Here is a 72,089-nt window from a genome sequence, read left to right as displayed (position 1 = left end):
AGGATTTTCTTCTTGTTCACCAAGGGTGAACCTCCTTAAACTATTCTAAGCTGCTTACCTAAAACCCAATTCTCTCTGTCTAAATTTATTCTAGTATATAAACTTAAATTGTTATTAACCTCCTTAAATTATACATCAAAATTCACAAGTTGCCTTCTCTAACTGTTTAGATCTGGCAGAACTCAATAGCTTCCTCTGACTCTTCCCAGTCAGGGAGTCAGACCTCACACTGTTTCAGTGAGAACCAAACTGCACTCCCACTGGCAGTTCTTTCTCCTTTCAGGAGAATACTTTTTACCAAACAAAACTCTTTCTACCTTCACAGATGTTCTTTTCAGGTTTCAAAGTTAAATTTAACCAAAATTACTAACTGACAGTATCCAGAGAAAAGTCACCAACCCCTTTCAAGACAGTGAATTCAAGAGAGTGGCCCAGAGTTCTCTAACCATCTTCCCAGCATGCAAATCTCCCTTAAAGTGTGTTTGCCCTGGTCTGTGCATTACAGGGACAAGGAAAAAAAATCTTTCTCTGTTATTGATCTCTAATAGAATTATGCTAGATAGCTAATTAATAACTAATTAAACTTAACATCCAAAAGAAATTATTAATCTGGGATAATGGTTGATTAGTGATTAATAGATTTATAGTAAACACATCATTTAAAGATATTAAGTAGGATTAATATATTATTTTGCTTTAATTATTTTTCCTTTTTATACTGCAATTTTCTATAATTCACATTTTTCAGTAAGGAGTGACTCAGAGGCCTGAGTTTTCTTTGAGGAAGATTGTAAACAGAAGGTCTAATCATAATGTAGTACACAGAAATATCTGGGGCAGAAAGATATCTTGATAGAAAGACGTCCGGTAGAGATAGCTCTCGTTTTCCAACTATCCTAGGATTAGTGATTGACTTTTGGGATGGGATCTTGAATGATGTAGTGTGAGGGTATTAAAAAAAGGAAGAAAGTCTCATTCAATTGCCTTAATCTAAGGAGGAAAATCTAATGACCCAGCTTTGCTGAGAGATATCGATGTCTCTTAATAAGCTTGTTATTGGCCTGGAGCATTACCTCTTTCTTTTATTCCAGACTGGCTGAAAAATAGTTGTCACAGCTTACAGTTACAACAATTTCAACTTGATTTATCTAAGTTAACTGTCTGTGTTGGAGAAAAAAGGTGGGGAGGACATTAATCTTGATTATCCCCATTTCCTATGAAAGCATATAAATCAGTTGTCCCGAGAAGAGAACAATCACAGAAACCACCCTAGCCAACAAATACGAGTCTCCCCGTCTAGTTGCAATAGTTAGAGGCAAAGGCAGCACTGGATGAGAGTACAGACTTATTTCTAACATGCAAGAGGGAAAATGAGTCTGGAGGAAATGAATATGATCTCATGAAACAAAAAGCAGTAGAAGTAAACTCAAGCCTGCAAAAAGCATGCTATAAGATCTAACTAGGCCATGTCATCCTAAGAATATTCCTAGATGAAGCAAGCAGAAGACAAAACACACACACTTGACATTTCAATGCCTCAATTCAATACAAATGGAATACCTCAACCTCAGACATCTTTAGGTGAAGTCAAGAAAGGCAGCAAGACCAAGCTAATTAAAAATAGAGGAAATAGAATCTCATGGACACTGAAAATCCTTATATAAGTTAGCAACTAAAGTGCCACGGCGGACAGAGAGTTGGGCTTAGAGTCAGGAAGACCAGAGTTTGCATCCTATCTTGGATATTTACTAGCTATAAAACACTGAGAAGGTTGTTTAAGTTTTTTCAGCCTCATTTTCCTCATCTTTAAAATAGGGATAATTGTATCTACCTCAGAAGATTGTTTTAAGAGGCAAGCATGCAAACGTCTATAAACTCTTTACAAACCTTTAATGTCTACTTTCATTACTATTATTTATTATTGTTTCCCAAAAAACAATCATGAAAAAGAAATCAATAACTACCAAGTCATCAGATTATTTTCTGGTCCTTTAGAATCACAGAAACTTATAGTTGGAAGAGAATTCAGAAATCATTTTATCTAAACTAGAATAAATAAAAATCCCCAATATGCAGGATCTAACAAATTATTCTGCCTGTGTTTTAAGACCTACAGTGAAAGTAAATGAGGAGCTACTAGGTGACTCAGTGTACTGAGAACCAGGCCTAGGGATGGGAGGTCCTGGGTTCAAATCTAGCTTCATATACTTCCTATTGTGTGACCCTGGGCAAGTCACTTAACCCCCATTGATTAGCCCTTACCACTCTTCTGCCTTGCAACCAATGCACAGTATTGATTCTAAAATTGAGGATAAAAGGTTTTTTTTTTTGTTTTTTTTTTTAAGAGAGAGTAAATACACAATCCGCCCCAAGGTAAATCATCCTACCATTGGCTATCACTATTGGGAAGTTTAATTTTTTTTTCTTAGAGTAAGCCTAATTATATGTCTCTAATTTACACCATGCTTCTAGTTCTGTCTTTGAAATCAAGATGAATAAATCTAGTACCTATTATATCAACAAGTATTCATTAATGTTCTATTCTGGACAATCGCCCTTCAAATTAGGCTCAGCCTAAATTTGACTTAGTCCAACATGTTCAAGGATTGTGGATTTGGGGAGGGGGGGAATTCAATAGGAATTCAAAAACCATAAAATCAAATTAAAACTGCTTAAATAATTGAAGTTTAAAAAAATACAAGAATAAAAAAGATATAAAATGGAACTGAAGGAAGTGTCTTGCAGGCACTTCAAACTCAGAAAAATATTTCTGACAACCTTCTCTGCCCCTAAGCCAATCCTTTTGTAATTTGAAACACCAGGCATGTCAGGTGGGCCTGAACTAATGGATTCTGAAGAAAATCTGTGGACCCCACAGCTTAACTCCTTCAATAGTGTCAGGATTCCATTCAAACCAGGACTACTATCATCATTCCACACACCCACCATCACTAAGTCTTAACTTCTCAAGGCTTAACATTCCTACTTCCCTCAATTCAACCAGTTTGCTTTTCTCTGGTAATAACCCATCCTGATTTCCACCCTGAACTAATTAATACTTGGAAAATATTCCAAGATCCTGGATTGGGGAAATATAGTAATAGAAAATAGGGAAATGAGCCCAAGAATACAAAATATATTTTATAATTCTAACTAGCACAAATAAAAAATACTTACATAGACCAGAGGAAAAGTAAGGTATAACCGCCCTGGAGCAACTAGTCCACAGAATAACCTCTTGTCTTTGGTCTAACTTAGTCACTCATCCTTTAATGGAGAAGAGACAAAGTGAGATCATATTGATATAGGGGTTGTGAAAATAAAAGCAAGTCTACAAAAATTAATATAACAATTAATTTGATTATTGATTATGAACTGAATTTTAATACTCTGCTTGCAATGCTAACAAAGTATCTTCAATTTATATCAGTGAAGTGAAGCTCATAAATTAACTTCTCTTCAGGGACACGTGCAAGGATGCTAATGACACAAAAAAATATTTATTGAAAAAAATGTAAGGATAAAAGGAATTCTGGCTCTAAGGAAGTCTAACTCCACCCAAATAAAACTCCCTGGTTCTGCAAGGAGCAGCTTCTCCTGTTCCACAGGGCTACACTGATCCTTCCTGATCTGACTAACCCAAATTTTCCCTATTCTACAATAAACTCCACTATTTTCCTTATAATTCTTAACTTCTCTTCCAAGTTATAAAAATAACAAAGGCTAGTTGGTTGAGTCTCAAGAAGAATCAAGTTAGGACTCAACCTTAGCAAACTCAGAGTCCAAACCAAAGATCATTCTTTCTTTGGTCTTATCAGAGTTAAACAATCTATAAAGACAGTAATAAATGGCCAATAGTGTTTCCCAAGTTGGAAAAAGAAAATACTTAACTCCTTCAGGTCTTTAATTCAGACAATGAGAGAGAGAGAAAGAGAGAGAGAGAGAGAGAGAGAGAGAGAGAGAGAGAGAGAGAGAGAGAGAGAGAGAGAGAGAGAGAGAGAAGCAAAAATGTTACCTCCTCAACAACTGCCAGAGAAAAAGTTACCACTGTCAACATTTGAAATTGACACTCAGCTCTGCTTGAAACTCCAATTCTTTCCTCAAGCCAGCTTCTCTACTTCTTATCTCTAAACTACTGTAACAAGACTTATTTTCTAATATCCTTATAGGGTACAGGCATCCCCTAGATACCCTAAAACCCCATATTGCATCTGTAAAATTAAAAATTTAATCTCAAATAATAAAAATATTCTATTTTAAGGAGGTTTATTAAATGATCATTAGAAATCAAGGACTAAAGAGGATACAAAATAAAAACCATGTGCCCATGGCTGGTTAGTCATTTTCAAAATCCCCACCTTACCACCATCACTGCTGGCTGCAAGACAAAGAGGGTATGGGAGGAGTTACCACCAGTTAAATACCAATAATGTGGTCTTGCCAATGTGGAGAATCAGGAGAGATTACATGGAATTTTGGGAAATACTAAGGACTTCTGGGGAATGAAGTCAAAGGTTCAAAATCTCCATTCATACAAACCCCAGATCAGAGAGTATATAAACATTCATTTTTTCCTTGCATTCCTGCAGTACTAAGGGAAGGTGACCTTGAGCTAAGAGGAAGATTCCCCACTGACCTATCTCCTCATTTTTTTTAATTTTTTAATAAAACCTTTATCCTCCATCTTAGAATCAATACTGTGTATTGGTTCTGTGAAGTATGAATCAGACTTTCTTTGTCTAGCATCAGCAACTTTTAAATTGATCAACCAAAACTGAAAACACCCCTATTTAACACTCTGTAAGCCATCAAGTATGAGAATTCACAAGTCACTTACTTGGAGAGCTCCACCTTTTTAACCTAATCAATCAGAAATCCTATGATGAAAGTTGATATCTTCAGAGGATGAGAGGTGTAAATCCTACAGACACTGCCTCCCTGTGCAGTGCTAGGCAATTTGGAAACTGTGATTGGCCCCTGTTAAGAAGGGAAGGGATAAAAAGGTCTATAAAAGTCCTGATTTCCAGTTGTTATAGTCTTCCATAGTCATCTTTAACTGGTGACCTGCCTCTTGGAGGTAACTTGGGACTTGGACTGCCTCTTGGGTAAGTGAGTAGCTGGCCTTCCTTTCCTGCTGTCTGGAGAGAGATTAGTTTTGGAAAAGCTTTTCCTTCTTGGAGGAGGCCATGTGGGTGCAACTCTGGGTCCTTGATATAGGTTTAACAAGCCCTGCCAGGCTGAGCTGAGCACCAGAGCAATATTTAGTATGATAGGGTAGACACATCTTCTCTACCCTCTTTTTGTATTTCTCTACTTTCACTTTTTCTACCTTTTTTGTAAATAAAAACTATTACAAGTCATTTTGACCTGAGCTATGATATTTTAAATTGGCAACCAAAAGATTATTTTAGAATCCTCACATATTTAGTCAAACCTTAATTTAATTCCTTATAATTCTAAAGTAGAAGAGTGGTAAGGGCTAAGCAATGGAGGTTAAGTGACTTTCCCAGGGTCACTTATGGTCTTTAACAATTTCCCCTCTCTGGGCCTCAGTTTCTTCATCTAAAAATGGACTAAATAACTTCAAAGATGCTAGTGCTGAATCTATGATCCTACTAAATATGGATAAAGTGGAAAGCAGACCTTGCCAAAAAGAAATCAACCAATGCAGTAGAAAAATTAGAACTTTTGATTAAAAATCTTAGCAAAATATTAGATGCTGTGGTAAGGAGAAAGATTGTTAAGACTAAAATTCTCTGGAGACTATCTTAACTTATAATTATTTATTAAATAATTTTTTAAAATAGGTTAGAGAAAAAAGAGATCTCTTGCCATGTGTTTCCCTTACCAAACTTCCTCCATGTTCAAGAGCCATACTCACTTATACCTTCTTGCTCTCAGTTCCAAAAGATATCATTTCCTGGGGCAAGAGACAAAGGGTAGAGTCAACAAAGGACATCTAGACAATAGGGAGCTATGAGGCCTCTGGGATCCCTCCCTCACCCAGTTCACTCAAATCTCCCACTATCTTACGTAGTTTGTTGAAGATAAGCACCAGGCTTTGTTCTTAATTAAATCAAAGGGTAGGTTTGAATTGTAACTTCATTAAATCAGAGAGTGGTCTATTTCAAATTAAATATGAACAAGATTTAAAGTTAATCTTAGGGTACAAGTAAAAAGGATATGGACTAGTGTTAATTTTTCATGAGATTCAGATTTCAAGATTAAAGAAATGGAAGACAAGTTGACAGAATAGACTGAAAAAACAAGCAACTTTGGAAAAATATATTAGTTCCGTAGTATGGTATTCTATAAGTCAAAGTAACGAACATTAAATAAAAATGTAAAAGATAATATAAGGACCATAGATTTCGCAGAAAAATAAGTGACTAAAAAACTTGACACCAAACTTTAGAAATAGTGAAAGAAAATATCTTTGAAGTATTATAAACTAAAAGTAAAATGTGATGGATAGCTTTGAGAGGATGCTGATGAAAAAAATCCAAATTTAACTCACTAAGAAACATAGTGGCCAAACTTTAAGACTGCCACATTAAACCAACACTTCAAGCAGTCTTAAGGAAATTCCTTCACCTACTAAAGAAAATTAATTGAAAAACCTGACTACTAACTTATAAACATCTGAGCAAATTTTGAACACACATCTCCTAATTCTAACACTGACAAAAATACAATGTAAAAATACATTTAGGATTACATGTCTGACAGTTACTCTCTGATATGTAGTTCATAGTTTGATATAGCTAGATAATATGTATTTTTTTCTGCAAAAAATACTGTTGATTTCTTTGATATTTGTGATATGAGCACCATAGGTAAATTATAATCTAGTCACAATTCCATTTTCTTTCCTATTCCTTTTCTACTCAAAATAGATAAAAAACATAGAAACTTTAGTGGGAATAATGTTAGAAGGTAGAGGAGAGCCAGACACCTTAAGCCAAGGAATTGTGTGCCAATCAAAGGACATCAATATGCAGATGGGTTATTTGATAATAAGAAATCCCCTTTAGGAAAGAAGACCTCAATGTGGACAAAGTAAGCCAATTTTTAAAATAAACATGCTTTCAAATGATAGAACTCTGTGAGGAAACATAAGAAGATTCCAAAGATAGAAAAGAGGAAGAACCTTGTAAATGAGATTACTGTATAGAGCAGTCATGTAAGTTAAACTAGAAATATTTCAGTACTATAAATCAAAGAAAAATTGGCAAAAGCAAATAGTCAGCTAACTTTCACAGCATGAAGCCTAGGAAAAGAAAATAGAAGGAATTCGAATAATGTGTCTTTAGAGAAAATTCAGAGAACCTGATAAACTCCAAGAATTCATCCTTTAAGTGCTATCCCTAATGAAATGAAAAGAGAATTTAGCATTTAAGTCAGTGAGAAGCACTCATAAGCAAGGAAAGGCATGAAGTAGAGGTATATAATCATGCCATTAAAAGGTGGGGACCAAAGAGTCCATAAAATAAAGGTTTGAATTGGTTTATGATAGAGAGTTCTAATCTGGCCGCATTGATCAAAAGTTATCTAAATTTAGTGTGTTGAAATTTAATCATGAGACTTTAATTTGTCAATACATCTCATATAGTGACATAAGTGATCTTCCTTGAGATTTACTTTGACCAAAGCAATGCTGTTCATCTCAAATTAATGATTCTGCTTATTTATAGTATACTATATTGGCTAACTATATTCACAGAATTATAGAACACAAGAGTTGGACCTCAATCCATACTTAAATGAGAATACCCTCTATAGCATCAAAAAAGTGGACATCTGTCCTTTGCTTGAAAACCTGCAGTTAGGAGTAGGGAAAGGGACACCCATGACATTCTTCAGACAGCACATTCCTTTTTTGAATGGCTAAAATTCTGAAGTTGTTCTTTACTATAAGGCCAAAAAAGAACAAGCTTAAAGTTTCTATATGAACGCTATCAAAAGACCAGTATCTATCAAAGTTCTCCAATCTTCCTTAGAATAATTTAGATTTGACCTTAAAAACTGATAAAACCAGGAATTTATTGGCTTGAGAGTTGGCCTGAATCTCCCTTGGCAACTTCCTAATGGATTCTGGTTATATTAATGTGACTTACTGGTTACCTGGGTCATAAAAGATATAATTTACTTGGTGTCAGACCATTCCAGTTTAGTGGATTCTAGTCACCACATCCTACCCCACAAAGCAGTGAATTTCTTGTGGAAATAAGGGGGGCTATAGAGAGAGAAGCTAAATGTTTCCTTCCTAAAAGTATCGTTACTATATTAAGGCTGAGTAAACCTCCTTTTATAAATTGTTCATAGCTTCTAAATATTGAATCTGAACCAACAGTCTTGAGACTTACCCCTAATATGGGCATTTTAATACATGAGTTATATTCCATCTCCTTCTTCTCCCTACCCTCAATTTCTCCGGAATAGACATCCCCATTCCTTCAACCAATCTTTGTATGCCGTGCAAACTCAAATAAAAATGGGGACCACTAAACCACTAAATGTAAGGATCCCTTCCAGCTGTATATTGACTTAGAAAAACACCTATTGACATTGCCTATATCTCGTTGTAATTTTATTTATTTTGTTAAATATTTCCCAATTACATTTTAATCCAATTTGACTGCAATCGGGAGTAATGGTCAGTGCTGCTGGCCAGCCATGGATCACATATTTGGAGAACATTCATCAATAGTCATCTACTCTCTCTGATATGTATATGTGTGTATGCATTCATCTTTTAAAACCAGACCTCAATTCAAGTTTCAGAACTCCTTATTAGAAATATGATGTTAAACAATAGCCTATTTCTAGACCTCAATTTCTTAGTTGTGAAATGGGGATAATAATATCTGAAGTACCTCTCTTACAGATTAGTTACTAAGATCTCAAGAAGAAATCTATGTAAAAATGTTTTATAAACCCTGAAGGACTCTCAGTGTCAGCTCTTATTATTTATGCAGTTTAATTTATTCTTCTGATTTTTCTTTTTTTTTTTTCATTGTTACATACACATATCCCAAAGGACTGATTTTGTCAGCTAAGCTAGGGAAATCTTACCACCAACATGTCTATGCTTTAGTAGATTAGTCCCAGAAACTGATCTATGTAGGTGAAGTGACTTGTCTGACATCTCCAATAAGTATCACAGGCTAGATATGAAACGACATCTTTCTGAATCCAAGCTTAGCACTTTGCCTTTTTCATCTAACACAAATGTAAATACAGACCTCTGGTGCCATGGATACCCTGAATAGCACCATACACTCATGGAGGAGAGATAGGTTCACCTAACCCAAGAGTCAGAGCCTATTCCAGTTTGCCTGATACTAATCTGCTTATTCAAACTATGCTGCCCTTTGGGGAACACAACTTCCAACAAGATCTCCCTGAAGTCTTGAGTCAAACTTGGTGACTATGGATAATGTCCTAATAGAAGATTTTTTAAAGCCTTTTTGAGGTCCTCCAAGAATTCTTTCTGAGCTTGACATCAATTCACATTTTCCTTTGAAGCTTTACATGAAGCTCTTTCAGCATTTTTGTCCTCTTTTGAGTTCACCTTTTGCTCTTCCTGTCACTGTAGCATCTTTCTATAATTAAGTTATTTCTGTCTTTTCTGTATTTTTCCAGCCTATTTCATAATATATACTAAAATTTGTATATTCAGTACATACTAAAATTTGGCTCTTTTCCTTGGGTGAAGGGGACACTGTCCAAGACTTTTTGTGATGGGTCCTATTCTAGTACACAGGGGTGACTTGGCTGCCTTGGGAGCCTGAAAAGTTTGTGGTAACATGACTGCATTTCAGGCTTACAACTGGCATGCCTAGATGCCACCTGCACTGGATTATGCTGGGTTGCATTCCCACTAGTGAGTTGTATCTTGCCTATTGATCTTCTAAGTTGTCTTGGGTTAGAAAACATACACTTAATCTTTTGTTGGTTTTGCTGTTCCAGAATTCATTTTGAGACACTTAATAATTGTTTGGAGGTGAATTTGGCAGAGTTGAGATCATTCTTCCCTTATTCCACCATTGTGGTTCCCAAAATGATCTGATCTATACTCAGTCAGAGAAATAGAGTCAATCTATAATGAAGAAGCTTATTGGGCAGAGTGAAACTATGCTATGGTAGCAAGAACTTTGTAATTTCCAAGTCAGAGAGAATTTGGTTTCAAATCTTGACATTATCACCAAAATGACCTTGGTTATTTGTTTTTTTTTCTCAAAATCAAAACAAAGGTGTTGTACTGTATAATCTCCATGACCCTTCATGTTTCAAAGTGACGGAAAAAAAAGAGCTTCAAAATGTTCATTATGATCCCCTCAAGGAGAGATATATCTGAGATGTGATGCTGAGCAAGTCCTCAGTGAGTTTTTATCCTAATCTCCAGAGGAGGGATCTAAATTTTAGGATTCGATCCCCAGGATGCAGGTGTCACATCTCTGATGCTCTCCCTCCACCTTAGGAAAGGGGACCTCAGATTCAGTCCTGGGGAAGAACAAAGTCTTAGTGCTATTATTCCAATATTTACTCTCATTCCTTAAGAGAGAATCTGAAACTCTGGTCCAAAATGATGGGCAAAGCCTCAGTGTGGTAGCTCTGATCCCCTTTAAAAAAAGTAATAAAAAAATAATAAACAGCTAGGATGATGTTAGAGATGTCCAACACACAAAATCAGAAGGAAAGAATAATTCTAAAATTTCTGAAAGCAAAAAGAAAAAAGAGAAAAAACAATTAGTTTATAACATCAATTAGAATTCCTAAAAGATAATTCAAGAGTTAAAAAAAAATCTTATCACAAATTAAATAAGACCAATAGAAGGAAGAATTATAAAAGAAACTAATTCTAGGGAGGAGAGATTTGGGAAGAGAATTAACAATTTAGCATAATGTGTATAGACCTTTCCAAAGTAAAAGACTTCCTGAAATTTAGGATCGGCCAAAGAAAACTTAGTAACTCCATCAAACAACAAGAAATATTAAAACAAAATGAAAATATTAAAAAATTTAAAATGTAAGGTATCATATCAGGAATAGCTAAACTGGGAAAGAGATCAAAGAGAGAGAACTTAAAAATCACTGGACTACTTAAAAGCCACAATCAAAACAAGAGGGCAAGCTATTGTATTTCAGGAAACCATGAAAGGAAATTGGCTAGAAATATTGGAATAAGAAGTCAAAGGGGACATAAAAAACAATGTACCAATCCCCTTGTGAAAGAAACCTCAAAATAAAAACTCCCAGGAATGGAATGGCCAAAATCAAGAGCTTCTATATCAAATTAAAAAAAAAATACTGCAAAATGCCACAAAGGAAGTTTTCCAGTACTGAAAGACCACATTCAGAATCACAAGAGATTTCACAACTACAACTATGATGAACTGAAAGGTGTAAAACATGGAAATCCAAAAGGCAGAAGACATGGGCTTATTATCAAGAATAACTTTATCCAGAAAAAAAATTACAATCCTGGAAGGAGAGGTGTTTGAGGGTGAGTTGTTGACCTTCCATAAAATAGAGGTTTTTCAAGCATTCCTAATGAAAGAACCAGAGCCCAATTGAGAATTAGAAATATAACAGATCAAAAGAAACATAAAAAGGAAAATACAAGTGAGCTATTTGAATGACTTATATAAAAGTGAACTTCATATAAGGAGAATCAAATAAGATAGAGGGTATAGGAGGGTTTTGTTTTTGTTGTATTTAGATGATCTTGAAAGAAGAAAGCATAAGTGCTTGAGGGGTGGGGGGTGGTGGTGAAAGAATACACCAAGAAAAAGAAGGTGGGATAGCCTATCACCTCACAGAATCAGAATCAAGGGGCAAAAGCAAAGTTTAGACAAATGTGGAAAGTCAGAGAAGTATATACCACTTAAGCATCACTATTATCAGAACTTGATAAAGAAAGATGAGAAGGGAGGGGAAGAGAGAGGGGGAAAGTGAGAGAGAGGGGAGGAGAGAGTAGGGGGAGAAAGGGGAGAAGAGAGTGGAGATAGAGAGAGAAAGTTTTACATAGAAACATATTTAACTAAATAAACAAACAGAAAGAAAGAGGATCAGAGAAATAGTAGGGAAAGCAAATTCAAGGATTGTTTAAGGATAGAGAAAACAAACCCTAAGTGTGGAGGGAGAATCATAAAGAGTGGTCTAAAATGGAAAAAAAAAAAAGAAGAGGTAAGAACTCATGATAAGAGATGATAGTGTTAAGAATAAAATTTAGGGGAAACTGAGGCAGGTAGAAATTAGTTTCTGCAAGGAGTATTACATTTTTAGAGGTTTATTATTATTATTTTAGAGGTTAAGGATTAAAGAAAATACAGGATAAGAAAGCACATGTCTAGGCCCAGGGGCCTAGACAATCTCACCTTCATTATGAAAAGAGCCATGTCTGCTTGCAAGCGGAAACAGGAAAGGGCCCGCAAAAGCCTCTCCAATCAGGTTAAATACCCCTTCTCGATCTCGGCCCAGGTGAGAATTCAGTAATATTACAAAGCATTCTGGGGAAGTGGAGCAAGGACTTCTGGGGATTGGAGTCCTGGATTCAAGTCCATTTTTACAATAGGGAAAAAAGAAAGAGGAGAAGGATAGGAATTGGAAGGAGGGAAATTTTAGTGAGTATAACTGTGAATGTGAATGAGATGACTTCACTCATGTAACATAGGAAAGGGAAAGCAAAGCGGATTAAAAAGTAGGAGTCAATAATAAAGCTTTTGTAATCAAGATACTTAAAATATAAAGACACCGAAGGTTAAAACAAGAATTTGAAGGACAATCTATTATGCCTCACTGAACTTAAGAAAACAGGTAGCAATGATAATCTTAGACAATGAAACACAAAAAATAGACAATTAATAGAGATAAAGATGGAAATTACATTTTGTTCAAAGGTACTATAAACAGTGACTTTATTTCAATGCTTACACACATGCACGGAATGGGATAGCATCTAAATAGTTAAAAGGGAAGTTTAAAAGATTGGGGGGGGGGGGGAGCAGCTGGGTGGCTCAGTGGATTGAGAGCCAGACCTAGAGATGGGAAGTTCTAGGTTCCAATCTGGCCTCAGACACTTCCTAGCCAAGTGACCCTGGACAAGTCACTTAACCCCCATTGCCTAGCCCTTACCACTCTTCTGCCTTGGAATCAGTATTTCCAAGACAGAAAGTAAGGGTTTAAAAAAAAAAGATTTCAAGGATAAATAGTAAAACTCTAATAGTGAAGAACTTCAACTTAACTTTTAATCAACTTTATCTAGATAAATCTAACCAAATAGTAAACAAGAAATTAATTAAGGAATTGAATGCAATTGTAGAAAAGTTAGACCTGGTTAGTCTCTGGTGATTATTGAAAGGAAATAGAAATTAGTACACATTACATATATGCACCTATATATGACACAAAAGAAACACAAACAAAAAAAGAATAGTAATAATATTAAACGGTCTTTACTGACTATATAATAAAATTGAAATCAATAAAAGGAAATTGAAGATGGATTTAAATCAATTGGAGATTAAGTGACAATGCTGAAGAATAGATAAGTAAAAACAATAAAAACGATAGATCATTCCACTAAAAATAATGACTACCATGAAACAATATACCAAAATTTGAGGATAGATGAAACCAGAGCAGTCTTTTGGTAAAAATTTATATCTTTAGGCACTTTAATAAGCAAAAAAAAAATCAATGAATTAGACATCCAATCATAAAAAAGACCACACTGAGAACTAGAAAATTCACAAAATTTTAAAATAGCCAAACACTAACATAAAAACCTGAAATCAAATAAAGATTTAACAAAATTCAAAGAAAAATAATCATTAAAATAACAGATGGTTTTATGTGAACAAGAAAAAGAAAGGTAATCGAATCAACATCGATAAACTGTTGATAGACATACAAACCAGTCTAGTTGTTCAGATAAGAAATTTGGAACTTTACCCCCAATGTCATTAAACTGTGAATGTCCTTTAACCCAGCAATACTACTTATGATATGAAACCCCAAAATGATCAAAGAAAGATGAAAAGGCCTAATATGTACAAAAATATTTATAGCAACTTTTTGTAGTGGCAAAAAATGGAAAATTAAGGGAATGTCTATCATTGTTTATGAAAGTAAGAGAATATAATTATGCTATAAGAAATAAAGTACTTTTAAATTTTTCTATAAGAAAGTTGAAACCTCGGAGTTGCTTTTATTTTAGGCATCAGCTTTAAAGAGCATGGAGGTTGTTTCTTCAAATCATTGAGCAAATGATTCATATCTTGCTTAGAGGAAAATCTGTGTAGTTTTTTTTTTTCTATTGATTTTTTTTGAAAAAACAATACTTAGCCATTCTGGGATGCAAAAGTGTACTTTTACATAGTCCTGGTTGCTAGAATCACATTATGATTTCCTCAAATGAGATGCTTTAGGGTATGTATATCTAAGGGAGATCTTGTCTTGAACTACATCAAACCCTGTGGTATTTAGAAGGCTACTTCCTCTCGAGAAGAAATGAAGTGTGTCAAATAAAACAAATGCTGAATTGTGTGTCATAAGGAAACTGGGTTCAAATCCTTTCTCTGATACTTACATATAAGGGCATGTCTGTAAGCCTCAGTTTTTTTCTACTCTAGCATGGAAATAATTCCTGTAGTATCTTCCTTGCAAACTTGTTGGAAGACACAAGTGAGATAATATAAGGATGTCCCAGAAGACTTGGTGCCATTTTAAACTATTAAAATATGAGTTTTAATAGCTGAAAATGACACTAAGAAATTTTGGAACATTTCATATATCTAAAGTTCTTTGCAAACTTTATTATTTTTTACATTCTATTTTGTTTATTGTTTTTTTTTAAATTTTTATTTAGTCAATTTAGAATATTTTTCCTTGGTTACAAGAATTATGTTCTTTCCCTCCCCCTCTCCACCTCCTCCCAAAGCTGATGCACAATTCCATTGTGTTTTACATGTGTCCTTGATCAAAACCTATTTCCATATTATTGATAATTGTACTAGGGTTATCATTTAGCGTCTACATCCCAATCATGTCCCCATCGACCCATGTGATCAATCATATGTTTTTCTTCTGTGCTTCTACTCCCATAGTTTCTCCTCTGAATGTGGATAGTGTTCTTTCTCATAAATCCCTCCAAATTGTTCTGGATCATTGCATTGCTGCTAGTAAAGAAGACCATTACATTCAATTGTGCCACAGTGTATCAGTCTCTGTGTACATTGTTCTCCTGGTTCTGCTCCTCTCACTCTGCATCACTTCCTGGAGGTTGTTCCAGTCTCCATGGAATTCCTCCATTTTATTATTCCTTTTAGCACAATAGTATTCCATCACCAACATATTCCACAATTTTTCAGCCATTCCCCAATTGAAGGGCAGCCCCTCATTTTCAAATTTTGGGCACCACAAAGAGCGCAGCTATGAATATTCTTGTACAAGTCTTTTGCAAACTTTAAATCTATATAAATGTCAACTACCATCTTTAAATGGGCTGGTTGTTTTTTTTTTCCCATTACCAATTCTACTGTTTGTGCTGATTATCAGCATCAGTATGCTCATTATTTCATACTTGTCTCCACTGAATTCTCTTTAGAGCAATTGCTGTGCATGTCTCATTCTTATCTAGGTGAAGTGGGACAAGGACTGGAAAGATGTACCAGTGAAGATTGAAGTGCTCCACTTACTTGCCTTGACATTCACCCTCTCCCTTGCCAATACACATACAAATACGTTGAAATAAATTCCCAGCCAGGATTCATCAAGTGTTGGCATGGAGATTGAAGAAAGCAGTAAATGTGAAGAAAGCAAACCCATCACCTTACTCCTTCCCTAATGTCAAATAATCTTCACCAGCAATTTCCTCTTTTGAGAATCTCTTCTGCTGGATGACCCCCATTACATGTGTTTCATAAAATCCCAGAATCTCAGGACTGGAGGGAATCTCAGAGGTTGTTTAGTTACCTGAGCTTAAAAGAAAATCCTCTACAACATATCCAACATATGATCACCCAACCTTTATTTCAGAAAGGCTGTTATGTGGAAGAGGGATTAAGCATGGGTTTGTTTTTTGTTTTTGGCCCCAGAGGAAAGAATTGGGAGCAAGACTTTCACTGTGAGGGTAAGCTTACTCCCTTAAGAGGTAGTACATTTCATTGTTGTTTTGAACTTATTGTCCTGAAGTTTTCCCATAAATCTGCATCTCTCTCACTTCTTTTCATTGCTCCTTGTTTTGCCATCTGGGATCCTGCAAACACACTGGGACCAGTTTGTTTTAAACTTAATACTTCTCCAGTGTCTTCGTCTCCATAGTCTGGACACTCTCCTACTTATGGATATCCTTACCAAAATATGACATTCTGATTTAAACACCTTACTACTGATGTGACCGTACCAAGGAAGAATGGAGCAAGGTTAACACACCTCTAGTACTAGATATTACATCTTCCTTGATAATAAACTACAGTCAGATTGACGTTTTTGGTTTGGTGGGCTTTTTAGCTACCTTATGGCGCTGTTGACTTGTATTGAACTTACTGCCCTCCAAATCCCTTATCTTTTTCTGACAAATGTCTATCTAGCCGATCATATTTTCCAAATCTTACATTTGTTAAACTGATATTTTGGAACACAAGAGTAAGAGTTATCATTCATTCCAATGAAATGCCATGGTAAAGTGCTTCCTGCTATTTTCCTCCATTCTCAGCAGGTGGTGGTCTTCCTGCCATTATTTATAGGCTATGAAGCCCCAGCTTCCTGTTACACAGTTCTGCTTGGCTACCTTTTGTAATCGTCTTTCCTCCAGCAGGTGACTCTCATTCCTTTTTTCACTAGCTGTTTCTTCACAAGAGATCTTAAAGCAAAAGTTAATGAATATTTACTTTGAGAGTATTAGGGATTTTTTCATAAGTGGTTTAACTAACATAGGCTTCATAAGAGGAATCTCCAAACTAAAGAAATAGAACAAACCCCAAACCTCTATTATTCCTAATATTTCTTTTGTATTGACTTTCTACAGCCCAAAAATGTGGTTGGTTTATTTAAGGTTAATGTGAACTTTTATGTGACGACCAATGAGTCTCTTCATCAAGCTTCATCTAAGCCTAGGGTGAAATACTTTTACCTAACTCTTCCCTTCCTGTCTCAAGGCAAAGAATCTCCACCTCATGTCATCACCTCATGCTGAATCCTGGGATTCAAGCACTTCCTACTCTCTCTGATTATCCCTCTCTCTCCCTAGCTACATATGGGCAGTGGGGTTGGAATATTCAAATTCTCCAATAGCTATTTCATTCCAAGGGAAGAGATCTTGAGGAACAGGTATATTTGGGGTTTCTTCAATTTACTCACATATTCCAGATGAGGATCACTTGAAGAATTGCAAATATTTAGCCTACAGAAGAGATGATTTATGGGGCATATAATAGTTATCTTCAAATATTAGAATGGCTTCTAGTCAAAGAGGTATTAAACATGCCTTTTTGGCCCCAGAGGAAAGAGTTGGGAGCAATTATAATGAAACCAATTTAGAGTTAATTTAAGAAAAAACTGGAAGGGAAAATGAAAGCTGCCAAACACAGGCTGCCTCAGAATGAAGTGGTTTCCCTCTCACTGAAGGTCTTCAAGATGGAGTGAATACTTTCTTTGCAACATTATAATAGATTCTTTTGTGGGGTATGGGTTGGAATAAAGTCTCTGAGGTCCATGTACTCACACAACTTTGTAATTTATCAAAAGAAATATTTGCATATATGTCCTCTCTCTTTAGTTCCTAGAATGCTAAAGAATAAAGTGTAATAAATGTTGAGTATAAACAAGCAAATGTCTTTGAGTTACCTAATTAGACATAACAAACAAAAAATAAAGAACTCAGAAAGAAACCAATCTCTTAAGAGGCATTTGAATGACAAGTGAGATCTGGAAAGATAGTTTGGTCTGGAAATACTCATACTTGATCTCTGTCATCACTTGAGTAGGACATAGAGAAAAATGTAAATTACATTTCCTTCAAAGAATGAAGAAATGATCTGGGATTCATAAAATGAGAAGGCCCAGATCAGTGGGAGAATGAATTCATCAGCTGCAATAGAAAATGATTTTTTAAGGAAAGCAAAATCTTGTCCCTCTTCCCAAGTAGAAATCACCTATACTACAAAAACTGAAAGGCACAAAGTAAAGCATCATATCATCTTGAATATATGTTTTACATGTAGTAGGCAAGCAAATGGTTGCTTAATTCCATTGCATTGGTAGTCCCTGGAAGCTCAAGAATAAAAAGGTAATAATCAATGACAGAAATATCTAGGTGCTAACATGTGGAAATTGATATCTTAATCATGTTGTCTAGCTACCCTTTACAACTTTGGGCCATTTACAATTTAGATTAAGCTGATGTCTATATCCTTATCCAAATCATTAGTTTTTCAAAAAAAGTCTAATAACAAGATCAAAAATAAAACTTAGTGTATCCCACATTTTCCTGTATATAATAAATATGCCTCTTGATGCCAAACACCCTGAACCCTAAATTATAACAAATAGTCTGGTCACTGAATATTGTTTTTGCTCATATGATTCTCTCACAATTCTGGTCTTCCATGGATTTAAACTGCATTGCTGAGATTTAACTGTTTGGCACTAAAAGGTACTGTTCACATGATTCCCACCAGGACACTCAAATGGTACTATGGAAGACTGCCAGCCAACCCATGCTGTTAATTCAGATGACATTGATGCCTTCCTTGGTGGAGCAAAAGATAGTGGGACAAAGAGAGGTGATGAGGGACTTTCCTACTTTTCAAATAGGAGTAGCTGTTGCTTATCTAATTTTTGGAAAGAAGGAAGGTTAAGTCTTCCATAAGTGCCTCTGGACTCTTTTTCTGCATCCCTCTTCACATACCAGGTGCCCCTCTGTGTAAATTATTCCATTTGGAACTTACAAACAAGTAATTTCATAGATTTACTTCCCCCCGGCCCCCCAGTCTCAAGGTTTTAATTTCCATGGTGCTTCTTGGGAATGTTCCTCCTAAGAAGCAAAGAGAAATCAAGAGTTATTTATTCAAAAGTGCACAATATGTGAGGTATTGAAAATGATATCATTCCCCAACGTCCTCATTCATGATAGAATTGTGAAGTGGATTATGACAGTGAAAGAATTACTGGGAGAACATCCAAAACTCCATCTGGCAAATTGAGATACTCTCTTTTAAAAAGTGATCCTTCTGTTTGTAAATGTAATGGGCCAAGACTTGAAGTCTTACAGTCAAGTCAATAGACATAGTAAACCTAGAAGATGATAAATAGAAATGATAGCTCTAAATCCAAAAAGGAGGGGATTATTTTATTTTGTTGTAACTTGGTTACCATGGGGTGCATTTCTCATTTCACGACTACACATCTATCACCTCTCTGGAAGGCGTAACAAACAGCACCTCTCAATTGTGCTCCAGGGACATGCATTCTTTCACTCTGGCTTGTAACTCCATCTTACAAAATAGAAATATGCTATTGGATTCTTCATGTCCTACTGATGTTAGTCTACTTTGGCTTTTTATTCATAAAAGTTTCCATGAATAACAATTTTATTATTTTTCTTCATTCTAGAGGTGTAGATTTCATGAAAAGTAAGAAAGGGACATTTCAGAGACAGAATCTGTTGTTATCTTTTGGTGACTTCTCTGTAAATGTTAAATGGTGTTGAATTTAAATTAAGGCAATTACAGTTTCCAGACTATCATGCATCTGTACATAGGCCCTACCCCTTTTCTCATTTCCAGCACAATTCAAATGAACTCATAATCAACTCTATGTGGGTACTTCCAATAAGACAGGTTGCAACCCATTTCTCCCCTCTCCTACTATACTCTTCTCCATGACCTACCATAAAGGGGTCCACCTGATATGATGATGGTCTTCCTCTAAGTGAAAGGTTCCTAAAGATATTATGAATGTGAATCTAAAAATATCTTTGATATTTTGACAACTGATATATTTCAGTTTCAAATTTATAATTTGTTTCCATTATAATCCAGCTTATTTCACTTTATCTATTAAAAGATTTTTTTGAGTAAGGCTTAATCATTTGGTCCACATACTAAAGGTCAAGATTCCCTCCTCTGGATATTTTGGCATTAGATGTATGGCCAATGGAGCAAAAGGACTTTCCATCACTTTTCCCTTTCAAATTCTGGGTTTTCCTCTGATATGAAGAAATTAATCATTGAAAGGTGAAGGTTTGTGAGTTGGAGGTGTTGAAACAATAGGCACAGCAGAAAGAACTGAAGTTTGAGGGAGGTTTCACTTTGAGTAAATAAAGCATGGGGTAAGAGCAGATAAATGAGATAAACTCTTTAGTAATATTATAGAAGGAAGGAAGGAAGGAAGGAAGGAAGGAAGGAAGGAAGGAAGGAAGGAAGGAAGGAAGGAAGGAAGGAAGGAAGGAAGGAAGGAAGGAAGGAAGGAAGGAAGGAAGGAAGGAAGGAAGGAAGGAAGGAAGGAAGAAACCCTTCTCATGATAGGGGACTCTGAGCCCCCTGTCATAAAGAAGGTTAGTAGAGAATGTTATTCATGGTCATATTTTATAAATTTCCCAATAAAGAGCAAAAGCTGAATTTGTGATGATCCCTTGGCAAAACTGAAAGGCATGAGTAACTATATTTAAATGCTGGAAGGAGACTGGATGAGGAAAGAACATGGGATGTGTTTTTTTTCAGACTCAGGCAGGTACCGCAGACAAGTCTGCTCTTCACATTGTTCTCTCCCAAAAGAGTTCCTAATGCCATCTAACCCTGAGCAAGGAGCTTAGTGAAGATATTGACTAAGAGAAAGTCATACCCATTAGAAAACAGCTGAGAAAAGGAATAGGAAAAAGAGTGATTCTAGCCACCTTAAGGAGAGAGGCCAGTTAAAGAGGGAATAAGCTAGTTATGCTATTAAACTAATAACTTATAGACCTACCCATTTGATTGTACCTTCCTTTCACTCTCTGACTGACCCACTTTATTTTCTGGTCATTTATTTCTAGGATACTATACTTTTCATCATTTCTTCTCCACTTGTCTTTATTTGTAATGTGTTAGAGGCTTCTCATGCCCATTATCTTCTTCTCCATTACCTGTTGGCTGATCTTCATCTTCCATTCTATGGATGGAAGTTTTTGGAGATTGTAGTATCCTATTACTCACAGTCATGCAGTATTACCAGAAAAATATCAATATTAAAAAGATCAGCCTTTGTTTCAGAGAGAAGATTAGGTTCATAAGGAAGATCTTTACAATTTCCCAAGGACAGGTACTGCCAATGAATATTAACACGGAAACTGAAAACATATCCAATGGGATATCTTAAATGAATAAAAGGAAATGCACAGCATGATTTCATATGGATTTTTTTCAATGTTTCTGCATGGCCAGAATCAAGAACAAACAGAGATGTCAGCTGTGTTCTGTGAAATCTATCATATTACCTAGAAAATGGCTAACATGATAAACATATTTTAATTTAATAAAACATAAACCCTCTTCCATTATTTAGCACTGTCTTAACCACCTTGCAAGGAAATATGATGTCCTTCCAGAAGCATCACTTTGGTAAGATTCTTTCTCTATTCCATTTTCGCAAACATCTTCCCACCAGTAATGAGTGAATAAGAAAGGATCCTGAGATATTGAAAAGTGAAATAACTTGCTCCAGGTTGCACCAAAAGTGTTACATGTCAGGATGTCATCTTAGGCCTCTCTTAATTACATCCATTCATTCAATAAACATTTTTAAGTACCTATTACTGGTCAAGCATTGGAGATACAAAAAAGGGGGACAAAACATAGTCCCTGCCCTCAAGCAATTTACAATCTAATGGGAAAGATCACAAGCAAACAAATATATCCAAAGCAAGTTATATATAAGATAAATAGGATATAATTAACCAAAGGAAGACACTAGAATTAAGGGGGGTTGGGAAAAGGCTTCCTGTAGAAGGCAGACTCTTGGTTGAGACTTCACAGATGCCAGAGAGGGCAACATTCTGAGTGGAGGAGGTAGCACATTCCAGGCATGGGGAAGAGCCAGAGAAAATGTCTGGAGCTGAAAGATGGAGTATCTTTTTTGTAGGACAGCCAGAAGGCTAGCAGCACTAATTCAGATGGTACGTATTAGGGAGTAAGATGTAAGAAGAGACTAAGTTATGAAGAGCTTTGGATGCCAAACTGCACATTTTGTATTTGATTCTGGAGGTAATTGGGATTTTATTGAGTGTGAGGAGGGACGGTACCATATGACATGATCAGACATGAGTTTTAAGAGAATCACTTTTGTGGCTAAATGGAGAATGTAGGACAATAGGGATGAAGACAGGCTTTAGACAGCCAAATCCACAATTAGGCTATTGCAAAAATCCAGGCACAGGCATGAGGTGATAAGGGCCTAACCAATGTCAGAAGAGAGAAGAAGGTATACTAAAGAGATGTTGCAAAGGTAGAATCAACAGGCCTTGGTAACAGATTGGATATGGATTGGGGGGGGAGAAGGAATAATGAAGAATTCAGGTTGATTTCTAGGTAGAAAGTCTGAGAGAGTAGGAAGATGGTGTCCTCTACAATATTTGGAAGGTAGGCAGGGAGAAGGGTTTAGGGGAAAAGATAATGAGTTCTGGTGTAGAAATTTTGAGTTTAAGATGTTGACTTGTTGATGTTGAAGATATGGGCATCCAGTCTGAGATTTCTGAAAGGCAGTTGAAGATTAAGATTGGCGGTCAGCAAAGAGATTGGATCACAACTAGTATTTTTTAGAATTCAGATGGTATAGATGGTAACTAAATCCTTGGGGGCTGATTTGGTCACCAAGTAAAGAAGTAATAGCAATAATAAGAATAACCAGCAGTTATATATTGCTTTATGTTGTGATTATATGTTGTCTCATTAAATTCTAACAATAATCTTATGATGTAGTTACTATTATACTTGTTTTATAGAGGACCTGAGGTTAGCTAAAGTTAAGTTACTTACCCAAGGTCACACAGTTAATTAGCATCTGAGTTATTGTCTTCAAGTTCAGTACCCTATTCATTTTGCCCCCAAGTTGCCTCCAGAACAGAGTTCTAAGGCATTTGTAATACATATGAGGTCCTTCCTCTTTGAAAGGGAGAGATTCCTTCACTTGAAATGATAATGTAACCAAGAAAATAACGGGTAGATTTTTTTTTTCATTGAAAATACCAATTGGATGCTTCACATGGGTCATAGGAAACAGAGATGATAAATGTCTGGGTAAGCCAAATTATAATTTAGATGTGCAGTTAAACTAGAGTTAGTTCCTCCCAACCATTTCACCTATTGTTTTCTCATTAAATTTAAATAATCAATCTTCATCCCTCAACTTGTCCTGGGATGGGAAATTCTAAGAGACTGAATGGGATTATAAATTATCCCATTACGAAGATTGGTTGAGGGAGCTGGGGATATTTGTCCTGGATACTTTTAGATTTAAGGACAAGATGATAGCCATTTTCAAGCATTTTAAGAACCCTGAAGAAGAAATTTCAGGCTTGTTCTGATTAATCCCAGAAGACAGAACAAGGAACAAGGGATAGAAGTAGCCAAGAAGCAAACTTAAACCCCAAGGAAAGATAAACTTCCCAACAATCAGAGGTATCCAAGAATGGAACAGGAATCCCTCCAGAGTTAGTAATTTCCCCATCTCTGGAAGTCTTTAAGCAAAGGCTAGATGCCATTTTTCATTGATGCAGTGGTGGGACTTATTCAGGTATGGGTAATGCTAGATGGCATCAAAGGTTCCTTCCAATTCTGAGAATTAGTTCGATTCCAGAAGTAGAATTGTATTGTCCATAGAAAGAATACTAGATAGAATCAAGATGTCTTCATCTGAGCCTTGGTTTTATTTCATAGTAGTTGGGTGAAATTGGGAAAGTAATTTAACATCTAAAGTTTCAATGTCCATATTAGTAAAATAGGACTGACACCTCAAAGGGTTGTTGTAATAAGTCAATAATAACAAATTCACCTAGATTCGCCATACATTGTTAATAACCAGGTCAATTTAGAAATTATAATTCATCAAGCAAAATTCTTCAAGAGACTTATGAGAGCTAGCTGGGGAACCAACTGGGGAGTAGCAACTAGGTGTCCTCTAAGGTTGCTTTCCATTTACTCTGTGTATATCTTTTGTGTGCCTGTTTATTCACATCTGGGCAGTACTTCTTCTGGTGTGTGTGTGGGTGTGTGTGTGTGTGTGTGTGTGTGTGTGTGTTTCCCTACAAGGTTTGTCCCACAGGTTGTATTCCCCCCCTTGTCATGGGCTTGATTTGTTTTTGTGTTAGTTGCTTACTTCTATTAGCTTCAGAAACAGAGAGGGAGATAGGGAGACAGCGAGAGGAGAGAGAGGAAAGAGATTTTATTATTCTCTCTGCTTGTTTCTGAACTCTTGTTCTCTTGTTTCTGGAAATTTGTGCTAGTCTAAGGGATGATTCCAACATGCCTCCAATGTATTTGTGACTTCTTAATGTTTTCAATGTTTGCTTTTCATCTCCTCAAAACTTAGCCACACAGAATCTGGACTTCTTGTCCCATTCTTCTACCATTAATTATAGCTAGTACTTATATAGGGCCTAATATTTGTAAAGTGCTTTCTTTGAATTTGCTATCTTATTTAATCCTCCCAGCAATCATGGTAGGTAAGGGCTGTTGGTATCTCTACAAATGAGGAAACTGAAGCAGGAAGAGGTTCAGTGACTTGCCCAAGACTGCCACACAGCTAGCAAGTATGTGAGGCAAGATTTGAACCCAAGCTCTATCCATTGTATCACCTAGATATCTTTTGCAAAATCTCCATGATGGCATTATTAATTTCACAAACAACACTTAGTAGCCACAAGATTTCCTTTTGTTTAAAATGGGAAGCTAATAAAATAATAATGAAAAGACAGTCAACAAAGGGGTTGCCAAGAGAGAATCGACTTCTCCTGATGTTAGACAACTCCTAAAGTAAAAAAGGAATTGTACATCAAGCTAATGGAGTCATGTGCTTTTAGCTTATTTAACTATTTAATCATTTAATAGGAAAGGGAGGAGAAGGAAATAAACATTATTTTCTCAATTCTATGATCTCACCAATGTATATACCCCATTAGTTCTCAGGCAGAGAGAGAGAGAGGAGAGGCTTCCATAACTAGACTATTGTCCATAACCAAATCACATCAGATACTAAGGAAGGAGCATGGGAGATGGCATCCAGAGAATGGACATCTCACTTTCTCTTTTCCTCCCACATGGCAAATGATCAGAAGAAGGGTTACCCATTCTAGCTTCTTGCTTCTTACTTTGCACTTACAAACCTCCAAATAACAGTTTTGAAAATACATATTCAAACATATCACCAATTGGCAAACTCTAGAACAGTCAGCTTTAGTCCCTAAGATATCTCCACTGTAATACAGTGCTTTCAACACAAGTATTATAATTACATTGTATAACGTTAATGGAATTCAAAATTATACAGTGTTTCCCATCTTGTGGGGTTTCTTCCTTCCTTTCCTTCTTTCCTTGTTTCCCTTCTTTCCTTTACCCTTCATCTCTAGCACTCTTCTTCTATCCTCCTTCCTACCCTTGTAACCCTATTCTGTCTTTTCTTTCCCTTTTTGCTTTGATGTACAATCACCTTTTCACCTCTTAGGGACAGGTACCTTATATATACTGTACATAGAATCCTTGATATGATGTACAAGATTATTTCTTTTAGACCACAACTATTTGTTCTAAAAATTAAGTAATTCATTTCCCCCTTTCAGCTAAGTGAGTACCCTAGCTTTTCACACTGCAGTGGACCAGATAGTCCAGAAAAACCCTAGATCCAGAGAATCAGTCTTCTTATAGAAAATATTTTCTTTACAAAAATCTCTCTTTGCTTCTTTATCCATTGATTTTTTTCACTAAAAAGTCAGGTGATAAGAGTAGATGCAAGGTTATGCTATCATCTGGGATCGAGTTGACTGCCATTCTAAATTTCATTTCCTAGTTTTATGACCCATGGTGTTGATTTGTACCATCTATGGATGGTAGAAAATATAAATCAACTTCAGAACCATAGATTTAGATTATGAGGCTTATGAGGTCTAATTCCCTCCTGGCAGGTCCCCAAACAAAAGATGGAAAGATGGTAGGCCAAAGGGGATGCTCTGCTAAGGCAGTTTCCTGTTTGGTGCACCATTCCTCTTGGTGGTACATTACACATCACAGATGAGATTTTTACTGTTTTCTCTTTATTATTTTTCTCTCTGTGTTTGTTACTTGGGCAAAAGCAATAAAGCATGTGTTTTAGTAGGAACAGACCTCGTCTTCCTTTGCAATAGCACCTGAGGGCTCTCCAAACACTCCAAAGGAAACAGTATTACAGCCTGACAGATTTCTCGCCTAAGCAGTCCCAGTAACACACCATGGTAAATGACAGGAACCATTTTTTGGGGTGTTGCTGAATTAGAAAAAACAGTTACTGTCATCTGCCTAAGAAAGCAAAGCAGAACATGATTTGAAAATCCATATTCAAAGGGTTATACAAGTATTCATTAATCCATGAACCCAACTCTGTTATGAGTCATCTCATCTTTCCTAAGTCATGGAATAAAAGCTAAAGCATAGAATTTCAGATGGTATACTAATGAAAGAGAGAGGTGTGAGTCACTAGGTTAGCTGAAGTAGTACATTACATGCTATACTAGGAATGGGGGACTTTTGGGTTCATATCCCAGAGTTGATATCTCCTTTATACTCAGCGTTGTTTGTTTTTGTTTTTTTAATAACTTGGGACTCTCCATGAGTGGGCTGATAGTCCTCCACTCCTGGAACTCACCAGATTGGTGCCACAATAAATTCAGACACCTAATTGGCTTTAGCACACTACAACTCAGAACTCCCAAACTCAAGTGATCCATTAACATTAGCATCCTCCCAAGTAATGTGACTGTTCACACCTTCTCAATTTCATCTTGCAGGGTGAATTCAGACACTTTCTTAGTATATCTTGAAATCTCAAACATGTAAATTGAATACATAGACTGTCTATAAGTTATACTTTGCTTTCAACCTGTGACCAGTCAAGTTTCTTTTTCAGTTGTTTCCTAGATTGTATAATTTTCACCATTCTTCCTTCATGATTCCTTGATGGTAATATATTTCATGCATCTCATGTCTATTCTGTAGTTTGTGGTCACCTTCAATTCTGCAGAGACTGTAGCCTTTTACTACACCTCCAAATGATGACACCAGAAGAATATTGATACATTTTTTTAAGAGTCTTCATTTCCTGAAGAAATTTGGGTAGCAAAGATTAGATTCCTAGAAGTGGCATTTTAAAAAGGTTTTTTTTTTAAGATGTAACTATAAATTAATTCCTATTATAATTTACAACTTATCAATGATCTGAAGAAAGCAGAGGCACCTATTGTTGATGGTCTTTTCAAGGAGTTAAGCTACAAAAAGAGAAATAGAATAATAATTAGTGGGGATGGAAGGATCAGAAGTTTTATTCAGGATGGAGAAGATATGGGCATATTTGTAGGCATTAAGTAATGAGCCATTTGTCATGTAGGAGAGAATTCTTTCCATATATGGGTGAGAACAGATATAGATAGGAATTTTTATCTAGAAGAGACAAGGAATATATTTCCCCTTCAAGGGAAGCTGGGGTAAATAGGGAAAGAGCAATCAATCAATCAATTTTTCTTAAGAACCTACTATGACCCAGACACTGTGCTGAACCCTGAGGAAACAAAAGGAGGCAAAAGAAAATCCTTGCTTTATAAATTGAGAGGATGTCTATCAATCTGGGAATGGCTAAACAAACTGTGGTACAGATTGATGATAGAGATAGAGATAGTTGTGAAATAAATGATGATTTCAGAAAAAAAAAGCTGGAAATATCTGCAGGACTGATATAGAGAAAAATAAGAAGAACTGGGAGAACATTGTACACAGCAACAGCGATATTTTGAGATGAACAACTGTGAAAACTTGGCTATTCTCAGTAATGCAATGATCCAAGGCTGAAGTATGAGTGGTATAATCAGTAATATGATAAGGTGGACTAGAGATTTAAGAGAGAAGGACAATGTAGAATTAAACTGGCCCCAAAGGATCAAGATAGGCAAAAGAGGAGAGATACAGAGGAGATGAACTGAGACAATTGAGGAGTCAAGGAATTGGAGGTCAAGAGATGTACAGAGTAAGATTTGTCAAGAAATGTACAGAGTAAGATTTAGTAAAATTTAGTAAAAAACCAAGGAAGGCAAAACAAGAAATAAAAAAAAACAATAGATTATGATTGGATGAGATGAATTCAGAATTCTTGAACATAGAGGCAGTACATCTGTAAGTGATGGCAAGGTATGAATATTTTTGTGTGTGGCTGAGGTGAGGCAGAGGAGGAACTTACAGGAAATTAACAAGCTAAGGAACTAAGTGTTTAGCATGTGTGGAAAAGAGTCAATATAAATTTCATTTCTCTACTATAATGGAAGGAGGTGGGGAGGACAGAAAAATTGTAATCCAGGTTCCAAATTCACTGAGTAAGGAAATGACCTTGGGGGTCTAAAGACAATAGCTCCCAATATTTTTATTGGGTGGTAAATAAATAGCATGAACCTCAAAGACAGAGGTAACTTAACAAGTGATGGTGGTAAGGGAAGGACATGGAAGTAGCATGGGAATCAGAGAATATTCCATTGGTCCTACCTTACCAACAAATGAGCTGGGGAGAAAGAGTGATGTGTAATAAGTACTGAAGAGGGTTGTCAGAAGAGTCAGGTTTTGGAAGTAACCAATAGAAGAAGTAGAAGAAGAAAAGAATTATGATGAATGGAAGTTTGTTGCCTGTGGAAGAGGCATTCCAGAAGGTACAGGGAAAAGGCTTGGTAGTGTTTGGCTAAAACTGAGGTAAAAAAGTTGAGGGAGATAGAAATGAGGAATCTAATGGGAGAGGATGGTAAATATGGTTTGCATATGCTGGTCTGCAGTAGTTGAAAGTCATTGGAATATTAAGAGTCTGACCAGGTATGAGAATGTTCATCATTGAGTCACTTTTCCCTGCTGAAGTGGAAGATCAGACTGGAGATGAGAACAACAAGAGATGGGAGGCATATAGGGTGGTCAGATAGATGGTAGACCCTACTTCACCACTCTTCTTTCCAACAAAGACTGAAGATTGAGCAGAAAAAGGACACAGCTGGATATGGAAACTGATAAGATATCTCATTCCCCACCAACTTTCATCTTCCTCTTCCCATAAAGGGCAGGTACTTCTTTTTACACTGAAGGTTCTCCCCATCCCAATTGGGAGATTGGACTGGCCGCAGAAGGTAGAAGTTGCCTTCACCTGGCACAGATGGAAGTTATTGCCAATAGGATGGATGGAAAACACCTGGTCCAGTCCCTTAAAGATTTCCTTCAAGGGACATACTACACCCAGCAGGAGATGGAAGGTACATGGCTCTTGTGAGGTCTGAGGTCTTCACACCTGTCCAGGCTGGCTATAAAACAGCAGCAGAAAGCGGTAGACTCCCTGTGTAGAGGAAAACAAGATACCAGGCCTTGTCCCTTGCAGCTTTCTCTCAGGGGCTGTGCTGTGCCCAGCAGGAAATGGAAAATGCAAGGCATTCATGTTGACAGGGCAAATAGAGATGGATAGAGAGACAGACAGAAACAGAGACTGAGAGACAGAAATAGAAAGAGACTGAGGAAAAAGATGTGACAGAGAAGAAAGGGGGAGGGGAGAGAGAAAGAGAGAGAGGAAAGAAGAGAGACAGAGAGACAGAGACAGAGAATTAACAAAATGATGCTAAGGACTTTTTTGCCAATTTTGACTGAAGGCCAGTGATGCTGCTAGCTTGCCCCTAGTGTTAGGAGGATTCCCAAAGCAAACACAAATACACACACACACACACACACACACACACACACACACACACACACACACACACACACACACACACACACCTTGAAAGACAAGCTATTATATCTGGATCTCATATCACATGTGGGCTGTATTATACCAGAAATCCATTATATGTGAGGGTACTTTATATCTATTTCATTAACTTGAAAGTGAGATGGGAAATAAGTGGCTCCATAAATGTTTACAGATCCAAATTTTGTATTTTATAAAGGAATCTTTCAGTCTACTCTAATTTTAAGTAGAACACTTATTTCACAAAGCAATCCTTACTCCAGATTACTAAACACCTCTTCACAAACCTAAGCGTAAGTAGACTAAAGCACCTGATTATCTCTCTCTCCCCATCCCCATTTCCCTTCTTTTATCTCTCAGTCTGCCTTAGTAGAAGTAAAGTGTTCACATCAGTAAAAATCAGAGATTTTTTTATATACTAAAGTTAGTATTATGATAGATGATTATTTTCCTCATCATACTTTCATCTATAACAGAATTGTCAATATATAGCCCACAGTCTCCCAAACCCCTAGTATAGCCTGAAACAGATTAAAATGCAATTTTAAAATATTGATTTGTAAAATATAATTTGTAAATATTTACTAAAAATAAAATAAAACATAGATAATGTTCATATCTGGTTTTCTAAGTCAATGAGCAGCCCACCAGGATTCTAGGACTTGGGTACGGTTCAGGCCCCATTCTGAATTTGGCACCACTACTCTAGAAAGCTGGGGTAGCATGTTACATGATAATAGTATCTAGGATCCTCGTACTTAACAGTTGAATCGGATCAGTATTAATCCTACATACCAAAACAACCCAACTTTTTTCTCTTCCAACTTCTAAACGATGGCCTCTGACCGACTACATGAGATGGATTTTGCTATATGATGATTTATTACAGACCGCAGTCTTCTATAACTGAAATATTTTGCATCTAAAAGGACATGGACATGATACAGGGAAGGCAATTAAGCTGTCTCATTTGCTAACACATTTTGATTACAACTCCATCAAAAAAGTGACAGAGATTGCTCCCATTCAGTTGATAGGTACACTTCCCATGATGCTATGGTCAAATAAGTCAGCTCAAGAAGAACTTATCTAATACGTACCATGTGCTAGGCACTGTGCTGAGCACAAATGAGGCAGCCTGAGAAGTGGGGGTCAGGTGAAGAAGAGGCACAGCTGCTGGCTATCATTTTCAAGGCTGTTTATTCTGGCTGCATAAAGTGTCGATAAGAGGATTCTAGAGAGTTGTTTTTTACAGGGTCCACAAAATTTGAGAGAGTGGTTCAATTTCTGTAGGTCATAAAAGTCTTACACTTTGGAATGTCTCAAAGCTGAGACTCTATTTTTAAAAGGTGTCAGAGAAATAAATAGTTTAGGGTTTGAGCAGCAAGAAGAATCTGTTCAAAGCCAGTTAATACCGGACTATTCATTCAGCAGTTGAAGGGCAGATTTGTTTAATGCAATTAAATCAGTTTTCCTAAATTGGAGGTCTTCTTGTCTGGTAGGACTGTGCATTTCAAAGGTCAGACAGGTTTCTTTTTCTCATTACTATATTAGAAATCTCATTAACATTGGTGTACATTACTCACAACACAGGTTTCTATGTTGATCAGGTAAAACCTCAAAGGAAAGAGGGTTTGAAAAATCTCATTTTCTAAATTAGGCCAGGATCCTATTAGGACATGGGAGAGGAGGCTGCACGCTTCTTGTCCAAAGATCAGACTAGCTGGTATCTCAAGGATTAGCCCCAGATTGTCCACAAGGGCATGGGCTACTTGGATCCAGGCAGGACTAGAAGGCTCCCTTCATCCATATCAGTTGAGGGAACCCCCACATCAGGGAAATGAGAGGTTTACGAAGTGTTAATGTTGGTTGGGTAATCCAACTGAGTAATATCTTAGAAAGTCAGGGCTAGAACTTTCAGGAGAAAAGGACAAGTTTTAAAATAGGACATGACCTATAAATGCTGGGTACCAACTTTCTCATATCCATCATGAAATATTTCAACAATGGGGTTCAGTGACATGATTTTATCTCATCTTATAACAAAGCCGTGGTTAAGATTTGTAGTGGGGAGGTTTCAGGGGGGAGATAGCTTTAAAAGGATAAGATTATTCAGGGAGAAAGATTTCTCTAAAAGGGCAAGGAGTAATTCCACTCCCACCCCCTTTTTTCCCCCTTTCTTTCTAAAACCTGCCAAATTTCCACTGAGATTCCTCTTGGGGTGATTAGAAAGGCAAGGAGAGTCATAAATGATAGCTTGAGCTAAAATTAAAGACAGTAATAATCCAAAATTTGGAAGGAACTCATATTTCTTGTTACAAAGGAACAAAATCATGCATTTACTCATAAGGTAAATACTAACAAGTATTTATTAATGTGCTAGGCATTGTGTTAAGTATAGGGTTACAAAGAAAGGCAAAAAATAGTCACTGCATTTAAGGAGTTTATATTCTGAGAGGGACATGATATGAACTACTGTGTACACAAGACAAAAGGGACATACTTCTGGATCTGTAGGATGAATTCATGACACCATATCAGTATTGCCACATCAGGACTAGACTGAGCCATGTTGCTAACTGTTCCTTGTCTGGATACAAAATAGCTGAAAATTTTCTCCGTTCATGCGGGATTCCAACTCTTTGCTCTTCCCCTTGTTCCAAAGTGGGTCAGTTCCTCTATCTACTGCTAACAATTTTCACAGTGACATTGTTCTATATCAACTAGCAACCTCCTTGCTGCTGAATGACTGGAGCTAGGACTGCAGAAGAGGGAACCTCTAGCTCTCTCTCTCAAAACCTGAAGCGACCTCTGCTGGGGTGGAACAGGATGAACTTAATGATCAACCAGGGACAAACCTTCAGATTTGTCATACTGGACCCAAACCAGGATCATAAGTTTGATTAGAACAGGACCAAACTTTACATAGATGAGACTAGTTAAATCCACTGAACGTCTGCAGGTTTTCACCTGGGCCACCCCTGAGATATGTGAAGAACAGTCATTAATACCCAAATGACCCCAGAGAAGACAAATCAAGACCAAATGGAGACCCTACATTCTCTCCAGAAATAGACAGAGCTCAACCCTTGCACAAAGACCCAATTTAGGAAATTAGGGTGAAAAAAAAAGGAGTAAACAGATAATCAGTGTGGTATAGAAGAAAAAGTTCAGAATTCAGAGCCTGCCAGAGGATCTTAGCTTGAATCTTGACTGTCCATGTAACCTTTGACACATCATCTCATTTTTCCTAATCACACTTTCTTAACTGTTAAAATGAAAGAATTAGACATTATATCAAATAAGAGTATGTTCAATCTCTACCTCAAATGATAGACACTATGGCCACTTGTTAGTGCACACTATGGCGTGGGGGAGTAGGGAGGGGACTCCTTCATGGAAAGCCTTCATTGTATTTTATCTTGGCCCAATGATGCTACTACTAGAACATGTGTTCAGTCTATCAGTCTATCACTCTTATCATGTGGTCACCCCATCTTTATTTTTCCTCCTATACTTCTTCCATGGCCTCCATGGAGCATACCATGTAGTCTCACCTTTGCTTTCAAAACCTATTTCTTTGATTCTAGTATTTTCCCCATAGTACTATAGGGCTCAAAGGCATGAGAGGAAGAACAAGGAAAAGGCATGTATAAAACATCCACTAAATGATAAGCACTGTGCCGGGTGCTTTTTATAATATCTCATTTAGCCATGGTAGTCAGGATCTTGGAAGAATCAAAATTAAGAATCACCCAAATGGAAAAATGCTCAGGGGCATAAGTTGTCACATATCACTAACAAAGATTTTCATATAAGAAGGAGCAGAAAAATATTAGTAAAGACATAGATGATTGGATGGACTGCTGGAATCATGAAAATTCAATAAGGTCCCATAACATGGAAGGCACTAAGCTGTTTTAGGGATAGAAAGAAAATATGAATAAATAAACAAATAAACAAATCACTTCCTGAGCATTTCAATCTGGCCTATTCATATGGACAGAGTCAATAAGTATCTCAATAACTATTGATTAATGTATACCATATGTCAGGCACTAGGCTAAGCACTGAGGGATAAAAAGAAAGGCAAAAGTGGTCCCTCCCCTCCAGAAGCTCACATTCTAATTTCCAAGACAATAGGCAACCAACTATAATCAAACAAAATATATACAGGAAGAATTGAATAATCTCAGAGGGAAGGCATTAATATTATTAAGGAGAAATCAATTGAGGAATAACTGAATAAACTGTGAAATATGGATAGGATGGAATACTATTGTGCAATAAGTAAAGAGGAAATAGATGATTTAATAGAGACATGCTAAGATTTATAGGTACTGATGCAGAAAGAAATAAAATAATCATAATAATTTATACTACATCATCATCATAAAAATGAATAATTTTGAAGACTTTTATAAGTGAATGAATAATCAAATGAGTAGAACCAGGAGAAAAAAATATACAACAGTAATAATACTATAAAAACATAACAAATTTGAAAGTCATAAGAACTATGAAAAATACAGTGACTATGATTCCAGAAGATTCAAGATAAGACATGTTATCCAATTCTGAAAGATGATTTTCAGGAACAGAATAAGACATATATTTCTTTTTTTTTATTTTTCTTTTTTTTTTTAATATTATTTTATTTGGTCGTTTTCATACATTATTCACTGGAAACAAAGATTGTTTTCTTTTCCTCCCCTCCCCTCCCCCCCCCCCCCCCCCCCGCCTTTCCCTCTCCCATAGCCGACGCATGATTCCACTGGTTATCACATGTGTTCTTGACTCGAACCCATTTCCCTGTTGTTGGAGTTTGCATTATAGTGTTCATTTAGAGTCTCTCCTCAGTCTTATCTCCTCCAACCCTGTAGTCAAGCAGTTGCTTTTCAGCGGTGTTTTTACTCCCACAGTTTATCCTCTGCTTGTGGGTAGTATTTTTTTTTTAGATCCCTGCAGATTGTTCAGGGATTGCATTGATACTAATGGAGAAGTCCATCACCTTCGATTGTACCACAATGTATCAGTCTCTGTGTACAATGTTTTCCTGGTTCTGCTCCTCTCGCTCTGCATTACTTCCTGGAGGTTGTTCCAGTCTCCATGGAACTTCTCCACTTTATTATTCCTTTTAGCACAATAGTATTCCATCACCAACATATACCACAATTTGTTCAGCCATTCCCCAATTGAAGGGCATCCCCTCATTTTCCAATTTTTGGCCACCACAAAGAGCGCAGCTATGAATATTTTTGTACAAGTCTTTTTGTCCATTATCTCTTTGGGGTACAAGCCCAGCAGTGCTATGGCTGGATCAAAGGGCAGACAGTCTTTTATCGCCCTTTGGACATAGTTCCAAATTGCCCTCCAGAATGGTTGGATCAATTCACAACTCCACCAGCAATGAATCAATGTCCCCACTTTGCCACATCCCCTCCAGCATTCATTACTTTGCATAGCTGTCATGTTAGCCAATCTGCTAGGTGTGAGATGATACCTCAGAGTTGTTTTGATTTGCATCTCTCTGATTATAAGAGATGTAGAGCACTTTTTCATGTGCTTATTAATAGTTTTGATTTCTTTGGCTGAGAATTGCCTGTTCATGTCCCTTGCCCATTTGTCAATTGGAGAATGGCTTGATTTTTTGTACAATTGATTTAGTTCTTTATAAATTTTAGTAATTAAACCCTTGTCAGAGGTTTTTATGAAGATTGTTTCCCAATTTGTTGCTACCCTTCTGATTTTGGTTACATTGGTTTTGTTTGTACAAAAACTTTTTAATTTGATGTAATCCAGATTATTTATTTTGCATTTTGTAATTCTTTCTAATTCTTGCTTGGTTTTGAAGTATTTCCCTTCCCAAAGGTCTGACATGTATACTATTCTGTGTTCGCCTAATTTTCTTATAGTTTCCTTCTTTATGTTCAAGTCATTCATCCATTTTGAATTTATCTTGGTGTAGGGTGTGAGGTGTTGATCTAAGCCTAATCTTTCCCACACTGTCCTCCAATTTTCCCAACAGTTTTTATGAAATAGTGGATTTTTGTCCCAAAAGCTGGGATCTTTGGGTTTGTCATATACTGTCTTGCTGAGGTTGCTTGCCCCCAGTCTATTCCACTGATCCTCCTTTCTGTCTCTTAGCCAGTACCAAATTGTTTTGATGACCGCTGCTTTATAATATAGTCTGAGATCTGGGACTGCAAGACCCCCTTCCTTTGTGTTTTTTTTCATTAATTCCCTGGATATCCTTGATCTTTTGTTCTTCCAAATGAACTTTGTTATGTTTTTTTCTAAATCAGTAAAAAAAATTTTTGGAAGTTCCATGGGTATGGCACTAAATAGATAGATGAGTTTGGGTAGGATGGTCATTTTTATTATATTGGCTCGTCCTACCCAAGACATATATTTCTTGACGTTGGTCATTGAGAAAATTTGGAATCCTTGACTAAGGATATCTTAACCAAATAAGATGTAATCCTGAATCTCAAGTTGCTTGCAGCCGAAGAGGAGAAAATTAAATGAATACAGAACACTGAAATAATCCTTACCCAGCTACAATGTTATGGTGGGTATAAACAACGAACCCGAGCCAACCAAGGAAGTAGGAAACATCTAGCTAAAGCAAAGAACATGGGGCCTTGTGCTGTATAGAAAGAGAAAACCTAGATGTGAAAGAAAATATAGAGGAATATAGAGGAGGGAGAGAACATGAAGGAAGTGGAGATGTGTGAAAGCATGCCTGATGTCTAGGGCCAGTCAGGAGACTCAGTGGGATAAGTGAGCAAATTCATAAATTCTCAGTCATGAACTCAATTGTCCCTTAGGACAAAAGCTCTTAGGATGAGTGAATTATCTTTCCCTGGGACCTGTACTTGAATTCTAAAAGAGCCAAGTATAAAGATTCCTATCTCAAGTGTGGAGGGACTGATTCAAGTGGAGATAAGAAGCTGGTAGAGGAGGGAGATGGTCTCAGTAGATGGTTGGATGGGATATGAAACTGAAGCATAGAAGCCAGCCCTTCCCTACTTCCATTCCTATCCCCACTACATCCCTTCCTGTAAAATGACAGACCACCCAGCTTTACCATCTACCCTGCAGGAGCACCTTAAGATTAGCCCCAGTCATCAGTTCTGAAGCTAAACCTTCCTAGATTTCTGGGCTGTCTCCATTACCATGTAAAGCAAGTGTCTATCTGAATGGTTTATTCCTATCCCCAGCACTTAGCACAGTATTTGGAATGTAGTAAGCACCCAATTTTTTTTTTCTCATTCACTCAAATAAATAGAGTATGAAGCTCCAGACACAGGACAACAAAAGGAAGTTTTTACCTTAACCTGGACTTAACCTGACTATAACCGCAGAGCTGAAAGCCTACCTTTAACAGGGAGAGACTTCTAGTCACCACCACACATCAGTTAAAAAAATGACAACAGTTAGAAGACTTTGTAGAAAAAGAAGTAGAACATCCTACATTTTGTCTTGTTTTGCTTAAACTCTTACCTCACATTTTAGAATAAATACTGTGTATTGGTGCCAAGGCTGAAGAGAAATAACAAATAGGCAATGGGGATTAAATGACTTACCCAGGGTCACATAGCTAGGAAGTGTCTGAGGCCAGATTGGAATTCAGGACCTCTAATCTCTGAGCCTGCCTTTTCAATCCACTGAGGCATCTGACTGCCCCCACATCCTACATTGTAGAACCCGATCCATCAATAGGAAACTTATAAAGAAAGTTTGAGTATATAGAGGGGCAAGTATCAGTGCATGGGAAAAATTCAGTTGTGAAGAATAATTCTCTCCCTGACAACCCCAGAAAGATGAAATATACATGATGCTCCACTGAAGTGGTTTACAATTCATCTGGGCCCAGCTCTCTAGTTTCCACTTCAGAAACGAAGATGAAAGGAGACTTTTAAAATAATAATAACTTCTAAATACAGTAATGGCATAACACTCTGAAAAATATTGAGTGTTCAGTCACATTGGTGATGTCTGTTATGTTTTTAAGTGAGAAAATCCATCAGTGCTGTCATCTTGAGTATGGATTTGGAGAGTGCTAAATCCTCTCTGAGTAAACTTCCATCTCCTCAAAGGTAGTTATCTTTCTTTAATATAACGAAATAGTAGTGCACATTTGGTCCAGTGTGAGACTTGTAAGTGGGCCATAAAAACTCTCCATCTTTTTTTTCTGACCTCAAGGAGTCCTCTCCTGCCTCCTACTCCTATTATTTCCTTAACACCACCACCAACACACTACCTAAAATGAAAGGCTGTCTCAGAGGTGTCACTGCCTTCAAATAGCTGTTCAGAGAACCTGCCTTGTCCTTCTCTCTTGAAATCATGGTCGCTTGTAAGAAGTTGGAGGCAGTATTAGAGGAAGGGACTGGGAGATGGAAACTAGCTCACCTGTTCATATTGTTGCCATCCAAAACTTGCAGAGAATTAACAGCTCCTTCTTGAAACCAGCTGGGATCTCTATTGTGACAAAAAAAAAAATGTATGTGGCTACTTAGTGGAGACCATTGTTTTCAAGCTGAGAAAAGCCCTTCAAAAATCTACAGGGTTAGATGCCTTTGGCATATCAAGGCAGCCAGGTAACTTCCCCTTTTCTAGACAACCACTCCACAAATCCTCAACAACAACAAAAAATCCATTTAGTTTAAATCTGTTGGGCATCTGTTTTGTATCAGGTACTGAGCCCTGGAAGGCAAAAAATGCAACAATTCTTGCCCTCAGGGGGTTTAAATTCTAAGGCAGTGATGACAAACCTTTTAGAGATGGAGTGCCAGCCCCAACCCCACCCAGACCATGTACCATACCCCTCACCATCACAAGTGCTGGATGCACCCCAACTTCCCCCTTTACCCTCCCAGAAGGGAGAGAGAAAGCATTCCCACTGGGCTGCTAGGTTGAGGATGGGTAAAGTGAAGAATGTCTTCAGTGAATATGGAGAGGGGGAGGGGATTGGCCCTAGTGCTCTGCCACCTTATCCCCTGTGGGCTCCCATTCAGCTGCTGGGGAGAGGGATGGGGAAATGTGAAAAAAAAAGTCCTCAGATATGGTGGAGAGGGGGAGGGAGGGAGAGGTGGAGCAGGACCACCCCAGTCCCTCTGACTTTCTAGTTACAAACTCTGGGGGAGAGGGTGGCCATATGCCGACAGAGAGAGAACTCTGCATGCCATCTTTGGCACTCATGCCATATGTTTGCCATCACTGTTCTAAGGAGAAAGAACATGGCATATTTACACAGAAAAAACAAATTTTCTACAAAATTATAGCAAAGCAATTTAAGAAAGAAAATGAAAATGGGGAGGGAGAGGTGTGGTTTGGGAAGGTTTAGGAAAACTGGCACCAAGAAAGAAGGCTAAGCCTTAAAGGAAGCCAAAGACTTTGTGAGTGATAGAGGTAAGTAAAGGGGGAGAGAGAGAAACAGACAGAGAGTATAAGTATATTATCATATAGAATGCTTCAGGGCATCATGAATAACCCTGAAAAGCTGTACATGTAATTGCATTGAAAGTAGAGTAGCATGAATGTAATGGAGGCTAGACTTGTTATAAGAAATCCTGAGTCAAAATCAGCTCTACTACCTGTGTGACTTTGGGCAAGTTGGGCTAGGGACTTTTCCTCTTTAGGCCTCAGTTTCTTCAGCTGGGAAATGGTAACTTTAAATTTAGATTTAGTTGACTTCTGGAGTTCTTTACTGCTCTGATCCTATGGTCTTCAATTTTCTTTGGAATAAATGTGACATTTTTATATCCAGCTTAATTCAGTGGTCTTGAAATCTTGTTCCAACTGTGAAGATTGGATTTAGCTATTTCCTGATTATAACAATGAAGTTATTTTGCTATTCCTTCATAGTGAAGCTAGAATTGTAATATACAATCTATTTTTAGATTTTAACTACAAAAAGGTGTTAAGTAACTATAAAAGGTAAATTTACCAAAAGAGGTGTTAAGTAACCCAAAAAGATAAAAATCTAACCAAAGAAGGTGAGAACTAAAGGATGGGCAGTCCTAGAGAAAAGCATCTGCTGTGATTGGCAGACATGAAAATTTAGGGGACGAGACACAAGAGAAAAAGATCTTTAAAAAGAAAACCAAAAGAAAACCAAAAACCAGAAGGAGATCATCATTTGGATTCAGTCATGTGGATTCAATCAGATTCAGTCATTTACAGATTCTGGCACTGACTCGGAGGAGTTACTTGAAGACAGACCCTTGAGGAGCGACTAGGTGAGAAGACACCCAGACTTCCTTTAGACTTTCACCATTGGTGATTGAAAAGCTGACTTAGTGACCTTGCCTTTCTGAAGGCGTGAAACATCCAGGAAAGGCCCATCATCTTGAGACTCTCTTCCCCTAGCTGGGGCTTAGAAATTCTAAATGATATCAGAAGAAGCCAGAGTTTTCTCTCTCCTTCTCATTCCTTACTATCTTCCTTCTATTGTAAATATTATAAACTCCCATAAATTCCATTTACTTTAGTAATTCATTTGGGATTTAGAAATTAAATCCCTGGTGACTACCTAATACTATATTCAGAGTCCAATCACAATTAATTCTAACACAACTTGTCTGATCTTTAAAACACTGACTCTAGCAAAAGTTTCTTAAGTAGACATCATAATAATCAGATAGGTTATCATTCATTAAAATAGGTAGAGGGTTTTTTTTCTTTTTTTAAGGTTTATACGTAAAAGGAATCAGCTCTAATGAGAGAGAACATGTGTTCTTCCCAGAGGCATAATGCTTGAATTTTCTCTTTTCATTGTCTTATTGTGATACTGACATAAATATTTATTTTTAATTTTGTTGTGGTGGTATATTTTTGGTTTTTTTGAGGGATGTTTTGGTATTAGCAGAAGACAAACAAAAACCGTCTCACAGATTTGGGTCCCTGATGACAATTCCATATGTGGAAGGATTCTGGAATAAACCTGGTAGCATTTGAATGGGCCCATCTGGAATTCATTGATATTGGACTGATGCTAATAAATTCACAATGAATGAGTATTAGTTTCACAGGTAGATTCATAGGTGTTCTATTAAAATAAATGTTATTTAATGGTCTCTTGAAGTGTTAGTGTAAAATCTGATTTTAAATAATAATTGTAACTTTTTTAGTGTTCTCTATGCTATAAAATCTCAACAGTCCTCATAAAACATTATGCTAATAGCTGAACCTCCTACATACAAGTGAATAATACAATCGAAAATGGGTCTTTATGTCTAAGTATGTATAGGGTATCTCTAAAGATATAATGTTTACATTAATATATGAAAAACATAATTATATGTGTATATTTTTGTGTTATATACAAAATACAATTTGTGTATTAAGCTTTAAGAGATAAATCTTTACTGAGCAAGAAGAAGGAACAATATATATCAGCTAATTTGTACCTGAGACAGCACATTGGTATGGAAAGAGAACTGTGTTGGGAATTTTAAAAGATCAGGGTTTGAATCCTGTCTCTGTCTGCTGATAAGCACCCTGAGATCTAGGCACTCTTTTTCTTACCTAACATTCCCACTGTGGAAACACCTGGTAAGATGAAGGCTCCCAGGGAACCTGGGAACCATGAAAGTCAGCCTGTTCCAACACAAGCTCAGGAAGGGCCAACTTTATGTGTGATGTTTTAGGAGAAACGGGAGAAGTAGTTACTTATATACCCAAATGATATTAAATTGTTATAATGTATATAATGTGTGTTTTGTGTGTACCTAATAACATGTGGTATCATATTACAAAAATGGTTATGAAACACATGTATTACACATGACAAGTATTTATATATCTAATATGCGTGAGTATGCCTTGTGTGTGCAGCATGACTGAGTGGCTATAGTCACTCCCAAGTCAGCCTCAGAGTTAGAAAGCCCTGGGTTCAGGTACCAATTTTGATAGATGCTAGTCATGTAACCATGGAAAAGTTAATTAACTGCCTTCTAAAATTATAATTTGAATGCAAAGCAAGAGAGAATGGCTAACCCTCATTGAGAATTATCCAGGATAAAGATTGGTTATCCCAGCTCAGGGTAATGGGTGAAAAAAAAAGACTCATACTCAGCTAAGGGTACTCTAGCTGGTTTTGATTAGTTGGACACTCAACTAGCCCACTATGACTACAAAATTATTACCCTACCTTTATCTGAGTATGGCTTCTTGTCATCACACCCTACCAATCTGAAGCTGCCCTGGATTTACTGAGGAGTTTGAAGAGAGAAAGTTTCAAAGGTGGTAAAATAGGGCCCATGAGTCCTGCAGACTGGGAAGTGGAAATGGACAGCAGGGAACCTCCTGAGAGAGAGAGAAAGGAGGTAGCAGCAGAGATAGGATGTCCCACTCAGAAGAACAGAAGCAAGCACTCAGGAGGAAGCTGCACAATGTCATCACCAGAAGACACTGGAAGCCCTGCACTATTGCAAGTGTGACAGTCTGACCATGCAGATTCCCTGAGTGTATGCCCCTCATTCATGATCCCAGAGAGTACATACTCTAGACTAAATCATCAAACAAAAACCCCCAGGAATGCAATTGCCAAACTCAAGAGCTTCCAAACTAAGGAGAAATTTTTACAAGAAGCAAGAAGAGACAATTCAGATATCAAGGAGCATCAATCAGGATTACACAAGATCTGGAAGCTTCCACATTAAAGGACTACAAGGCTTGGAATATGATATTCCAATGCAAGAGAATTGGGTCTACAACCAAGGATCACCTACCCATCAAAACTGACTATATAATTCCAGGGGAAAGTATGGGCATTCAACAAAATAGAAGATTTCCAAGTATTTGTAAAGAAAAGACCAGAACTAAGTGGAAAGTTTAATATATAAACACAAAAATCAAAAGAAACATGAAATGGTAAATAACAAAGAGAGGGAAAAGAAAAATGTTTTTATTTAAACTTTCTTCTTTAAGGGCATCAGTAAGATCAAATTGTATCAATAAGATCAAATTAAAATATTAATATATGGGGAAATGTTATTTGTAACTCTCAAAAATTATATTCACTATCATAGTAATTAGAAGAATCATTAATGGGTAGAGATTGGGGTCTAAGATGATATGTAAAAAGATAAAAAGGGGGGAAGGGACTAGAAGATGGCACCAGGAGAAACTTGAAGGAATAAGATTTATAGGGCAATCTATATCACACAAAGTGGCACATGGGAACGCACCCATAGAACGCAAGTGAATAGCAGAGTAGATTAGAAACCAAAAACCTACTATATGTTGTCTACAAGAAACACACATGAGGCAGGTAGACACACACAGGATGAGGGTCAAGGGCTGAAGCAAAATATATTTGGCTTCAAATGAGAAAAAGGCAGGAGTTGCAATCATATCTGACAAAGCCAAAGTGAAAATTGATCTGGTTAAAAGTGATAGAAAAGGTCATTACATCCTGATAAAAGGCAGTATAGACAATAAGGAAATATCAATACTCAACATATATGCACCAAATGGATTAGCATCCAGATTTCTAAAGGAGACATTAGTGGAGGTAAAGGAGGAAATAGATAGCAAAACTATACTACTGGGAGACCTGAATGTTCCTCTATCAGATCTAGATAAATCAAACCAAAAAATAAGTAAGAAATAGGTAAGAGATGTGAATGAAATCTTGGGGAAATTAGAGTTAATAGATATATGGAGAAAAATAAATACAAGAAAAAAGGAATACACCTTCTTTTCAGCAGCACATTATATACTCACAAAGATTGTCCATGTACTAGGGCATGAAAGCATGGCAAACAAATACAAAAGAAAAGAAATAATAAATGTAACCTTTTCAGATCATAATGCAATAAAAATAACACTTAGTAAGGGTACATGGAGAGGCAAATCAAAAATTAACTGGAAATTAAATAATATGATTCTCCAAAACTGGTTAGTTAAAGAACAAATCATAGAAATAATTAATAATTTCATTGAATGGAATAGACTTGGGATAAATGACCCCAGCAAGACAGTCTATGATAAACCCAAAGATCCCAGTTTTGGGGACCAAAACCCACTTTTTGATAAAAAATTTCTGGGAAAATTGGAAGACAGTATGGGAAAGATTAGGTTTTGATCAACATCTCACACCCTACACCAAGATAAACTCAGAATGGGTGAATGACCTGAATATAAAGAAGGAAACTATAAGCAAATTAGGCAAACACAGAATAGTATACTTATCAGATCTTTGGGAAAGACTTTAAAACCAAGAAAGAGCTAGAAAAAAAAAACACAAAATGTAAAATCAATAATTTTGATTACATCAAATTAAAAAGTTTTTGTACAAACAAAACTAATGCATCCAAAATTAGAAGTGAAGCAACAAATTGGGAAAAATATTTATAACAAAAACCTCTGACAAAGGTCTAATTGCTCAAATTTATAAAGAACTAAACCAGTTCTACAAAAAGTCAAGTCATTCTCCAATTGAAAATTGGGCAAGGGACTTGAATAGGCAATTTTCAGTTAAAGAAATCAAAACTATTAATAAGCACATGAAAAAGTGCTCTACATCTCTTATAATCAGAGAAATGCAAATCAAAACAACTCTGAGGTATCACCTCACACCTAGCAGATTGGCTAACATGACAGCACAGGAAAGTGGTGAATGCTGGAGGGAATGTGGCAAAGTTGGGACATTAATTCATTGCTGGTGGAGTTGTGAACTCCACCTATAGATCTAACCATTCTGGAGGGCAATTTGGAACTATACCCAAAGGGTGATAAAAGACTGTCTGCCCTTTGATCCAGTCATAGCACTGCTGGGTTTGTACCCAAAAGAGATAATAAGGAAAAAGACTTGTAGAAAAATATTCATACCTGTACTCTTTGTGGTGGCCAAAAATTGGAAAATGAGGGGATGCCCTTCAATTGGGGAATGGCTGAACAAATTGTGGTATATGTTGGTGATGGAATACTATTGTGCTCAAAGGAATAATAAAGTGGAGGAATTCCGTGGAGACTGGAATAACCTCCAGGAAGTGATGCAGAGTGAGAGGAGCAGAACCAAGGAAACATTGTACATAGAGACTGATACACTGTGGTACAATCAAATGTAATGGACTTCTCCATTAATGGCAATGCAATGACCCTGAACAACACAGAGGAACCTATGAGAAAAACCACTATCCACATCCAGAGAAAACACTGTGGGAATAGAAACACAGAAGAAAAACAACTACTTGAATACATGGGTCGAGGGATATGTTTGGGGATGTAGACTCTAAATGAACATCCTAGTGAAAACAACAGCATGGAAATTGGTTCTGATCAAGAACACAAGTAATACCCAATGAAATTGGCTGTGGGAAGAGTGGGTGGAAGGGAGGGAGAGAAATAATGTGATTGTTGTAACCAAGGAATAATGTTCTAAATTGACTAAATAAACTTATTCAAATGGAAAAAAAATAAGAATAATTTCATTTAAGAAAATGACAATGATGAGATGTCTTTTCAAAATCTATGGGATGCAGCCAAATCAGTACTCAGGGGGAAATTTATTTCCTTGAGTTCATATGTTAACAAATTAGGGATGGCAGAAGTCAATGAATTGGGCATGCAAATTAAAAAACTTGAAAGTGAACAAATTAAAAATGCTCAGATGAAAACTAAATTAGAGATCCTAAAAATTAAAGGAGAAATTAATAAAATCAAAAGTAAAAGAACTATTGAATTAATAAATAAAAGTAGAAGCTGGTATTTTGAAAAAAAACAAACAAATAAAATAGACAAAGTACTGGTCCATCTAATAAAAATAGGAAAGAAGAAAATCAAATTAAAAGTATCCAAGATGAAGAAGGAGATCTCGCTTCTAATGAAAAGGAAAATTAAGGCAAAAATTAAAAACTATTATGTCCAATTATATGGCAATAAATATGGCAATCTAGGTTATATGGATGAATATTTACAAAAATATAAATTGCCTAGATTAACAGAAGAAGAAGTAGAATACTTAAATAATCCCATATCAGAAAAAGAAATTGAACAAGGCATCAAAGAACTCCCTAAGGACAAATTCCCAGGACCTGATGGATTCACAAGTGAATTCTATCAAACATTCAAAGAACAGCTAATCCCACTACTATACAAACTATTTGACATAATAAGCAAAGAAGGCATTCTACCAAATTCCTTTTATGACACAAATATGATACTGATTGTAAAGCCAGGCAGGTCAAAAAGAGAGAAAGAAAACTATAGACCAATCTCCTTAATGAACATAGATGCAAAAATCAACTAGAATACTAGCAAAAAGACTCCAGCAAGTGATCAGAAGGGTTGTTCATTATGATAAGATGGGATTTATACCAGGAATGCAAGGATTGTTCAAAATTAGGAAAACCATCCACATAATTGACCATATAAACAAGCAAACTGACAAAAATCACATGATTAGCTCAATAGTTACAGAAAAAAGCCTTTGACAAAATACAACACTCATTCTTATTGAAAACACTAGAAAGATTAGGAATAGAAGGGCCTTTCCTAAGAATAATAAACAGTATATATCTAGCAAGTATCATCTGCAATGGGGACAAGTTAGAAGCCTTCCTAATAAGATCAGGAGTGAAACAAGGATGCCCATTATCACCTCTATTATTTAACGTTTTACTGGAAATACTAGCAGTAGCAATTAGAGAAGAAAAAGAAATTGAAGGTATTAAAATAGGCAATAAGGAGACCAAGCTATCACTCTTTGCAGATGATATGATGGTCTACTTAAAGAATCCTAGAGAATCAACTAAAAAGCTAATGGAAATAATCAACAAATTTAGCAAAGTTGCAGGATACAAAATAAATCCACATAAATCATTAGCATTTCTATATATTTCCAACACATCTTAGCAACAAGAATTAGAAAGAGAAATTCCATTTAAAAATCACCCTAGATAAATACTTGGGAATCTACCTACCAAGACAAACACAGGAACTATATGAACACAACTACAAAACACTTTCCACACAATTAAAACAAGATCTAAATAATTGGACAAACATTAGTTTCTCATGGGTAGGATGAGCTAACAAAATAAAAATGACAATCCTACCCAAACTAATTTACTTATTTAGTGCCATACCCATCAAACTTCCGAAAAACTTTTTTTTTTTACTGAATTAGAAAAAAACATAACAAAGTTCATTTGGAAGAACAAAAGATCAAGAATATCAAGGGAAATAATGAGAAAAAATGTGAAGGAAGGTGGCCTAGCAGTATCAGATCTCAAAATGTACTATAAAGCAGTGGACATCAAAACAATATGGTACTGACTAAGAGACAGGAGGGAGAATCAGTGGAATAAACTTGCCATAAGTGACCTCAACAAGACGGTCTATGATAAATCCAAAGATCCCAGCTTTTTGGACAAAGAATCCATCATTTGACAAAATCCGCTGGGAAAATTAGAAAATAGTATGGGAGAAATTAGGTTTAGATCAACATCTCACACCCTACACCAGGATAAACTCAGAATGAGTGAATGACTTGAATATAAAGACGGCAACTATAAGTAAATTAGGTGAACACAGAATAGTATACTTGTCAGGTCTTTGGGAAAGGAAAGATTTTAAGTCCAAGCAAGAGTTTAAAAAAGTTACAAAATGTAAAATAAATAATTTTGATTATATTAAATTAAAATTTTTGTACAAACAAAACCAATGCAACCAAAATTAGAATGGAAGTAACAAATTGGGAAAAAATATTTATAACAAAAACCTCTGACAAAGGTCTAATTACTCAAATTTATAAGGAGCTAAATCAGTTGTACAAAAAAGGAAGCCATTCCCCAATTGATAAATGGGCAAAGGACATAAATAGACAATTTTCAGATAAAGAAATCAAAACTATGAATAAACACATGAAAAAGTGTTGTAAAATCTCTTATAATCAAAGAAATGCAAATCAAAACAGCTCTGAGGTATCACCTCACACCTAGCAGATTGGCAAAGGAAAGAAATAAATGTTGGAGGGCATGTTGTAAAATTGGGACATTAATGCATTGTTGGTGAAGTTGTGAACTGATCCAACCATTCTGGTAGGCAATTTGGAACTATGCCCAAAGGACACTAAAAGACTGCCTGCCCTTTGATCTAGTCATAGCACTGCTGGGTTTGTACCCCAGAGAGATAAAAAGGAAAAAGACCTTTACAAGAATATTCATAGCTGCGCTCTTTGTGGTAGCAAAAAAATTGGAAAATGAGGGGATGACCTTCAATTGGGGAATGGCTGAACAAACTGTGGTATATGTTGGTGATGAAATACTATTGTGCTCAGAGAAATAATGAACTGGAGGAATTTCATGTGAACTGGAACAACCTCCTGGAATTGATGCAGTGAAAGGAGAAGAACCAGGAGAACATTGTACACAGAGACTGATACACTGTGGTACAATCAAAGGTAATGGACTTCTCTACTAGTAGCAATGCAGATCCAAAACAATTTGGAGGGACTTATGAGAAAGAATGCTATTCCACATTCAGAGGAAGAACTGTGGGAGTAGAAACACAGAAGAAAAACAACTGCTTGATCACATGAGTTGATGGGGATATGATTGGGGATGTAGACTCTAAATGATCACCCTAGTTCAAATATCATAATATGGAAATAGGTCTTGATCAATGACACATGTAAAAACCAGTGGAATTGTGCATCAGCTATGGGAGGGGATTGGTGGGAGGGGAGGGAAAGAACAAGAATCTTGTAACCATGAAAAAATATTCTAAATTAACTGATTTTAAAAAACTAAAAAACTAAAATAAAATGAGCTGGTCTCTGATATCATAAATGGGCAAAAGATACCGTTTTTGGATGAAGAAATGAAAACCATATATGTGTATGTGAAAAAAATGCTCTAAATCACTACTGATTAGAGAAATGTAAACAAAACAACTTTGAGATATCATCTCATGCCTATCATATTGCCTAAATTAGTAAAAGGGCAAAATAGCATACTGAAGAGAATGTAGAAAAATGGGGACACTAATACACTGTTGGTGTGACTGCAAACTGATCCAACCATTTTGAAGATCAATTTGTAATTATGTCCAGAGAGTTATAAAACTATGTATATGCTTAGACCCTGGATTGCTGGGTCTGTTTCCCAAGAAAATTTGGGGGAAAGGAAAAGAACCTATATATTCCAATAAATTAATAGCAGTTCTCTTTATGGTGGGAAAGCACTGGAAAATGAGATGTCCAACAATTGAGAAGTGGCTATTCAGATTGTGGTATATGGTTGTTATGGGAAACGACTGAAAGGTAAAAAAGGATGAGCAGGTCGATTTTGAAAAAGAGGCTTGGAAAGACCTACATGAAGTAATGAAGAGTGAAACAAATAACACCAAGAGAATATTATATATAGCTACAGATTTCAATTTCCAAAAAATGAACTGAAAAATAGAAACATGGAAGACACAATTTATATATACATAGCTTTTTTTTTTTCAGGTGAAATCTTCTACAGTGTAGGGAGGGTAGAAAGAGGCTGAGATACCTGAGAATAAATATATTCAATAATTAAATTAAAAGAAAAGAATAGCATAACTTCATTTCATAGGATCATGGGATCACAGCCCCCTCTCTCCTACCTACTGTAAACCTAAAAAAAATCTCATCTTAGTTTATAGCAATCCAAACTTATATCCCATATATACAAACCCTTCTCTCTCCTGCCCACACAAAAGACAAATCTTGAATTCTTTTACTGATATCTTCCTCTTCTTTTTCTTCTTCTTCTTCTTTTTTTACAACCCCATCATAGACCAGATAAGAATTTGGTTTAAGTTTTACCCTCTCTCCACCTCATCTCCAAATTCATTTTTGTATATCCTTCATTTAAGAAGCCCTGATATAGAGATAGACGGATAAATGATAGAAAGATAGATAAGATTTTCATTCTTCCCCTCCATACTTTTCCTTTAAGTTCTTCAAATGATATGGTTCTGTCTCTTCCATATTCAATGGCCTCTCCCCTTGAATCCCAGCCTTTGTCTTTTCAATGACCTTTATTCCAGGTATGACTTAAAAGCTACATTATTGCCCCTATTATAGCATATGAACATTGAATTTTCCCTTACTTACCACTTTACTTAAGTTTAGCTTTGAAATCTTCCTAATGCCCCCATAGAAAGTGTTTGGAAGGCAAGGATCAAAGATCTAAGGCTGGAAATGACACCAAAAAGCAATCTAGTCCAACTTCAACCTTTTACAGATTGAGAAACTGAGGCACAGGGAGGTTAAATGACTTGACCATATTACTGCCAGAAGAGACATAGCTTAATATGTGAAATTCTGGTTAGAAATTCATCCCCATGACCCTAAATGCATTGTTCTTTCCACAGAAAAATATCTCATCCAAGATCATAAACCTAAGAAATCTTAGAGGTCATCAAGCCACAAAATCACAGAATCATAAAATTTAAGATATGGAAGGGACTTCAGTGGCCATTATTGTACAACTTCTTCATGGTATCCAACTCCTTTCTCTTCAATCTTAAATCCAATTGTAAAAGCAATGCATTCTTTCATGCTTCATCATCCTGACAAGAGTTATCTTCCCTCCACCTCAGATACCATTTTTCTTCTGCACTGGGGGCTTCACTTCTGATTCCTTTAGGAGTGATCATTCTTTCTAATAATCTGGAATGTGGAGAGTCTGTTCCTTGCCTTCAGGAGGGAGATTAGCTTCCCCCTGGAAAAAAAAGGTAATACCCATTCACCTGTGACATAAATACAAATATAATACACTCTATGCAAGTCACTGAACAATTTTCCCTATTATTCTATCTTAGATAAGATTTCCAATCTTAAAAAAAAAAACTATTTGTGTTTATACTTAAAACCAAGGGTTATTAACATTTTTGTATGCTAGACACCTTTGGGAGTGTGATGAAAATTATAGACCTCTTCTCAGAATAATTTTAAAGAGAAAAATATGTAGGATCATAAAATAGACAAATTATATTGAAATAATATGATTATCAAAAAGAAAAAAGATAAGTTTATGCACCCTCCCCCCAGTTGAAAACCTGTGATTCAAAACTAGCTTGTCCTCAAACAGGATAATATCTTCTCTTATTACTTGACAACCCTGTTCAACTTCCTTTCCTTAATCTTCCTCTTTCATGAAGTGGTCCTGCCCACAAATTCACTCTATTAACTTGGTTTACCTTCCAGTTATTCCATTTGCCTTTTTTCTTCTTGTGGTTCTACTTTGCTCTTCAAGTTCTTCTCCCTAATCCTCCTTATCCTTTATAATCTTTCTAAATTCTGTGTTTTTCCTTGATAATGCTCCTCTTTCAACCTGAAAATAGAATCTTCACTAATATCTGGGCCACCTAGAGATTATTCTCCTCCAAATTTTCCTTATTTTTCTCCCAAATTTATTTTCCCCTCATTAAACCTTTGACCTTTTTCACTAGTCTAAACTCCTCCGAGTCATCTAAATGAATCAGTTCTCTTTTTCTCTTTCTCCTTTGTTCCACTCCTTTTCCCACAATCTTCCCCATAAAAGCCAGAAATAAAAAATAGTAGCTTGACCCCTTCATTCTACAGAAAAAAGAAACCGAGGTTTCAAATATGTCAATTTAGAAGAGAACTGGTATAGGTATTAGCTATTCCCTGAGAGTGGCCAACCCACAGCAACTCCTCTTCCTCCTCTTTAAATCCCTCATAGTGTGGTCAATCCTGCATGCCTACAGCCAGTGCACAGTACAGTTCAACTGCCCCTATCAAAGATAATGCAGCTGACAAGTCACAGCCTCCCCATCACCCCTGTCCAGAGTGCTGACAAAAATGACTCAACCCAGTATTTTTGCACATATACCTCAATGCTTATAGTGTATGAAATACTCCTTACTACAGCTGAAACCAATACATATTTATAATCAAGAAATGCTTGTTAAAAAAATGAATGTACTCTAGTGCACAATAAAGAAATGTCTCAACAAGATATCAGGAGTTTTCCAGCTGAATTGAATCATTAACAAAGTAATTGTGCTTGCTGGAATCTATATAATGCTTTAAAATTTACAGAGCACTTTGTATACATTAGCTCATTTGGGCTTTCACAAAACACTCTGGAGTATAGCAGTGTTGTGATTACATCCATTTTGCACAGGAGGAAACTGCAGATTAGAGAGTTGAAATGAGTTGCTTAGGGTCACCTAGCTAGTTACTGAGATGAGATTCAAACCCAGCTCTTTCCCACAAACAACACTGCCTTTTAATATAGTCCCCTTCGCTGAATACTTGAGAACTGGTTCTTTTCCTTTCACATTCCCAGCTAATGTTTGATTATTACAGTGCAAAAAAGACTTTGTTTTAGAGCCTAGAACAAAAAATGCCAAGAAGCTTGTCTTTCTTTAGGAACCTATGGAGTTAATTAACGTTCCTCCTTTTAAAAATCACACAATTGCTTTTAAGTACAGCTAAAGAGCAATGTTTATATTACCTTAAATTCAATCTTTAATTAGTGATGGCAAGATCAGTAGGTGTGCAAATGAAACCGGAATCACAGCCCAGACTATTGCTGCTTCTAGAGGTGTAAATGAATGCCCAGTGGATTTTTTTTTAATTGCGTGAGAACAGACAAGGAAATGTCTCCATAAAACTGTCACTTCTACAGGGAAAAGTGTTAATTTTATGCTAATGAAGATTTTGTAAAGTACACTTAATTGAAATCAGCAACAGGAAGAATTTTACATATGGAAAAAGTAGCAAGAAGCTCATCAGAGCCTGTCCAGGTCACTGATTACTTAGTAGCTCTTTCATTTTCACTTGAACCCCACCCAACCCCAAATCTAGGCTTCTCTCTCCATCTCCCCCCTTAGACTTTCCTTATTTTAAGTCTCTACACAAGGAAGTCAGGCCAAAAAAGTGAAACATCAGACTTGAAAAGGAGCTCCTTAGCCTAAGGCAAGAATCTGTCCTTTGGGTCAGGATCCCAAAGATCGTCAATAATGCATATAGCCAACTTTCTGCAGGAATTTCTATAATAAAAGTCTTAAATGTAACTCAGCTATGATCTCATTTGTTGTATTTCAGTTGTTTCAGTTCTATCTGAGTCTCCTTGAACCCATTTGGGGTTTTCTTGACAAAAATACTGGAGTGTTTTGCTATTCTCTTCTCTGGCTCATTTTACAGATGAGGAAACCAAGGCAAACTGGATGACATGACTTGCCCAGGGGCACGGAGCTAGTAAGAATCTGAGGCTAGATTTAAACTCAGGTAAATGAGTCTTCCTGATTCCAAGCCCAGTGCTTTATCCATTATGCCACCTAACTTTGCCTCAGTTTTAGAGAAATGCAACAGAAAATAGGTAATAAAAATGTAACAAAAATGAATTTAATTTTTAAAAAGAAGGTAACAAAATGTAACAAAGTCTAAATTTAGTTATCTACTTAAAGATGTGTTTGTATTTATCTAAGAGAGAGACAGAGTCATGAGACAGACAGACCACTTGGGGAGGGAGAGAAAAATGGGAGGGATAAAATTCTTTATTATTTTCAGAAAATTCTAATTTTTAAGAGATCTCCAAATCAAATGTGATGAATTGCATTATTTTCTTTATTATAATTATTCACTTTAGGTAGGGATTTGAAATTATGCTATGGTTTGTCTTTAAATAAATGAGTGTCCAAAGAATTCATCATTTCATAGGAATGCTGCCTTTGAGGTCAGAGAACCCAGGTTAAGAGACTGCCTTTGCCTTTTTCCTACCATGGTGGTCTGGAGTAAATTCCTTTTTTTCCTCTGGTCATTAATTGTAAAATAAAGGAGTTAGGCTCACTGAAATCTAAGTGTGATTTCAATTGTAAATCTTTAAGATTATAATCCTTGTAGTCAATCCAGTTTATAAACCTAAGTCTAGATACTAAACCAGGCTGGTTCAGTCAACATCATCTGTCATTTGGATGAAATGAAATTTCAGTTGTCTCCTTTATGCACCGCCGCGCCCCCCCCCCCACTCAGCAGTTCAATTCTGAACTTAAACATCAGAAAAGAGTATTTCCATAGACACAGCAGAACACAAAAAGAAGATTCTATATGAAAATGCAAATTACTATTTTATACCACTTGCTCTTTTTAAATATATTTATGAGAAATTCTATATCACTGTCAAAACTGGCCTGTTTGTTTCATTCTGAATTTCTGCCTTTTTTCTGGGTATTTGAAAAAATTGTTTCCATAGCCCCCCTTTTTCATAATTATTGCTATTCTCCCATACTCCCCAATCAAAACTCAAAGAAAAAATCTTTTGAGAAATAAACATAACCAAATAGACCCAATCCCCATAATGGCAATATCCACAAATATTTCTTCATCTTGTGTACATTACCTCCCTATCAGGAGGTTGTAATGTATTTCATAAGAGGTCCTCTGGAACTATGGATTGGCCATTCCATTGATCAGAATTCTCAAGTCTTTCCAAGTTTTGGTTTTTTGTTTTGTTTTGTTTCCTGCAATAATTCTGTCCTTGAATAAATTGTCATTTTTGTTTCATTCTGCATCAGACTATCAAGGATTCTCTGCAAGTTTCTTTTTAATTGTTTCTGAGATCATCATCATCATCATCATCATCATCATCATCAAATTTATATGTTATCTTAAGGTTTACAGTGTAGTTGACAATATCTCATTTAATCCTCATTATAGACCTGGGAAGTGAATGTTATTAGTGTCCCTATTTTACAAAGAAAGAAACTGAGGCAGACAAAAGTCAAATGACTTGCCCAGGTGTGGAAGAGGCATGGAGGAAGAGAGAATTTCAAGCATGCAAGAAACAAAGCTGGGGACACCATCTGTCAATCAAGGTGAACATTCCAAACAAAATGTTCCCAGGAAAGGCAGTTGGAGCCTGGCCAGAGGGGAGATGAACTGAGACATCTTCTCTGGGGTTTTTGACCAAGAAAGAGACTGACCTTTTCTGATCTAGGCAGAGAGAGACCTTTGGGAGGGACTTCTGGAGTTAATCTGAGAAGAAATTAACTTTTGTTGGTGGCTTTATGTAATTGGAAGAAGAAATAACATTTAACAGTTGTCCTCTATCTCTCTGTCTCTGAGTCACAGTTGGGTCAGGACTGACATTTTCCACAATCCTCCTAATTCTCCTTGTAGATTAGGGGCAAACCTCATCCCTCTCACCTCAATCCCCATTCTGTTGTTCCCAATAAAACCCTTTACTTGAGAAAGGAAAAGAAAGGAGTTTTTCCTCATAAATCTCACAGTCCACTGGGGGGGGGGGGTGAAGCCAAAAGGCTTCAAGAAGAGGGTGGTGAAGGGAGGGATTGAAGGGAGGAGGAGGGTAGGAAATACCTTGATCTATTAGCCATCAATAGGCAACCCCAGAGTACTCCCTCTAGCAGCATCTCTCTCTATCTCTCAGAAGTACCTCTATCTCCATTACACATAGTGACTCACAGGTTCCCCTAGTAGCTCTCTAGTCACTGCCAGAGTATCCATTTACTGCAACCAGAAATAGCTCCACAAATTATCATCTTTAATACAATCTCTATCTGAAAAAATATTTCTATCTCCATTATCTCTCCATTATCACAGGGTCATCCAGCCAGAACGTGTCTGAGGCTGGATTTGAACTGTCCACTATATTATTTATTACATTTATGTGTCACAATTTGTTCAGTCATCCCCAGATTGTCTAAGAGGAATCTAAGGTGCTCCTCCCATGGATTCTAGTTCCTTGTTTGTTTTTTTACCCTTTCACTTTTAATCTGTCATTTTGGTCTGGGCTAGTACTAGGGCAATTCTTCAGGACTGGTACTGGCCTGCATTAGTAGGGGGGATCTCTTGATCCAAGAGAATCCCATGGGTGTAAAATCACAGTCTCTCTAGCCCCTGTTTTCATACTAACAATTTGTCAATTAAATCCCTTTGGTTCATCTCAAGACCCTCAGAAGATAATGTTTTATCTGTATTTTTGTGATACCCAAGCATGAAAGCAATAATTTTGGAAAAAAATATTTTTACTTCTTCATGTGTCTAGGGTAGCCACCATTAATCCACTGAAGGAGGGAGGGAGGGAGAGAAGGGGGGACAGAATCTTAGAAAAATGGGTTTCTTTCTGAGAAGTTAGAGGTCAGAATTGTTCAAAGAAATCAGGAATGAATGTAGAGTTGGTGAAACAAACCCAGGGGGAAACAGGAGACTTGGAAACTGAAGTGTCATCATTATCATTCTCCACAAACAGGTCTAGGCTAGCATCTCCCTTTCCTCTTGCCATTCTCTCTCCTGGCAAGTTTTGAATGGGGACCTGGAGCAGTAGCCAGGAAAGGTTGAAGGAGGCAAGCACTGTCTTTCTCTGGCTCAGACTCTTTCCCTCAGGTAACTCTATCTGCCTCTATCTCTCTCTCTTTCTGGTTTTGTCTCTCATCCTGTGTGTGTATGTATGTCTCTTCCTCTTCTTCTCTCTCACTCTTCTGCCCAAGGCAACCAGATTTTCTCTAAGGTCAGAATATGCTGATTCATACTTTCTGTGCCCTTAATGACAGCTTCCATTCCAGCTTCCTTAGGTAAAAGAGACTCGGCTGCAATAGGAACAGACTATGGTCAACCATAATGAGAGACTGCTTCTTATTATGTCAATGTGTTTACATGTGCTTGTCTTTTCCTTTTAAAATGTGTTTGTTTGTTACATTAAAAATCCCAGGTAACTCCCTCCTTCCCTTCCTCTTCTTCTTGCACTAGAGACGGAATCACTTGGCAGAAATGTATATGTAAAATTCTGTCTTGCTTGTTTCTTTTTACCAATTCCTTCTCTGGAGATGGACATACAAAAACATCATTCTAGTAATATTTCTACGTCTGTATATAATGTTCTCTTGGTTCTGCTCATTTTACTTTTCATAATTTCACGGAAGTCTTTTCATTTAAAAAATAACCTGCTTGTCATTTTTAATGGCACCTTAGTATCCCCTCACATCATATGCCATTCCATCATGATTTTCTTCTCCCTCAGCTGACACATTACACATGGCATTATTATATCTGGAATGAGGATTTACTGGAAAAAAGATATGAAAGAATCTCACATGTAGAACTGGGGGGAGGGGGAATAGAGCTCAAAGGGTTCCAGTCTTTTGCTTTACAGAAGTGGAAACTGAGATTCATAGAAGTTGTATCCAAAATCATACAGGTAATAAGTGGCAGATAGAGTTTGCTGTCTCCCATCACTATTTCTGCAACATCAGATCTTCGATTACATGTAAAGATCCCCGTGTTTAATTTTTGAAGGGATTTTCAGGGATTTAACCAAAATTCTTCAGCATGGTCAGCATTGTTAAAGACGTTAGTAATGTGATATAGTGGATAAAGCGCTAGACTTGGAGTCACTTACTAGCTGATTATACTCGGGTCCATAAATAAGCATCTTCTCATAATGCTGCTGCCCCTCATTTTAAAAAATATTTTTAAATTTGATTATTTATTTTTGACATTCTCTTTTTAAATTTTAAGTTCCAATTTCTCCTCCCCCCACCCTTTACCCACTGTGAAGGCAAGTAAGCAAAAGTAAGAGCAACAGAAACCAAGTGAGAAAGTTGTATTTCAATTTGCACACTGAGTTCATCAGTTGGGAGGTAAGTAGAATTTTTCATCATAATTCTTGGAATTGTCTTGGGTCATTGATCAAAGTGGTCAAGTCTTTCATAGTTAATTATGATTGTGACATTGCTGTTACTATTCACAATGAACTCCAGGTTCTTCTTACTTTACATTGCATCAGTTCATATAGGTCTTGCCATTTTTCTTTTATGAAACCACTCCCAATGTCATTTCCCATAGTACAATAGTACTCCATCATAATCATTTGCCACAACACTTTCTGCCATTCAAAAATGATAAGCATCCCCTCCATTTCCAATTTTTACCACCACAAAAGAATGGCTATAAATAGTTTTGTACATATAGTTCCTTTTTCTTTTATCTCTTTATGATTCAGACATAGTAGTGGTATTGCTAGGTCAAAGAGTATGCACAATTTTTATAGCCTTTTGGACATAGTTCCAAATTGTTATCTAGCATGATTAGACCAATGCATTACTCCACCAACAGTTCATTAGAGTAAATATTGTTTGCTGATCTCCTCTAGCATTTGTCATTTTGGATAGATATGATACCTTAGAGTTCCTTCAATTTGCCTTTCTCTAATCAAAAGTGTTTTAGAGCATTTTTTTCACATGACTATAGATAACTTTGATTTCTTCATCTGAAAACTGCCTTTGACCATTTATTAACTAGGGAATAGCTCATATTTCTATTAATTAGACTCTGTTCTATACTCATTGTGTTTTTGAGAAATGCCTTTATCAGAGAAACTTGCTATAAAATTTTTGATATTACTTCATTATCTGTGGTACCTTTTAGCAAAATGTAATCATATTGATTATCCCTTTCAATTAGGTCTACTTTTCCTTTTGATTTTTCTAAAGTCATGGCTGCTAGCTCTGCCTTTTTTTTTTAAATAAACCCTTACCTTCAGTCTTGGAATCAATACTGTGTATTGGTTCCAAGGCAGAAAAGTGGTAAGGACTAGGCAATGGGGGTTAAGTGACTTGCCCAAGGTCACACAGTTGGGAAGTTCTAGATTTGAACCCAGGACCTCCCATCTCTAGGCCTGGCTCTCAATGCACTGAGCTACCCAGCTGCCCCCTGTCTTTTTATTAGTTCAGCTGAAGTGTATTAGATTCTGCTCCAACCGCTTATTTTAACTGTCTTTATGTTTCAAATATATCATAACAATATATTGTCATATTTTAGTTTATAATCCATTTTACTATCTGATACCATTCTGTGATAGACAGCCAGGCCTGAAGATTGGAAGTCCTGGATTCAGATCTAGTCTCAGACACTTCCTAGATGTGTGACCCTGGGCAAGTCACTTAACTCCAACTGCCTAGCCCTTACCTCTCTTCTGCCTTGAAACCGATGCTCAATATTGATTCTAAGATAGAAGGTAAAGGTTTAGAAAAACAAATTAATCCTTGCATAAATAAAAATATGATGCTATTGGTAGTGAATATCCTGTTTTCCCTGATTCAGAGTTGAACCTAAAGTATGGCAAATCTGAACCAATAGACCAGTCCCACAATATTCCAGGATGGTGGATAAATCTAGAGCAGCTCTCAAAAGAAGAAAGAGGCAGCTAGTGGCTGATTGCTAAGAATCATTTAGCCTGATGATCAGCTATCAAAGACCTGGCTATTTTGATCAATAGAATAAAGGGCTCATGATAAAAAAAAATGCTCTCTACCTCCAGAGGGAGAGCTGATGAACTCCGAGTGCCAAGTGAAGTATAATTTTCTCACTTTATTTGTGTTTTGCAATAGGGCTAATATGGAAATATGTTTTACATTATTTCATAAGTACAACTGATATATTGTTTGCCTTCTAGATGGGTTGGGGAGGGGCAAGAAAAAGGGAAAAGATTTGGAAATCAAGATTTAAAAAGAATGTTAATGGGGGCAGCTGGGTGGCTCAGTGGATTGAGAGCCAGTCCTACAGACGGGAGGTCCTAAGTTCAAATCTGGCCTTAGACACTTCCAAGCTGTGTGACCCTGGGCAAGTCACTTGACCCCCATGGCCTAGCCCTGACCACTCTTCTGCCTTGGAGCCAATACACAGTATTGACTCCAAGACGGAAGGTAATGGTTAAAAAAAAAAAGAATGTTAATAAATCATAAAAAAATAAATAGGGGGGAAAAGAATCAATTAGCCACAGGATGTCAATTCCACCCACCCCCATTTTTAATAACACCTTCAGGCTATTTGCTGCCTGTCTAAACTATCTTTTCCCTGCAACACTCAAGCTATGATGTTTATGCTTTCCTTAACCTGAAGAAGCTGCTTTGAATGTTTCCCACATGTCTGCTCTATAGAAGATTTACAGAACTATGGAAGGGGGCCTTTGAAGTAGATTGTGACTTGTCCAGCCTAACACACCTCCCTACAGATGATCCTGTCCCCATAAGTTATTCAAGCTGTTATCTATACTTCTCTTCTTCCCCAGAACCAGAAGGGAGACACCTGACTTTGTAGATAGAGGACTGGAATTAGACCTTAATCCTACCTCTGGCATTTGGTAAGATCATGGACAAAAGTTACTTCCATATTCTATGAGCCTGTTTCCTCTTCTGTAAAATAAGAATTGATATTTGCAGTATTGGGATTGTTGTGAGATTGAAATGAAAGTCTGTAATTAAAAGCACCTTATAGACTTTGGAATGCACAATGAATGTAGGTCATTATTATTGTGATCATCATCATTATCATCATTTAACCTAACATCCTTTTGGTACAGATGAGGGGGGGAGAAAAGACCAGAGAGAGTGACATCTGTGACATTGCTTGTGCAAAGTCACAGAACTAATTAAAGACTGAGTCAAAATTAAAACTCAAGTTGTCCCAAATTTATTAACTTGGGCTATGCCACAGTAAGTCTCTAATGCATTTTCAGAAGTAATCATGCCACTCCTTCTTTGTGTGTTCCTAGGGAAATCACATGTATGGCCATCTCGCCCATCCGCATTCCCATCCCACCCCTATTCTTTGACAAAAGAAAAGAGAGAAATAAAAGAAAGACATGAAGTAGGGATGAGGGAAATATTTCGATCAAATTCACTTTGAGCAAGAAGCCAAGCTCCGAGTGGCCCACCGGTGTAAATTCCCTGAAGTTTAATAAAGGTATGAATCATCCAGAGGCTGCTCCACTTAACTGGTGCAATCAACCTCCTGTCTCCTCATTTGCCTGGAAACCAATGAAGACAGCAATAGCACCAGCAGTTCCCCACCTGACAGGGAAAGGCAGAATAATTACTGTCGCATTTTAAAACTGAGACCAAAAGTAAATGTTTTTGTAGGTATCTCACTGCAGGGCAATCACACATCCAGGAAGAATACATCCATTGCTCAAAAGAAAGTTATGTATGCACAAGGCCAAATTCACAAAAGTGATTTCCTGCTCTTTATATACTAATGCACTGATGTTAATGCATCTTCTTTCCCTATGAATGCTACATTAAAAATCATTGTAAATGTCACAGTGGGTTGGAAAGAAATGCAAATCAACTCAATTTTCTTGTGAGTCAAATAGTATTTAAATTCAAATGTTCTCCTAGAAGCTTAAACCCATTTTCTTCTCTGTGGCATATGCTAAAATATTTGAATCATTATGTGTACAGAAGATGAAAACAAGTCAGATATGTTAAGCAACTTTAAAACAACAGGGGAAAGATCTATTTTGAGCTAATTCCCAGACAGAGTCTGCCAGGAGCCATTTTCAGGAACATTGAGAAAGCTACCAGTCTTTCCCAGTTTTGTGGCTTAAAAAACAACTAAAAAAAGATAATGAAAGTCATATGAACAGGAAATTTTATTCAGCTTTATGACATGTGTTATATTTATCTATAGACTCTCCTCTGTTCTATCATGTCCAGGATAGCCTCCATTTTGAAGTCTTTCAAGAGAATCCCAGAAGACAACTGAATAAGTTTCAATGATAATGAGTCCCAGATTCATTAAATTTTAAAGATGGAAGGGCCCTGAAAGTTACCTAATTCAACTCACATCTGTAAAAATAAAACACATGTGGCCAATGGTCACCTAGATCCTGATCAAAGATGTCCAAGGAGAAGGAGCTTACAACCTATAAAGGAACCCATTCAATATTTGGAAAGGCTTCATTGTTTTCATTTTAATTTTTCATCAAAAACTTATCAAAAATAATTAAATGTAATGAACTTCTCTACTAGCAGTAATGTAATGATCCAAGATATTTCTGAGGGACTTATGAGAAAGAATACTATCCACATTCAGCGAAAGAACTGTGGAACCAGAAATGCAGAAGAAAAACAACTGCTTGATCACATGGGTTGATGGGGATATGATTGGGGATGTAGATTCTAAACAATCACCCTAGTGCAATTTTCAATAATATATATCAAGATTAAATTTAACTCATTGTGAAAATGAAATTAATTAACTGTCCCCTGGTTGTGAAAATTAAATTAAATTAAACTCCCCTATCCATTTTTAGATTTAATCACCAAAAGTGTAAACATGCTGCTTACAGTTGAATGGGGAGATCTGCCCATTTTTAGATCTAATCACCAAAAGTATAAACATCTCATTTAATCATTAAGTGGGGAGGTCTGTGACCTATGTGTGCAATAGTGGGTGATGAATCAGGATCAAACTGACTGCCCCATGGGCCATCCTAAGCAAAGCTTTAAATGTGATTGGTAGACGTAAAATTAGGGGAAGGCACAGGAAGTGACACAAAATAAAGTGTCTTTAAAAGGGAGTGACAACTTCCTGAGTGGGGTTCAACTTGGACTTTGTCTTCTTCTGGAGTTCCTGAATTTGAGTTGGAGGCTAGTGAAGAATGTGCTGACTGGACCTGAGGCCCTATACATGGTGAGACTGTTCTTGAATCACTCCCTTTGGACTGACATGTGATGAGTGAAAAAAGCTGACTCCTTTCCTGGATTTTCAGAAGAGACTAGCCTTAGGAGAGACCTACCTCTTGAGAGAGACATCCCCAGGTCATCGACTTTGCCAAGACCTCTCCAGCTAAGCTAACTCTCCCTGCCCAGATTGAACCAAGGGCTGGGAGTAAATTACTTAGTGCTTAGGCTAGATAGCTTACCCTATCCTCTCTCTGATTTTCTTACTTCACTCTTTCTATAGTTTATAAATAAATTAAAAATAAATCTCTTTGGAATAAATTAAATTCCTGGTGACCCTATTTTAAATATAATCCATTCAAACCTTTTATAAATAACCCTTTCCCCCTCCCCTCCACATATGGAAATTGATCAACGACACATGTAAAACTCAGTGGAATTGCTCGTTGGCAGCCAATGGGAGTGGGGTGGGAGGAGGGGGAGGAAAGAACATGAATCTTGTAACCATGGAAAAATGTTCTTAACTTATCAATTAAACAAAATTTAAAAAAAAAAGTTTTGTGTGAAGTACAACACTATCAAAGCCCAAGCAATAAAAGGACAAAAATCTTTGAAAAAAAATTAGTAAAAACTAGAAAGCACAAAAATTTTAATAAACCAAGAACAGAAAAGATCTGAAACTCAGCTTTGGCTTCATAGGAACTTTTAAAAGTATATAATGAATTAACTCAATAATACCAACAACTCCCTTCTTATCCTTCTGAAAATCCTTATGAATTTCCTTTTTCTAGCTTACATTTTTTCTTTTTTAAATCACTATCACTACCTACTGCCCCTCCACAATTTTACCTACCACCCCTGAGAATCAAAGCCCTGCCATTAACTACATGAAAATTAAATGCTTCTAGGCAAATAAAATTAATATATCTAGGATGAGAAGAGTGAGGGGAAAAAAACCCAAACCTTTGCATCAATTTTCTTGTATAAAGTTTTGGGATCCACGAGTGTGTATATGTGTGTTTCTGTCACTATCTAAACATTTAAGTATTAATATCCAGATTTACTCTTTCTTAATTAGAATTCCCTCCATCCCTCTCCCAAACCAAACTCCAATGGCCCAGGACTCTTACCATCACTCAAACTGTTGCCATCTTGCTTAACATTCCTCACTACCAACATCACCCAATCCCAGAATTTATTCTTGGGACCCCAAGAGATTTTGTTCTGATTTCAAAACATCAAATCCAATGCTCTTGAGGCATGTGAGCTATAACTTTAAGAATAAAAATCGAAGGTTATGAGATCAAGAGACTAGACTAACCCTCTTCTAGGCTCATTATTTTATTGTTAAACATCTAGCAACTTAGCAATAGTTAAAGCAGTTCTGAGAAGCTTGGTCGTCATATCCTGAGGGACTGGGAGAACTCACTGCCTTTAGACAGTACAGTAAAAGGTTTGTGCCAGCTTGCCTGTACAATTTGGATAACCAATTGCCCATTAATACTTCATCTTGTTCTGAATACGGAAGAATTTCTCACTAAATTGGCTAAGCTTCAGCAGTCTGTCTATGAATGCATTAATCATATGAACAGTTTTACAGATGGATGTTCATCAATAAGGGAAATAGGCTTTGTTTCTCCAATATCAAAGAACTGGTGGTTATCTGCTTGACATTTTATATTTTATATAGGATGTGGGTTCTGTGCAGTACATTTATTACTGTACTGATGGAGTCCACTGATTGGTGATTTGGGAACATTCCTGGAATGCTCTTAGTGAAATATGCACTTTACTATTTACAGTTATGAAAGGACTTCTATGAAATGTAGTGATGAGATCTGTAGGCGTTTCTTTTGGACTTGAGATCTTGAGTGACTGCCAAGGCAAGAAGAGAATACTGTGCCCAGCATTACTGTGCTGAGGCAAGAACCCTGCCCAAATCCATAGGTGTTCAAAAAGGCTACAGGAAAGGTAGACTCAAAGTGGCAGCTGAATTTCTATGATAAAAGACTTCAAAATAAGAGATAATCAAGTTAGGGACAAAAAAAGCTTAACTATAATTCTTCCCAGAACAGAAAACTGAATTTGGAGTCAGAAAACCCAGATTTAAGTCCAAGCTCTGGCATCTTCTCACTGTATGACCCTTCCAAAATCATTTAATCTCTCACTTCAGTTTCTCCACCTATAAAGTGGGAATAATAACATGTAATAAAAGAAAATTTTGCCTCCAAGCCTTCTTATAGGAACTTCAAAGCTCTTTTTAAAACCCTAGCCTTGAGGGAAATGACTATTTCATTTTTTAATCTCAGTATCTCCTACATATAACCTTGTGCCTGATATATGGAAAACAATTAATAGACACTTGCTGATTGATTGATTCTCCCAAAAAATAAAGGACATTCTTTTTATTATTAAAGTGGATTAAAATGAATGACCAAGACATAGCCAAGATCAAGGTATCTTTGGACCTCAGACTGAGGGATCTTCTACTCCTGCCTCTTAATTTGACAAGGATCTTAACCCGCGTAAGGCATTCCATTAGTATTACTAAAATGTAGAAAATTAAAAAAAAAATTAGTTTTTATTAGACACCTACTCTCTGCCAGGAACTGTGCTGAGATCTTTACAAATCCTATCTCATTTGATTCTTAAAATAACCCTGGAAGATAGATGCCATTATTATCCCCATTCTACAGATGGGAAAATTAAGTCAGAAAAAGATTAAGGGACTTACCCAGGGTCACACAGCTAATAAACATCCAAAGTAAAATTTGAGCTGGAGTCTTTGACTCCACACTGAGTCCTCTATCCATTGTACCTTTTAGCCACCTCCAGCTTTCTGCTGTCTGTGTCATCTGTGCATTTGTATTCTATTTTTTTCCACTTTAAAACTTTGTAGATTTTTACTTTTTTATGTCACCTTCATTTCCTAATATATCCCTCCCTCAACCCACTTCCAGAGAGCTAACACCTACAAAAATAAATAAGGGAGTAGAAATAGCTCAGCAAAAATGAACCAATACATCATAAAATTTTATCATTAATTGTAGTATATCCTACCTGTAGTCCCTCAACTCTATTAAAAGAAGAAAGTACCTTCTCAGATCATTATACTTTCACAGCCTTCAACCTAGGACCTTTTTGTTGTTCGTTACTTGTACATTCTTGTAATCATGTATCTTGTTTTCTTGGTTCAATTTACTTTCCATCAGTTCATATAATTTTCTTGTTTCTCTGTACTCATTCATTGGCTCCTATAATGAATAACATTCCATTAATTCAGTGACCATAATAAGCCCCCAATTGATAGCCACCTATTTCTTTTCAGTTCTCTATTACTATGAAAAGAACTGTAATGAATATCAGGGTATATGAGACCTTTCTTTTTATTACTGACTTCTATGGAATAGATGTCTAGTGGTGGGATCTCTGAGTTAAAGTCTACGGATATTTTAGTGACCTTTTAAAGATATTTTACTTTCCCAAATGCATGGAATAATGATTTTCCAACATACATTTTTTGAATTTAGTCTCTTTCTTAGCATAGTTTTGGATTGAATATTATAAAGGGTCGACGTCTATAAAAAGTTGCCCAGAAGATGTCTAGGTTTGATATCACATTGTTTCCTTCTGCTCACCTGCTAGAGATTTTAAAAATCACCTAGAAAAATAAAATAATCCCATAAATTTAATGTAATTGGATGTCAGAGATTGGTGAAAAGTTGGTAAGTGATTAGTGCCAAACTTCTCACATTACCAACGCATCTGTTTTTAATGTTTCCTCCAAAGTCTTATTAAATAGTATGGATGATACCATCACTGCAGAGAGAAGGAGAGAGTACCCAGAAGGAACTTTCAATAGATTTGATGAGGTTGAAGTAATTTCCATCACAAAAATCCTGGCAGACCTGACTTTTGCACAGAAAGCTGTCAGGAGAATTCCCTCCTGGGTCTAGTCATGACCTAGAAAATGAAGGGATGGCATTCAAATGATCCTAGTAAGTCTTTTCTTCTCTTGTTTTTCTTGGCTCTATTACAAAAGTTCCAATGGACTGCTTTTAATTGTTTCGGGAATCTAGAAAGGAAATAAACACATTCTTCTGTGGCCTCCTGGATTCTTTATTTATTTAATATGATCAAGTGACACTGCAGGGAGCCAAGGAATAAATCCCAAAAGAAAGCTTTACTGTTTAAGATAGCTTTACTTTTGAAATCTTTGATTTGTGTGGAAAGTAAATAGCTATCTATTGTTGTAATTAAATAAATCTGATTTCTGAGTTCAAATTTTAATGCTCTTTTATAAAAGGTTGTTTTACTGGCTATGGTTTTCAATCATTCCCTTCCTAAACATCATCAGTCAAAGCATATCCATTGAGGCAAAAGAGAAATCCATAATGATTATGTCAAAAGAGCAAAAATAAATTTCTTAAAATTCAGCATAATATTGTTATGGTACCATTACCCCTGAAATTCAATGTTAACCAATCTTAAGAGCACCTAATAAAAGTCTAAAGAGGTAAAACATTTATCGAAAATGAAAATTAGCTACTACCCCTGGTCTGTATCATCATCACTGTTTAACTCATGTCCTGACATGATTTGGGATTTCGAATCCCTGTCTGGATTGATGGCTAGACAAGCCGATCACAATTTTCATTCCACCGTGGATCGTTCTATCATTTGTTTTAGTTTATCCAGCCCAGGCAAAAGACAGTCTCCAGAAGCATTTTCTCTGGTTTAAAAGTGTTCTCACCCCACATACCCACTACACTGCCTTCAATACAAAACTGCTTTGGAAACCAAGCATTCATTGGCTTAAAACAAGGCATCTGCTGTTAAGGAGATTGATTATTCCAGGGCCTGACCTAATTGGGAGATTAGATATGGTTCTCTGCTCTGGACAGCATGGTTTATAGAAAAATGGGGCAGAAAAAAAGAGGGGGAGGACTTTTCCTGGGCTCTCACAGATTTTTACAAAATTGGAACTAGAGCAAACAAACCCCAAACGGTGGCAAATTCTGTTTCTAATGATGGCAAAAGGAGTGATATTAAAAGAAACAAATTTAGTGAATGCACCCCGCCGCATTCTCCTCTGCAACAAGGTACTAAGCATTTCCATGCTTTGCATCAGCCAAGCATCACCCTATAATGTGCCACTGAGCCAATACTCCTTTTTTCAAGACAAGAAAGAGGAGTCAGGGAGATTAAGCAAGTCCACACAGCCATGGAACTGCTTTCTTTCCTTGAGGTGTGTTAATATGCATGCCTCCATCTGATGGGGACGGAGATGGTGGGGAAACTCACTTGTTTCACACAAAGAAAGCTTCCTGGCCATCTTGAGGTTGTATCCATTTCCATGTAGCTCCTGCCTTTGAGGTGTCAGGGTTTTCTGAACACAGACATCACCTCATAGCTGGGACTAACCAGACCTTTGTTAATGCTATTCACCAATATCTCAGACTCGGGTCATCCATCCAAAACATGACAAAGGACCCAGATTCTCATGGAAATTGCACACCCCAAAAGGACTGCCCCCTTCGTCCATGCAGAAACAGATTCATGACCTGCCCCCGTTATTTTTGTTCCTATCTTTTGTTTTCACCTAATCTGTCATGCTCAGGGGGCAAAAAAAAAAATGCTCACTCACAGGCTTAAGCAAAACTTTATGCTTTTATATGGACCATAAATCATAGGAACAGCAACCTCCCTGGGCAGTCAGGGATCACAAACAAGGTAACAAATGGGGCTGTTCTTAACCCAGAGAGAAAAAGGCAATTTTAGCAAAGCATCCAGAGTTTCCACAAGAAGAGTTTGTTTTCTCTGCTTATTTTTTACCTTTTCTTCAGCATCTCAGATAAAACAATCTTTGATTGTTCTCCTTTACTGAAGGAAAGAGGAAGCGGTGTTGAAGCAGAAGAATCCAAGAAGAAAGGGCATAGCTGAGGATTTATTATAACACTGAGTCAGATCATGATAGTGTGCATCAGTAGGTGCTTTTCTTATACCTTAGGAAAAAAACTAGCAAAGTCCTCAAAAGTGCAGAAAATCACTTGGGTGACCTGGTCAACTTGGAAGCTAGGTTGTGGAAGCCAAATGCAACAGGGGAGGCATTTTGGAAATATACTAGATCCCAGAATTCTTTTATTTTATTTTCCTGCTAAATAAATGTTCATAATAACCTTTTATGACCAGAGGTATGCTGGAGCCAGCTGGAAAAGACTCATAAGAGCCCATTGTTAAATTTTCAATGTGAGCATTTACACCTAAGAAATTGGCAGATGCCACAAATCATAACTTGATTTATTATTTTGTTGGTAACTTAGACTAAAGAAAAAGATGGAGAAAATGTTAAAAATGCATATGAAACTGAACAGTGTGCTCTGTAGTCATTTTTTAACGCAAGAAAGTACATTGTTAAATATTTGCCAGCAAATCACTATCACTATCCCAACTGAATAAGGAGGATACTAAAATCTAGGTTTCACAGTCATAAAAAATGAAAGATTTTGTTGTTGTTTAACACTAGGTCTCCCTGTCTTGATCAGGCAAGAAGCATAGGAGCTGCTTCAGAGTCTGAGCTTATTACCAGTGAGCACATGAGTCTTGGACCAGTTTGTCCCTCCTTAGGTAACCTAATTGGCTTACGTCAATGCAGGATTCTGAGTTCAAGAGATATGCTCATCTGAGCCTCCTCTGTAGCTGGGATTACTGCTCTGTGTCAGCAATAAGGAATGATTAAGACAGAGTCAGAATGTTGACTTTATCTGCATGATTCCTACCAGTGTGGCCTTGGCTACATCACTTAACTTCAGTAAATCCTCTTCTACTAAAGTAGGGAGTTGGCCTAGATGAGCATCTAAGGTGCCTTCCATGCAAGAGCATCTGATCTGGGTAAGCAGGATGCTGAAGTTAAAAGCATGTTGGCATTTTCCATAGAAAGTGGAGAATCATAAGATAAGAGAAGCAGATCTGATCATCAAACTTTCATTTTAACGAGTAAAAAAAATAACAATTAAAATCCATTTTGGTGTAAATTTTAAAGCAATGATGTATCTAAATGGCAAGGTTATGAAGAACATTGGGTTTACCCTGAGACAGCATGCATCAAAAACAGGAATCGTTTCCTTGGATTTTTTAACAGAAGCAGCAGAAATCGCTTGTTACTTATTGAGAGCTTTGATGACATTATATTAGCCAAGCATACACCATAGAAGTAAAATTCTTCATTCTCCAAAACTATTCTCAGGGCTTTGGTTTTGTATATCCTCCTTCTCACTCTTTATTTCATAAATTCCTACCCATCACTTAAAATCTGATTCAATGGGCACCTCCTCTGGGAAACCTTCTCTGAAATCTTCAGCAATAACCTCTCTCCCACTCCAATTGTATTTCTGTTTTCTGCCTCTTTAATGCACTTCATAGAGTCCACCATCAGATGAGGAGACAAACACACACACACACACACACACACACACACACACACACACACATACACACACACACACACACACACACACACACACACACACACAGTTGAAAGGAAGGGAGTTACCCTACCTTTTGCCTCTTCTTGTATCCCCAGCTTTAGCACAGTTCCTGGCACATAGTAGGTGCTTAATAAATGTTGATTGGAATGATCTAAGTAGGTATGAATTTCAAAAGATGATTTCAGAATGATTTCTGGAGATGATGATGGCTAGGAAAGCAGCTGGGTGGGAAATAATGAAGAGAAATCATCGAATGTCTTCTTTAAATTCTGGAAGATCAGGAAGAAGCTCCCAGTTGTCCATATTCCACCCCCTCCAACCAGAGGGAGGGAGTGACCCCAGGGGCAAGGGATACTGAGGGGAATGTGAGGTTCCTAGTTACTTTACTAGCTAATAAATTCTGTTAACATCTTGGTCTTAGAGCATTAGACGTGAAATCAGGAGATGTCAGTGTTTTCTGGACTAACTAGATCTTTGTCAGTGTCCTTCACCAATATCTCAGTCTCAGGTCTTTCGTCCAAAATGTGACAAAGGAACCAAATTGTCATGGAAATTGTGCCTCCAGGCAACTAAGAATAGCTGTTGCAAAGGAGGTGCCAACCAGCATTGGTTGGTGAAGTTTCCTCTTCCACAAGTTTTTTACACCTGGGAGGTCATAGGTCCAATTGCTAGTATAGTATTATTTATTAGATTTGGGAAAACATGATGTATAGAGGATAGGGAATATTAGAGAGAGAAAGTAACAGATTTTTAAAAAAGATAAAAATAACAAGAGACAAATATTTAAATAAATTCAGCAGGCAGTTCTTAGAATGAACTGCAAAGAACCATGTCTCACTTTTCTTATATCCTTGAACCATCTAGCATCCCTTTTAAGTCTTGTCAAGGATGTTTTTCAGATTATTTTACACTTCTCTTATTGTAGTAATATTGTGGATTGTCTCAGTCTTGTGAAATTTGCTCCTCAAACTCTCAACAGATGTTGAAGCCTAGGACCTACTTTGGTCAATGATAGTAAAACTTTTAGAGACCGAATAACCAAACTGCAACCCTCATGCCTCATGTGAGCCACCTCACCTTACCCCAGACAGGGGAGAAAAGAAGCACTCCCATTGGGCTGCTGGGCAAAGGCAAGTGATGTGAGAAATGTCCTTGGGAGCAGTGGACTTGGGGAAGGGAGCTGTTTTCTCTGGCATGCAACAGCACCAGTGCCATAGGTTTGCCAACAAAGGCCTAGGTCAAAGAGTACCCTTCTTTGGCCTAATAGTTTGAGTATTTTCATGTGATTCTGCATTCAAAACCTGTTCTCTGCTATTGTTCATCCTCTACTTTGAAAAAGATCAATGAAATCATGGGGTGATCTCTTGACTTGCTATGAATTGGATTTCAGTGAGACAGCATTGCACCAAACAGTAAGCCTCATTCAATTTTCCAATGGTAGGACAAAAGTCAAGACAACTGGAAATAGTTCAGGATATGGTGGACATCCTTGATTTCTTCCATGTCTGACCAAGGCACCTGTTTCTGCCACATTCAAGGCCATTAAAACAAATTATTCTAACCCTAACCCTAACCCAAACCCTAACATGTTTCTACCACATTCAAGGCCATTAAAACAAGGCCATTATTCTCTCTAGATGGCAGCTTAGAGGCAGCAAACATTTAGACCTCTGAAAACCCTTCCTTACTGATTGCAAACTAAATGCTCCAAGGGGACTGAAAATCAAACCTAACAACAAGACAGAGCCAAGGAACTCTCCTGCTGGACTCATCATAAAAGGTATGCCCCCAAAAGCTAGAATTCGAGAAGACTTGGATTTAAGGGGAAGGAAGAAGGAAGGTCCCAGGACCCCTCCCCCACCTAGATTGCTAAGCCTCCAGCAGCAGCTGGAACCTCTGGGTGGGCAAAGGCGCTGATCTGGAGGGAGTACCTTGTGAGCAAAGCTGTGCCAGGCTCAGAGCATCCAACACAGTCAGTGGGGAAGCAGATGGAGGAGAAACACAGAGCACAGAGAGGGAGGCATAGTTGCAGCAGTGGAGACACTCCATATTCCCCTCCCCTTCCCAAGGTTTTGGCCCCAGGGCACTTCCAGCAACCCAGCCAGACTTAATCCCATCAAAGCCTCCAGAGGACAGAGAAGATCAAACTCCAACACCCCTCCCACCCAGACGCACTGAGAG

The 72,089-nt window shown here is 36.9% G+C and overlaps 1 long non-coding RNA gene across 1 annotated transcript; it reads right to left on the bottom strand.

Moving 5' to 3' along the window:
• Positions 1-47,682: 47,682 nt before the first annotated feature.
• Positions 47,683-67,846, bottom strand: LOC130455139 (uncharacterized). The gene is made up of 3 exons (XR_008913065.1): positions 67,726-67,846; positions 65,518-65,675; positions 47,683-50,693 (listed from the first exon to the last, which is right to left on the bottom strand). It is a non-coding gene; the product is annotated as an uncharacterized LOC130455139 (long non-coding RNA).
• Between the last annotated feature and the right edge of the window lie 4,243 nt (positions 67,847-72,089).

This window comes from Monodelphis domestica, chromosome 6, assembly GCF_027887165.1.
Source record: "Monodelphis domestica isolate mMonDom1 chromosome 6, mMonDom1.pri, whole genome shotgun sequence".
NCBI classification, from domain to species: Eukaryota; Metazoa; Chordata; class Mammalia; order Didelphimorphia; family Didelphidae; genus Monodelphis; species Monodelphis domestica.
This window is presented reverse-complemented; position numbering and strand designations above follow the sequence as displayed.